Here is a 71,042-nt window from a genome sequence, read left to right on the forward strand (position 1 = left end):
TAAAAGTGCAGCAAAGTTTAGAATGAGTTGTTTACAAATGTATGAAATTCCTCAATCAACGTGTTGACCTTTTGGTTTCGCATATCTAAACGATGACCAACGTCGATAACACTCTGTTGTACTGACACGATCTATCGGTCGATGTGCACAGTAATATCTGAGATCATCGCATCAAACCAAGCAGGGCAAGCATCAAGCCAAGCAGGCCGACATGCATCTCCTGCAAATGTACCCATCGACTGCTAACTGGTACTCCCACTATGGGGAGCAACATCGTCCCCAAACTGGGTCGGAGGAATAAGATCTGGTGTAGGTCCAGGCTCTCGCCGAGCACATCCCCTTCCTTATCTGTGTTTTTCCAAAATGTACGGTCATTGGGTGCACAAAAGGGGTATGACTTAATCGGTGAAGAGTTAGGAAAACCTCGGTGGTACGTGTTGAATAATTGTCGTGAGATTGATAACTATCTCAGGTATGTCGATCCATAATTAGAATAATTCTAATTTTTCTCCATTCTATTAAAGTACTACTATATCGAACATGTTCAAATATTCTATTCTTTTTACCTTTATACAATGAGCATATAGACAAACTTATGACAGAAGACGTAGAGAATATAGAGGCGAGGCACGAAGAAGAATTTTCATGATGGTTTGAACAACGCATATGCATTTAAATGTCCCATATAGTAGAATATTTGTAAACCATTTTAATTTACAGTAACTTTGTAAAATTTTGTTACCATTTCACTTGTTAGATTTTAAAACAACGTGCTCATGATCTAAAATCAGTTTCTTTTGAATTGTATGCATTGGTCTATAGTCCTTCAAATAGAGCACTTTAATACACTACATGCATGGTTCGAGGTTATAGGTTCCATACTATGGACTGTGAACGTAATCGAAAGATGCAAAGCTGTGGTGTGTTGGTCGAGAGAAGTCATGGAACAGAGGATATTAACTATTATGATGTCATATGTGACATTATCGGATTAAAATACCTGGGTGAGAATGTAACATATGTATTTAAATATGATTTGTGGGATCTAGGCGGTGGTTAGGTATTGATATAAAGGAATAGTCACTTTATGAGTATCAATACTGCATGTAAATAGTACAAAGATGATCTGTTCGTATTGGCTTGTCAAGCGACTCAAGTCTATTACTTGATTGATCTAATGAAAATGGTCGATGAAGCTAGTGGAGAGATAATTTGGCAAGTCGTACAAAAGTTTATTTCTCGGAATATTTATGATGTAAGATTGGTAGTGGATCACAATTATAGTGAAGATGAAGATGACACTCTGATTATAAAGGCCTATCATAAAGATGGCGAGGGTGTTAATTTATTTGTTGACCTTGGTGTACTTGAACTAATCCCCTTATATAGAAATGATGTCTCACCTGTACATCTCAACCCATCCATATTAAATGATCATTCAGTTAAAAATTTTGATGAATCAAAAGAATCAAAACAAGAAGAAGAAGAAGAATAAGTCAAAAGAATAAGTCGATGAAGAAGAATATGATGATGAGGAATGAAATTACGAAGATATTATTATTAAATTAGATTCTGAAACAAGTATGAAAAATACATCTGGAGATAAAGAATAAAAGTGCTAAATGTTTTATTTACATAGATTAGGCTATTACATTTTTCATAATTATTTCTAAACTAGTTCATTGAAAATAATAATAAATTTCAAAGATGCCACCAAAACGACAACAAAAAAATATGCCTCATTTGCCAAGTCTCAAACCGTTGAGAACTCCCTAACTAAGGACTCCACTCCTGATCAAGTTCATACACAGGAGGCAGACGGTCAGTCCACACCTATCAGTAAGTAAATTCTTGTTGATAATTAATTATATTTGAATACTTGGGAAGAAATTGGTTTTATTAATTTTAAATATATTAGTTGATGCATTTTCAAGTCGCTGTCGTGGCTTAACAAGTGGCTTGGTTTTGGAAAAAAATAGAAGGCATGGAAAAATCAAGGTCAACATCTCCAATAACTCCACTGGTGGTGTGAATGATAGTGCGGGATCACTTTTCTCCTATGTCGGAATAATAGTCCGAGTTTATATGTCATTTTATGTGCGGTCTTAGCGAGATGTTCCGAATGAAGTTAAGGATCACATTCGGAGTCGTGTACTGGTGAGTTTATATACCCTAGTTATTTTTATAGATGTTTTAATTTCATAATTTTGACGCAATGTATTTTTTAAGATGAATTCGACCTAAACTTTGACCGTAGCGAGGAAGTACGAACAACGAATGAGTTCATGGCTACATTATTTCGGCATCACAAGGGACAAAATGTCATGACCACTTTAAGAAATTTGAGACATTGGAAAAGGCTACTCAATCTCCTTTTCAAAAAATGAAGTTAGACGATTGGAGAAAGTGTTGTAATTTTTTCGCAAGTCCAGATTATTAAGTATTCTAGATTTTTTTCATATGACTTATTTAGATCTATATTGATTTTATAGATTATGTTTAACATTGTTAATTTTTCCTTCAACACTTGAGTTCTATCAACGCACAGAATAGAACATCGTTGACAACCCACCATCACTCCGATTCAAGGTCATTTCAACGCTTTGCCGATAAAATGGTAATTACTTATTAAAATTCAGTCATTGTTATCATATTCTTTATTTAAGTACTAACATGATTTTTTTTAAAACTACTACAGTGGCTTTGTTAAAAACGCAATGATCCAGAAAATTTCACATTCGTTCATGTCTATGTTGCTACTCACACCGACGCGCACAGCGAGTGGATTGATCATATCACCAAAGATAATTATGTAAGTGAGATCATTTTGTGTGAATAAATTATGCCAACATTTGAATAGATATTATGTTTCTTACTATTTTTTTTAATATGTTACTTATTGTGTGATTTTCTTCTTAATTATTGTAGAAAAAGATGATTGAAATGCAATTAGCCTCTGAGGAATCTTCTCCTAGTGGCATTGACATATTTGTAGGACCTGCCTGATTTGGTAAGAGGTCTGAGATGTTCTTTCAAGCGTGTCGGTTCATACTCCACTACCTCGACTTTAGATGTTAATAATCTTACGAAAGATTTGGATGCCGCACACCAAGAAATTGAGTAGATGAAGTCGAGACAACAAAATTTTGAAGCTCCTTTATCATGACAGTCTGATTTAAAGACGTGTTTGCAGGAGCGACAATGAGACTAGGAGGAAAGAATATGCATTGAAGTTCAAGAATAAGTACAAAGGGAAACGCTGGTTCAGATGAAACATGTTATGCCACTGCAGGAAGATCGCGGTGGGCGAGGAAAGAAGAATAAATAAACCCTATCATTGTTCAAAACTTTTGTCGTCTAATTTTGCAACACTCAAAAACATTTTCATGAGATGATACTACTTGTGGTGTAATATAATACAATTTGTATGCTTTTTAATTTTATGAAATTATTAGTTCTGATCAGTACGTTTGAATCATGTAAATGAAGAACGTTCGAACATGCCTTTACGTTCAAATTAACATTCGAACATAATTACACAGACGTATGATATGTACATTCGAACATAATAACATTCGAAAATATATGTGTGGTATTACGTTCGAATGTATATACTCCACAAACGTTCGAACTTATTCTGTTATGATCGAATGAATATTTCTTAATGTTCGAATGATTAAAAAGATACGTTCGAACGTATTTATTAACCATTTGAAAATTTAATATTTGACGTTCGAACAATTGTCCCATAACATGCTAATGTAAAATTCAAACGTCACATCACAAACGTTTAAACATGTGTACATTAGAACGTAAAAATCAAACGTTCGAATAAAAAATATTGAATGTTAGAACTTTAGATATTTATCGTTCGAATGTTAATCGGTCGGATAAACATTTAAATGTTATTTGATACGTATGAACGTACTTTCAGTAACAAAATTTGACTGTCACAAAATCTCTCCACGTTCGAACATTGCATCTCAAGGCAGACTTTCAACCATCACATTAAAAAGAAAAACTTTTTATTGACTGTTGTATAATAAGCTGTCACAAAATACTTTCTGTAATGCTTTTTTGGTGACGGTTGTGGGGGCGGTTCCAAACCATCACCAAAAAGTTTATGTGACGGTTTCATTCATCACAATATATGAAATCGGTTGCAGTGATACCAATTAGTTTGCTGTCAAATTGATTAACATGCATTTAGCTATATCCCAAGGATTAATTACTGATCTATTAACTTTGGTAAAAGCTAGATAAAAGTAAAGAACGCATTATGTTTTATCCCATACATCCGATCAATTTATTTTCCCCTAGCTAGTTCTGTGTCACTGCGTGAATGCTCCTCCTAAAGTTTCCAAAGTTATTCTGCACAAAAAACAAAACAAAAAGAAAAACATGATTAGAAAATTTATGTGGTGAATAAGCAAACTGTTTTTATAATAATTATGTTTGGTAGGGAAGCAAGCTGCCTTTTTAAGAACTATATTTCCCTTGTCCTTCATCAGAAATGTTTTGTCTTTCGCACAGCCAAGAGAATCTCTCTCTCTCTCTCTCACATTCTTGGTCTAGCAGCGAGCATGGAGCATTGACTACTGACTAGTCTACGATATGCCTGACGAAGACAAAAATGAAAAAAATAAATAAAGAAAGAAAAAATAAACCATGTCTACAATGCAGTCTCACGTGCAACACGCTGTAGCTTTTGTTTGTAGATTAAATGTCTTTAAAGCCTCTGGGCTTTCTTCATATATGGGGTGTAGAATATGATGGAAAGGTGAGTTTGTTCTGTCTGTTGGGTACGTAGCTCTTTAAGTTGGGCATATTCCAAGTTGCCTTTTCCTTTGTTTTTCTCAGACTAAGGTTGCTTTTTCTTTTGAATTTGGTGTGTTTCTTTGGGGAAAGCTAGCAGTAGTTCTCCCAGCTTTAATTAAGTATAGGTCGACACCCTTAATCCGTTTCTTTGTTGTTTGTGTGTTTGTCTTACTCGTTTGTGTGTTTGTGAGAGTTAGACTAAAAGTATTCAGATCAGAACGATAAAAAAATGGCATTAGAAGCTGTAATTTACCCACAAGGTCCATTTAGTTATGGCTGCAAGGACTTTTACTACTTGGGAGGAGGAGCAGGAACTTGGGGCTGCATCGATGATCTTGCTTTCCAAGAAGATGATGACAAAACCCTTCTTGGCTTTCTCGATCACAACAACATAGAGCAAGGCTTCCAATCAAATTGGGATTCCGAATCTCCTTCTGTGATGCAAAATGTCAAGGAGTGGGATCCGAATTCTTCTTCCCCTGAGGCCTGCACAGATGATCAGTCGCTCACAGGAATAAGAAGTCCACCTCCGAGGGAAGTCCCGGCGCCGGCTGCGGGAACCACCACATCTCGGCGCAAGAGAAAGCGCACCAAGAGCAGCAAGAACATGGAGGAGATTGAGAATCAGAGGATGACCCACATTGCTGTTGAGCGCAATCGCCGTAAACAGATGAATGAATATCTTGCTGTGCTGCGGTCCTTGATGCCACCTTCTTATGTCCAAAGGGTATGTTGCTTTTTTGCCCATTTTATTCTTTTCCCTTTTTCCCTTCTCCCAAGAAAATCGATTCATGAGCCTACTTTTTACTTTATACAAAACCCAAGATTTCAATCATTGTACTACACCGCAACTTTCTGTGATTGAGGTTTTCAATTATAACTTCAAAAACATCATTCTTTGATCGACCTTCTGTGTTTTTCCCTGCAAAAAATTGATACCTTTCTTTGTTTAATAGGGTGACCAAGCATCCATAGTAGGAGGAGCAATCAATTTTGTAAAGGAATTGGAGCAGCTGCTGCAGTCCAAGGAGGCACATCAGAGGAGAGAGCAGCAAGAACCAGAATCTTGCTTTCCTTCATCACAACCTTTCGCACAGTTCTTCATCTTCCCACAATACTCGAGACGAGCAGCACAGTGCAGCAACACATCTGCTGCAGAAAACGAATCCATGGCTCAGAATCAGTGGGCTGCTGCTGCTGCGGCGGCAGACATAGAAGTAACCATGGTGGAGAGCCATGCCAACATCAAGATACTCTCAAAAAAGCATCCCAGACAGCTCTTGAAAATGGTGGCTGGATTTCAAACTCTGGGGCTCACCATTCTCCACCTTAATGTCACCACTGTAGATCAAATGGTGCTTTATTCTGTAAGCGTCAAGGTTAGTCAGTACTCAGTACAATGAAAAAAGCTTAATTAGTTCATTATATATTGCTTTATTCGATTTAATTGACATATATTTCACAGCTCTTATCAAAAGTGGGGTTTAATTTTTTGAATACTTTTGTGTAAATTGGGTCAGGTTGAGGAAGGGTGCCAGTTGAATACGGTGGATGAAATAGCAGCTGCTGTTAATCAAATGCTACGAAGAATTCAAGAAGAAGCTGCTTTCACCTGAAACCAGAAAACACTGTTTTTTTTCTGGCTTTTTTGTTTATTTATAATTTTACTTTTGTAATTGGGGTTCTCTCCCTTCAGAATGAATTGACTCAAATCTTATTTTATTTATTTCCTTTCCTTTTCTCTGTTTTCTTTTAAGGGTACAAAACTTCACCCAATTCAGTGCATGTTTTCAGCTTAATAGAGTATTAAAATGGTGAATATATTAATGTAACGTCACAATAGAACTAGCCAAGTGGAAAACATAACGTCCCTCTATTATTAACTTATTTTCTTTTTTGTTTTCCTTTTTAAAATGTGAAATTTAGATATTGAATAAATCAAACCTGCGAATCAAAATTATATACAAGAGATGCTAGTAAAAATACAGGCTTTGCTTTTGATAAATTGTGTTGGATATTTGGACCATTTTATACTTGCTAATTACAAGTTGGTAAGTGAAAGACAATTATGTTGTGATGCCTCGTATTATCTATTGACGGATATGTGTAGGTGATGTATAAGATCTCGTATTATTTAGGAGTAAGAAAGTTCTTATTCTTTATAATAGTTTTAATGGGTCTCGTATTATTACCATTGACTATATTTTTAAAAATATTAATAAAAAATCAAAACATCATTATATTGCTATATAAAGTTCAATCATTACATATTTTCTCCCTCTTTATATCACTAAAAATAACATTATGTCTCTCCACCGCATACTTAGCCAACAAATGTGCCACTGTGTTCCCTTCTCTAGAAACAAATTGCTGCTTCCATTCCTTTCTTCCCCATAACAAGCTTTTGATTTCTTCTATAATGTGACCCATCCAGGAAGAGTCTCCCTCTATTCTGTTCACTACTTTGATGATTGCCAATGAATCCCCTCCTAGTATATCACATTCCAAACACTAGATCATTGCATACTTCAATAGCCCTCCAAAGCGCATAACACTATGCTAAAGTTGATTGGGTAACATGCCTTCTATTAGCACATACTGAAACCAATATCTCCTCATTAGCATCACTTATGATAATGCCCAACCCCATTCTCTTACTTTTAGGATTTAAAGCAGCATCCATTAGCCTTTACAACATTAACATCTGGTTTTTTTCCAGCATTTAGTAGATCTTCCTGCATTAGTTGAGTGTCTCTCATTCAGAAATTCTTGGGCAGCTTGAAAATCTTTCATACCTTCACTAGTCATCTAAATGATCATCTTCCTTGGGCTGTAGAACTGGTTCTCAAAAATGAACTTGTTTCTTCTTAACCAAATCTTGCACATGGTAGTGGCAATCCACTCCATCTTTGCTACCCTTTTAAACTTTCCCTTCAGTTTCTCCCACAACTCGAGAAAATTTTCTTCAAATGTAACCCATTTATGTGAAGAAATTAATGAGCCTAAATCATCTCATAAAACCGGTTCTACAAGAGAGGATTGCTCATTGCTTAAAAACATGTCCAAGACCTTGTCCACAGCCAATGTGGGATTATTCCTCAACACCCTTCCTCACTTGCAGGCCAGTATTTTTTCTAGTCCTTGTCACGGGGTAAGTAGTGTGAGCCCCCATTCATTCTGTGGCAGGTTTTGATACCAAGAAGAAATTCATGGGTCTAACTCATATCATAAAACCGGTTCTACAAGAGAAAATTGCTCATTGTTTATAAACATGTCCAAGACCTTGTCCACAATCAATATGGGATTATTCCTCAACATTATGAACTGGACTTGAACTCTTTGCCCACACATCACTAGCAAATGGACAGCTCCAAATGGCATACATCACAAACTCTTCGTGTCTTTCACGTATTGGACATAGAGGATTATCTACAATTTTCTTCCTATATAGATTACTCCTGATAGGCAGAATATTATTCCCTGCCTTCCTAATAAATATCTTCACTACACCAAGGACATTTAACTCCCACATGTTCTTCCAACTTGCCACACTTGAATGCTCGTCCAAGGATTCCCCAATTACTCTTCTTCTGTTTATATCCACATGGTATGCACTCCTTACAAAAAAAGCCTTATCTTTAGTATATGCCCCAATTAACTTATCATCTGCTCCCAACTTGCTTAATGGTATCCTGCATATTTTCTCAACTTCTTCATCTACAAATATCTCTTCAACAAGGACCTCATCCCACTCTTTTGTTTGATCATTAATTAGCTTGTTAACATAGTCCTCCCAAGTCCTAACTAAGAATCTTTATAGGAGATTGCACATAGAAAGATGAAGGAGAAGATAACCATTTACAACCCCATATTCTGATTTTTTTTTTCTCCATTGTCAACCTCCACTTTCAACCCTCTTTTAGTAAGCCAATAGCTGAACAAACTTTTCCAAATCATAGATAGACTTCTCCTAAGTTTTTCTTCTAAAAAGCTGGTGCTTATGAAATATTTATCTTTATAGACTTGAGCCACAAACGACAAACGCTTCTGAATCATTCTCCAGTATTGCTTGGTAAACATAGCTAAATTGAAACTGATGGGAACCAAGGTGGGCTTACTCTTAAAGATCTTTTGCAAGTTCCAGATGGGCCAATTATAAAATCAAGGGTCAAGAAGATCAAAGAAGCAATACAAGAATTGATGCAATCTACTAGGGATGAAGCTAGCAAGAGCACAACACTCAAGATGGGCTTGAAAGAAAGAGAACCAGTTTTGATCCACTTGATTCAAGCTGTGGAAGACATGACTTAGAGATATGGCCTATTGTTATTGGAGGCTTCCAATCCGGTTAAAGGATTTATTTTATTAATTTAGAATAAGTGGGCTTGAAGATGTTTGGCCTACATGTCTTATTTCTTATAAACTAGGGTTTTCGGGAAGGCCTTGTATTTTGCCCAAGATTTATTTGGAAAGTTACTTTTTAGAAACTAGGGTTTCAAGAGATTACTGTAGCGTTATTGTAGCCGCGACACTGTTCATCTAAGGGCATTTTGGATAAAAAAAAATGCTTTGTTTTGGGTAGGATTTTAATTAGGTTTGGTTTAAATACTCTTTGTAGCATCATTTGAAATTTTAGACAATATCGAATTTTATTTATGAGTTGAGTTTACTCCTCTTGTTCTTGATTTAACTTTGAACTTATCAAAGATAAAAGATAATATTTGTGGTGTTCCTCCTTGTAATATGGGTTCTTGAGATGAGTTTTTCAACGGGTCTAGATTTTAATATAATCTAGGATCTTAAAACAAGTTCTCATCGAATCTAGATTATCCATCCATTGACTTGATTTTAGCTTTCTTGTAGAGTTTTTCAAATTGATTTTGGGTTCAAGGGATTCTATTTCCTACGGGTTCATATCAGAAACTCTCTACACCTTTATGCATTCTCATCTTCTCTCAACTTATCCACTGAATTTTCTTAGCCATCTCTTTTATTATCCTACCAGAATTTTGATAACATCGAATTTAGCTCCACACATAAGGTTTTTGGCAATCTGAAAACACTCATAGTATATATAGAGATTGCTTGAAGAATAGCTTTGATTAAGATCTCCTTCCCTACCTGAGACGAGAAATTATTTTTCTAACTCTCTATCTTTGTCCAAACACTCTTTTTAACAAAAGTATTATATTTTGACTTCCCCACCATAACACGCAACCCCAAATACTTTTCATAATTGTCACACAACTCTCTTTGCTTCTCTAATTATAATCTTCATTTTTTCACCTTTATCAGTATTGAAACTAAATAAAATGGAGGTTTTTTTCCCTACCGAGGACCTGACCAGAGGCTGTTTTGTACCTGTGAAGTATCTCTAGTAGCTTGCACCATTCTTCCTTCTCTGTTATCTCAAATAATACACAATCATCTATAAAAAGCAGGTGATTAATTCTCACACCTCCCCATTAACTATCCTATTGAAATATAGATCCATATGTGCATAGACTAGTTATAAAAAGAAAGAAAAACACAAATATTTTATTGCGTAAGCTAGTATAAATGAATTTGTAAATAATTTTTTTACAACACGCCTGCATATTTTGAGGGCTTGCAAAACGCCCATGCTTCCACCAATATCGTGCTCCCTCTCAAACGCAACTAAGACTGTCTCGTTTATTTTTATACATAAGATGAGATAAGTTGATATTAAAATTAAAAAGTTAAATAAAGTATTATTAGAATATATTTTTTAATATTATTTTTATTTTAGAATTTAAAAAAATTAAATTATTTATTTTATTTTATATTAAAATTTAAAAAAGTTGTAATGATTAGATTAGACGAGATGAGATGTTTCTTGAAAACAAACGAGGCAGATTGGATAGAGAGATGTTTTCATCTCATCTCATCTCAATATTTAAACATCACAAACAAAAACAATTTTCAATTTTAATCAATTTGGATCTCAAACCTATCTCAACTCATAATTACAATTTTTTCAAATTCTAACACAAAATATAATAAACAATTCAATTTTTTCAAATCTCAAAATAATAATAATAATATTAAAAAATAATATTCTAACAATATTTTATTCAACTTTCAACTTTCATCTCAACTTAACTCAACTTAGTTCGACATCTAAAAGCAGCCTTATCTTTAATTTTTTCATCTAATCATTACCTAATTATTACAAGTCTTCTAAATTTTCAAATATAACACAAAAAATAAGAATAATGATAGAGCCACCGCTGGCTCTAATATGTGTTTTTTTTAGTTCTTTTTTTTATATAGATTTTTTTAACAATTTTAAATATTTTTAAAAAATAAAAAAATTCACAATATCATTAAAAAATACTTTCTTAATCACGAAGTAAAATAAAAAATAATTTTAATAATTGTAATTAAGGAAATATTTTTTAATAATTTTTTTTAACTTTATGATTAAGGAAATGTTTTTTTAAAAATATTTTAAATTTATTTTATTTTTTAAAATATTAAAAAATATTAAAAAAATTTCTATAAAAAATAATTGAAAAAAATCATATAAAAAAATACATGCTAGAGTCAACAGTAGCTCCTAGCGGGAGCCACCAGTAGTGACTCTAGTAATACTCAAAAAATAATTCAACTTTTTTAAATTTTAAAATAAAAATTATATTAAAAAATTATATTCTAATAATATTTTTATTTTATAATTTTTTTATTTTTATTTTTATTTTTCCAAAACCATACAAAATATTTTAACTCAAATTTTTTATTATAATTCACAAATTAATTCATTTCAATTCAACTCAATATAAAAATCGGGCCTAATTTCACTTCCAGACAATGTTGTGCTCTTTCCTCGAAGAAGGCGGTCTGCCACCTTTCACATTTCTCTTTATTGTTCTTTTGAAACGAAAGGGACATTAATCACTTTTTAGTTTCAATTTTCAAACAATCAATGGGCTCCACTCACCAGCTGATACAGTTTGCATTTCATATCAATAACTTAATTACCCCCCAAATCATTTTCTCTTTGGTACCTTCTGAGTTCTTGATTCTTTTTACTTTGGCAATTAAGGAATTCAAGTAGAAAATGCTTTGGAATTGATAAGGTGCTATAAAAACTGTAAGGTATGCATAATGTTAAATGATGTGTTATATGTTAAGGAGAGATGTAATTAGCTGCTATTATATATACATTGAATAGTCTCTATCCATCCAAAACCAACAGAGCTATTGAATAGTCTCTATCCATCCAAAACCCTCATTAAGATGAAAGAATAACCAATAATACAACTTCACTCTAAATAAAAAGAAAACACTTTTTAAATAAAAAGACTATCGACGAATATAAAGAATATCCGGTCTACCCATACGTACAAGTTCATGAAAAGTGTATTTGGATGTTGAAGTGAGTTGAATTGAATTGAGTTGAGATGATAAAATATTGTTAGAATATTATTTTTTAATATTATTATTATTTTAAAATTTAAAAAAAATTAAATTATTCATTATATTTTGTGTTAAAATTTAAAAAAAAATATAATGATAAGTTAAAATAAATTAAGAAGAATTTGTGATCCAAACTCAACCGAAATCTCCCCAAACCAAAAACATCTCCTAAATGAGATACTCATTTATGACTCACTTCCTATCAAAAAACTTTTTTTTTCAAAATGCAGTACATCTGTCTCCTTGTTTTATGTCACTTTCTTAGTCAATTTTAGTCGATACTAAATTCTTATGTGTGTCAGTAGCTTTGCTTCAATTCCTCTGTCACAACTAACATGATAGACTACTTGGCCTTTGCCTCTTCTTTCTTCGAGTAAGATGGGCTTAATTCCAATGTGATTTAGACCCTTGGCTAGGTTTATAATCATGGTGATTAATATACCAACACGTGGGTACACTGTGAAACTTGAATAACCGGATCATAAGTTCAAATGCTGAAAAGCAAGTGGCGTGCTATCAATATTTGCCTAAGGTGCTGCTACACCCACTGAGGGGAGCCACCTAACGACTAATTTTTTTTTTTTAATATTTTTTTAAATTCTTTAAATTTTTTTTTTTAAATCATAAATTTATTAAAAAATATTTTCTTAACTATTAAATAATAAATAAATAAATAAAGAAAAAAAAATACAATCGGTGGATCTTATCAGTCAGTTTTGTCTGTGGGAATAATATCATTGCCCCTTGCCTAAATTCAATACATCGTTTAAATTGATGGGTTGTTGAATGAAAATTAAAATGCATGCATCATATAAAAAGTGATGTAACTTTATTCATTAAAGTTTTAAATCCGTACCACAAAGATCTGTTAGATTTGTGCTCTCACTTTAGGTGAAAAAGGAAAAAGCTACGAAGGCTAGCCAGAGGAAGAGAGGACGAGGCCAACTTGCCATGGCTCCATTCATTCCATCATTATATCCATGCACAAACTTCAACGCACAAACATTAGCTCTTGTTAATGTCCTATCTCCTCTTAAGGTCCCACATGTTGATATATGGCTTAAACTTTTGGACTAAGTATTATAACTTTTTTATCTATAGGAATATTATATATAATCATAAAATATTATATAAATATTATATAATTATTTAAAAAAATAATAATTTATTATTAAAAAAATAATTTTTTTTTATATAAGTCTCGTATTTATTTATTTTTTTTAAAATAATTATACAGTACTTACGTACTCACGACTATAACTGTCATTTTTCTTTTATTGAAATCTCCTTTTGCCAGTAAGATAAGAGATAGACATGAATTTCACTATCAATATTAATTTGATCATGAGCAATATGGATCCCAGTATTAACTAAGCTGTGGAGTTTATATACTGTGTATCTATGTACATATCTTAAAACATATTTAGATCAACGAATTGATAAGTATGAAGAGGGAACATTACAGCTTGTTTATTTGTTATCCACTCAAATAAACTAAAGAGATTCTGATAGATATATATATATATATATATATCTATCAAAATAATACAGTTCATCATGTAGATGAGAGAGAGAGAGAAAAAAAAAAAGACAAAATAGTACTTCAAATAGCTAGGTTACTGTTACCATGAGAGATTTATAGTGAGCCCAATGGTGGTGTGCGTATAATAAGTGGGGGGTGAACTACAAAGCCTAGATCTAATCTCTTATATATGTTTCCAAGAAAAAAAAAATTACCGAGGAAATAAGGAAAATCAAGAAACTGGTAAGAGGAATTAAGAAAGAACTTGGGGCTGGACTTGTGCTTGGGCATCTGGCTTTTAGACATGGAATGAAATTTATCTATCAAGTTCAAGACAAATCAGCCCATCTTTGATAGGTACTAATCATCTTCTTAGGGCTGTATATATAAATCATTTTTATTAAGCAAATACAAACTTAACAATTAGGACTATTCATAGCTTTATTTAAGAAGTTTGTTTGTTTTCGCAGATGAAATAAGATGAAATAAGTTGAAATTAAAGTTAAAAATTTGAATAAAGTATTGTTAGAATATTTTTTTAATATTATTTTTGTTTTGAGATTTGAAAAAATTGAATTGTTTATTTTATTTTGTATTGAAAGTTAAGAAAGTTGTAATGATTAGATGAAATGAGATGAAATAAGATGAGATATTTTCTGAAAATAAATGAGGCCTAAATATGAGAGCAGTACTATATTTGTCTACCATTAAAAAACAATAAGTCTACCATTAATTATGAGAATTGAACACCTTTGTACTTTGTAATCTTACCGAGAAACTGATCTTCATGATCTATGTCGACGTCATCCGATTTGGACGGTGCCGGCCCATTATTTCTCCGGTTGCAAGAACAACTAGGGCATAACCTTGTTTTGAAAGCATAGTAACTAATTACAAGAAGAAGAACGCCGACTAGAAAGGTAAGTGTCAAAGTGAGATCACAAGGTAGAGTACTGACTATTGAGGAGTTATGGAAAGTCCATGTTATGGAATATGAGGGAGATGATGGAGGAGGAGCTAGTGGTGGGGGCACCGGTTAGTAGTTTTCCGGGAGAGGTTCAAGGTACGTTATAAAATTTGTCTTTGCTTCCTTGCCATTGAAGAGACGATGAGGAGTGCCCTCTTTGAAGGGAGGTTTAACTTTAGATTCAATTGGCATTGGATTATTGCACTAATTCTTTGGAAAACCCATATTTGTCTGCATGCAGTAGCTAATTATAATGCGTTCCCGACAAGCTGGTAATTGGTTGTTCCTTCCTTTTATATTTCATTCATTGCTCTTAGGTAATTTTTGTTACCAAGTCTTAATCATGACGGCCTCATTCTATCAAACAGTTGGTGCCTACGGCTTTTGACTAACTTATAGTAAGATTGACAAATCCACATTAGGACTTCTTGCTGCATGGATGACTTATGAGTTAAAAGCTCAGTTATAAATTGCACCTTCTTGTAGGTCATGGCCCATAAGCTTGCTGGACCATGAGTTCATTTTGATGCGGGCCTCGAGCCTCTTTGAAAATACCACGAGCCACAAGTTTGATGGACCACAAGTCCAAGTTTATGTGGCCCAAAGGCCCATTCAAATTAGATATGGACCACGAACCCGGGAGATCATAAGTCAAAGTTCTGCTTATAGAAAAATGGAAAATACATCAAGGATTAGATAAAAATAAACTCATAAATTGATGTGATTTGATATGATATATCAGATTATTAAATTATTTTTATTATAAAATAGATTTAATAAATCCAATAAATTTATATTAATTTATAAATTTATTTTTATATAATTTATTTGTATATATAATAATCCTTTAGAAAGAAAGATAAATGATATGAGCTACATGCGGATTATAAGTCCAATTTCACGCGATAGCTCATTAAAAATAAAGAAGTACTGCAGCTATAAAAAAATTACATAAAAATAATTTTATAAATAATTTTATATAATATATTAAATCTATTTACAAGAAAAATAACTTTATAAACTAATTTAACACATTAATTTGTAAATTTAATTAAAAGATTTGCCGTAAATCCAACCAACAATGAGTGCAATCCCTTGTCCGAATTACAGGTAATTCAGTTATCCCTCGGTGATATCATGATGGAAATTCGAAGAAAATGACTACAAAGCTTCACCCTTTCCAGAATATCACCGACGCCGAGCATTTTCACGATTACACGGGAGCCCGAATAGAAGCAAAAGCAAACGTGCACGTTTTTTTTCTCCTTTTGGTTGACTGTTTCAATCTCAACAAAGTCACAGAGGGTAAGTACGATACGACGATTTTTTCTTTATTTTCTTTATGTTTTGTACGAGCCTGGCAGCCCAAAGTCATTAATGGCAGCGGCGCCCTCGGTACCTTCTCTTCTCCGGCACGTTTAATTATTTCTACGAACGTTCCTAATGTTTTGTCTTCAATGTCATAAAAAGTTATCCAGATGACGCGGATTGGAGCAATTGACCTTTGGAAATTTCCAAGATCGACTTGGTATCCCCATCCACGCAAAAAAATGGGAAAAGAAAATGTTGCAACCGATTATATATTTGAAGGCTCGGCCATTACCGCCAGTCAAGTTTCCCAGACGATATTTCTCTTACTGGCACGTTCTCTTCAACCTGAAGTTCAAACCTCCGCCAAGTCTCCATCTTAATCCCAAAATTTCTATTTTCTCAGAAACTTAGATCAGTTTTGGCACTACAGCAGCACTGCACAGACTGTTACAGAAATTCCTAGATAATCGCAGGTCATGTCGGCATCAAGTTCATCTCTTTTACGCCTTGCTCTTCCCGTTGGCACTTCTCCCAGATACCCATCTTCATTTCGTAATCCGAGTCTTCTTCCGATTACCTCAAGACGCAATATCAAAAGCTGTTTTCTTGGAACGGGTCAGGGTTTGCAATTTCTCAGCACCGGCTTGGGAGATCTAATCGTCAGCAAAACACACCTGTGGTAGTAGTTTTTTCGTTTTTAATTATGCCAAAGAATTTCTGGATGATTTATTATTGAACATATGATATTCGACTAAAGTTCTATATGAATATAATGATGTAGGGAGATGGCTGCCGGTATCAGTGTACAACCTGGACCTCTTGTTCCTTCTAATCCCTCTCCTGGCTCATGGTATTTCGAAATCCTAACAGGAATGTTATTGTTATTGTTATTGTCTTCTTTCTCATAATTATTGTTAAAATCCTAACAGGAATGTTTGGATTGCTGGAATTCTTGCATCAGTAATTCTGCCATTCTTGGGGTTCAAATGGGGGCCATTAATGAAACTGAAAAGTAAGCAACTCAAAGCTGTTCTTGTCCATTCTACCAATTATAATGTATATATTTGCATTGGACCACTCATTGTCATTGACATTAAGCCAACCTATAGGTGAAGTTGACACGGTGGTGCAGATAGCGGAAGATGTAACAGAGACAATAGAAAGGGTGGCTGAGAAAGTGGAGGATGTAGCAGAAGAGGTTGCCGATCACCTTCCAGCCGGTGGAAAACTAAAAGATGCTGCAATGTTTATCGAAAATTTAGCCAGAGAAACAGCAAAGGATGCCCATTTAGTAGATGAAGTGATTGACAAGGTCTTTCCTAATCCCTTTCGTCACCAGTACTAGTAATTGCATTACCTTGAGTTTCCTTATATCCTCTTTTCAGTAATGTCAAATGTGAGACGATACAATGTCAAGCAAGAGTGTTTGAAACATAGTGGTTTAAATCAGCATTCATCGGGGTCCATGTGATCCTATTTGCTTGTTAAATCACAACTTGTCTTAATAGCTTGCTATTGGTTTCAGAGGTGGAAGCCTCTAAATGATGTATGACCACTGACCAGAGACTTTACCATGTCAAATTGTTACTCGATAGCTTGGTGTAGCACGTTTTAAATTGTTTCTGTAAATTGAGGATAATAAAACTTAGAATAGAAATAGCATTCCTCTGCTCTTTTATCTAATCTGGCTAAAGATTTCTGGTTAGGTTACCTGTTAGTCTCGCTGTTGGTGACAAGATTAGTAGATATTAGGGATGAGTCCCACTTGTTCAATACTTTATTCCTTATTGCTGTGCCAAAGAGACTCGTACTTCATTGACTAGTCTGATTGCTTCATATATGGCTGCCACGCGGTTTCGGGTGTTTCCAAGATAATCATATAAAGCTGTGGAAACAACCAAAACATGATTTCTTGGTAGTAACAGTTTATAATATTCATATACAATTTGCAGGTTCAAGAAATGGAGGACAAAGTGGAGTCATTCTTTGAACCAGCCGTTGATCAAGGAAATGAGATGCCTACAGAAGTAAATGGCCAACAAAAGTAAACAAGAAATGACATTACATTTACAGCGCAGATTGTAGGACTTGACTTATAATTTGATCAACAGAAAATTGAAATGATGTGCATTTTATTTTTTGCATTCTTTCTCTTTTTGTAGCTGGAATCCAAAGAAAAACCAGTGTAAAATGATGGATTCCAGTCATAACATAAATAAAGTACCAAAATTTAACCATCAGCTGATGGATTTTCATTTTTATTTTTCTATTGAGATAATGAAATGTAGTTCAGTACAAGTATTAGCTCAAGTGTCGTAACAATTAGACAATGGAAGAGACGATGATTAGTGCGAAAAAACAAGGAGGTGTTAACATGGAGGTGTTAAAAAAACTACATTTTCTGAATGGAACAAGGTTGAGAAACATGTGTCTTTCAAATGTCGAAGTGGTGGATCTTGATCTATATACGTTGTGTTTGGCACTTGGCACCAATTCAAGATTGAAGCTCCAAACTCATGTCTCCTTGGACCTTGGTCACTAAATAGCTTTACCGACTAGTTCATTTAGAAATGATATAGACAACTGCCCCAGTAATTTTTGCGGAACCGTTGCCCACGTGGAGATGAAATGGTTAGTCAATATATTTATTTTTGTTAAAAGTCTGAGCACGTAGCTGTTACGGCAGAAGATGAGATATATGCAAATGAAAACAAATTACAAACACAAAAATGCTATGTACAACCGCTTGAGGAACTGCGGGGAACCCTTGCCCCCGTGGCAAAAGAAACGGGGCATTTTGGCCTCGTTTTTATCATTTCTCTCCATCATTCACTTGCGCCCGTGAGAACCCTTCCCTCTGTTTCGAAACCCTCCATCATTTGAAACAAATTTCCATCCCGCCTCCATCCCTTCAGCATGATGGCATCTATCCCCTTTGTCTCTATCAAGAGTTCATATACTTTATGCTTTGTATATATATATTTTACGTGTATAGGAAGTTAGTTATTTTTTCTATTACTGCATTGACCAATCAGAGTCATATGCTTTATATATAAATAGCAGCTCTGTAAACAACAATTCAATACATACAATGAATTCTCTTTTTACTACACATTAAAAACAGAGGTCTCGATATTATTGATATGGTATCAGAGCAATAGAAATTAGGTTTTCCTCCTCTGATTTCTCGTAGCTTCTTTCCAATTATGGCTGAGCAAACAAACTCTTCTTCCGATGTTGAATCTGATCCTCGTAGCCCTTACTTTCTCACCAACGCTGATTATCCTGGAGTTTTTATGGTCAGTGAAAAATTAGACAATCACAACTACCATTTGTGGTCACACTCCATGTTTCTTTCCTTGAAGGCTCGCAACAAGCTTGGCTTCATTGATGGCTCACTTCCTCCTCCAACAACAACTGATCCTCTATTCTCTCCATGGAGTAAGTGTGACACAATTGTGCTCTCATGGATGTTAAATTCTCTGTCCTCAAAGATTGCTCAGAGTGTCATATATGTGGATTCATCCTATGCGATGTAGCTTGAACTGAAGGAACGTTTTTCACAAGGAGATGGTCCTCGCATCTTTGAATTGCAAACTACAATCTCTATCCTACGTCAAGACCAGAATGATGTAAGCACATACTTTACAGATCTCAAGGTACTATGGGATGAACGTTTGAATTATCAACCCTTATCTGTCTGTTATTATCAAGGATGCAAGTGTAATTCTTCTAAGGTTTTTGCTGCACATCATCATAAAAATTACGTTATGAAGTTTCTTATGGGACTCACCGATGCTTTTGATAATGTTAGAGGTCAAATCTTGATGATGGATCATCTACCTTCAATTAACAAAGCCTTCTCTTGTTATACAAGAAGAGAGACAAAGACTTGTTAGTAATCGAAGAATCTCCTTAGCTTCAGTTGAATATGTGGTTCTAGCTGCCAGAACTAACACTGGTTTTAAAAATTTTAAGGCTAATCCACGAAGTAAGATAATTTGCAGTCACTGTGGCATTGCTGGCCACACAGTTGACAAGTGTTACAAAGTTCACGGTTATCCTCCTAACTACAAGTTTAAGTCCTAAGGTCCTAATGCTTCTGCCAATGCAGTTCAGTACTCCTCAAATATCAGTACTAATGCTTCATCTATGAGTACTGATAATTCTTCAAGTATGCCCTTGACTATGGAGCAATATCAACAATTGCTGGCCTTGCTGAAACCAGCTTCATCAGCTGCTCTTACTCCTTCTGTCAACATGGCCTTAGTGCCTAATTTTTTAGGTACATCCAAAACTGTATACGTTGTTGAAATCTCAGTTCAACTATGTTCTTGGATTATTGATAGTGGTGCATCAGAGACCACATGGTTTGCTCTCCATCCCTCTATACTAGCACTCCTCATCCTGCTTCTAATACAGTTCAGTTACCTAATGGCTCCTATGCAGAAGTTACACATATTGGTGACATCATCTTGAGTCCTACTCTGATTTTAACCAATGTCTTGTGTGTCCTTACATTTTCTTTCAACCTTATTTCTGTAAGCAAGATAACTCATATTCTAAATTGTTCCTTACTCCTTAAGGCCAACAAATGTTTTCTGCAAGACCTAGCCACTTTGAAGATGATTGGGATAGGTGAATTGCAAGATGGTATGTACAAGTTGGTTACTCCTAGCTCCATACATCATTCTTCCACCCATTTTTCTGATCAATCTAATGTAGCCTTGTGGTACCTTAGATTAGGACATCTTTCTTCCTCTAGACTGCAACTCTTGAATAAACACATCTCAAATTTGAATTCTTCATTTCATTCATGTATTACTTGTCCTATTGCTAAACAAAAATATTTACCATTTCTTATTGGTCAACATAAATCTGCTGCCTCTTTTAATTTAGTACATTGTGATATTTGGGAACCTATGGCCATTCCTACTATTGATGGTTTTAGGTATTTTCTTTCAATAGTTGATGACTTTTCTCAGGCTACTTGGATTTACTTAATGAAATCCAAGTCTGAAACTAGTTCCCTTTTACAATCTTTCTTTACTCACATAGAAACTCAGTTTTCAGTCAAAATTAAAGCCCTTAGGTCAGATAATGGACCTGAGTTTGCTTTGAAAAATTTTTTTGCCTCCAAAGGAGTACTTCATCAGTTGAGTTGTGTTGCAACTCCACAACAAAAATCCATTGTGGAGCGCAAACATCAACACATTCTCAATGTAGCAAGGTCACTTCTTTTTCATGCTAAACTACCTATCTGTTACTGGGGAGACGATGTTCTTACAACTGTTTACCTCATTAATAGAACTCCATCTCCTCTTCTCTTGAATAAGACTCATTTTGAGCTCTTATATCATCAAACTCCATCTTTTTCACATCTGAGGGTATTTGGTTGTCTCTATTTTGGCTCAACATCCTCTCATAATTTATCCAAATTTTCACAAAGAGTTGTAAAGTCAGTTTTTCAAGGATATCCCTTTGGTGTTAAGGGATATAAGCTATTAAATCTAGAAACTCAAACTTGCTACATTTCTAGAGATGTAGTATTCCATGAAGAAGTTTTTCCTTTGGATAATTCTTCATCAACACATTTTCTAACTACAAATTACTCTCTTTATTTTCCATCTGAGAACAGTTCTTTTAATTGTTTTATTCCTCTTCCTGCTCCAAATTCAGACTTACCTCTTTGTATGCCTAACTCAATTTCAGAAAATTCTACACCTAGCTCAGTTCCAGAAAATTCTGCACCTAGAAGATTCAATCGATCCAAACATCCTCCTTCATATCTCCAATCATATCACTACAAACAGGCTACCTTGCAATCAGGCCCTTCCAATGATCATCAAGCTGCTGGTTCTTCCAGCATTGTTTATCCACTCAATCATTTTTTGTCCTACAACAAACTTTCCCCTTCTCATAAATCTTTTGTTCTTACTATTTCCACATTGATTGAGCCCAAGACATATTCTCAAGCCATTTTGTACCCTGAATGGAGGGGTAGTCAGAAATTTCTATATTAGAAGCCAATGGCACATGGGATTTGGTTCCTTTGCCTCTTGGTAAACATCCAGTAGGCTGTAAATGGGTGTATAAATTGAAACTCAAATCTGATGGTACTGTGAAAAGATGCAAAGCAAAGTTGGTGGCCAAGGGCTATACTTAAGTAGAGGGTTTTGACTACTATGAGACATTTAGTCCAGTGGCTAAACTTACCACTGTTCGGATTTTTTTATCCATAGCTGCCGTAAAAAACTGACCCATTATTCAACTAGATGTGAATAATGCCTTCTTGAATGGTGACCTTCAAAAAGAGGTTTATATGTCTCTACCATCTGGTTTTGATAGCAAGGGAGAGTTGAATTTGGTATGCAAACTTAAGAAATCTTTGTATGGCTTGAAACAAGTTTCAAGACAATGGTTTGCCAAGTTTTCTTCAACTTTGTTGGCTACTGGTTTCACCCAATCAAAGTCAGATTATTCTTTTTTTAGCAAACAAGAGGGTTCTTCAATCATCATGCTATTAGTTTATATCATGATATACTAATTGCAAGTAATGATGTGTCAGTTGTGGACTCTCTGAAGAAGCATTTGGACACTCATTTTAAGTTGAAGGACTTGGAACTTTTGAAATATTTTTTGGGTCTAGAGGTGGCCAAATCCTCTAAGGGAATTCATCTTTATCAAAGAAAGTACTATTTAGAGATCATAGAGGATTGTGGATTACTTGGTTGTAAACCTACTTGCTTTCCAATAGAACAAAATCTGAATTTGAGTGCAACAAGTGGTGAAGAATTAAAAGATTCTTCTCAATACAGAAGGTTGATTGGGAGGTTAATATACTTAACCATTATAAGGCTAGGCATAGCCTTCTTGGTTCAAAAATTAAGTCAATTCATGCATAAGCCTAGAAAACCACACATAGCAGTAGCTCATAGAGTAGTTCAATATGTCAAAAATTCTGTTGGTTTAGACTTGTTCTTTTCTTCTACTTCAACTGATCTCCAGCTCAAGATTTACACTGACTCAGATTGGACAGCATGCCCTAATATCAGGAGATCAGTGACTGGTTACATTATTTTCTTGGGTGATAATCTTGTTAGTTGGAAGTCAAAAAAACAACATTCCATCTCTAGATCATCTGCTGAAGCAGAGTATAAAGCTATAGCAGCAACTGTTTGTGAAATAGTTTGGTTGAAAAACTTGTTGGCAGATTTTGGTGTTATGCATTCTCAGCCAGTCCTAATGTTTTGTGATAGCCAAGCTGCCATCCATATCTCTTCTAATCCAGTATATCATGAAAGAAAAAAGCACATAGAATTGGATTGTCACATTATGAGGGAAAAACTACAAGTTGGGGTCATCAAACTTTTTCATGTGGCATCTAGTCATCAGATAGCAGACATTTTGACCAAGGCACTCGGTTTGTATCAGTTTAATCATCTCATTGGCAAGATGGGACTAGTGAACATATACAGTCCATCTTGAGGGGGAGTATCAAGAGTTCATATATTTTATGCTTTGTATATATATTTTACATGTGTATAGAAAGTTAGTTATTCTTTCTATTACTACATTGACCAATCAGAGTCAGATGTTTTGTATATAAATAGCAGCTTTGTAAACAACAATTCAATACATACAATGAATTCTCTTTTTTACTACACATTAGAAATAGAGGTCTCGATATTATTGATAGTCTCTGCCTCTCCCCTTCATCTTCAACAATTTCACTCCTTTCGTATCCCTCCATTCATCTTCAAGAAGCTTTGTTTTCACTCCAGCCTTCAATCCCTTCAGCATGACGGCATCTCTCCCCTTCCTCTCTACAACAAGCTTTCATTCGTCTTCCATAAGCTTTCGTTCGTCTTCGATGGTGGGTTTGTGGAGACCAGATTTGAGTGGAGAAGAAAAGGGGTTGCTCTAAGTGGAGATGATGAAGTGGTCTTTGATGTTGGCTTCATGGAGACAACTTGGGGTGGAGAAGACAAACGGATCTGCTTGGCTAGAGTGGAGAAGACGAAGGGAAAGGGAGGGGCGTTTGAGTCATCAAATGAAACGGGTGTTTCATCTCCATGTGGATAACGGTTCCCAAAGGTTCCCCAGGACGGTTGTCTATAGCATTTATGGCTAAGCTCAGTTCCAAATTGCACCTTCTTCATGTTGGCCATAAGCTTGCTAGACCATGACTTCATTTTGATGCGAGCCACGAGCCTCTTCTAATATACCACGAGCCACAAGTTTGATGGACCATAAGTCCAAGTTGATTTGGGTCACAACCCCATTCAAATAAGATATGGACCAGGAACCCAACGGATCATAAGTCAAACATGACGAGGGCTAATAGGAAGATAGATAATGATATTGAGGTCATTGCAATCCCTTATCCAAATTATAGGCAATTTAGTCATCAATCTCGGATTTGTTGGTTGGATTTAGGTTACATTTGTATATTAAGTTGAGTTGAATTATTTATGAATAGTAGTAAGTTGAGATGGTAGAGTGAATTTTGTGGGATCCACTTAAAATGAGTTTAAGGCTGCGTTTAGATGTTGAATTGAGTTTAGTTGAAATGATAAAATATTGTTAGAATATTATTTTTTAATATTATTATTATTTTAGGATTTGAAAAAGTTGAATTATTTATTATATTTTGTAATAATATTTGAAAAAATTGTAATGATGAGTTGAGATGAGTTTATGAAGCAAACGAAGTCTAAATGTGTTTGAATGTTAATTGTTATTATCAACTTTGTAATATGTGAATAATACTGTATGTGGGCTGTCAAACGTGTAAATTGTTGTTGTCTAAACTCGAGAGTTTTGGGTGGGATCTTATGCTAGGTACAAGCCCCAAATGTATAAGCTTTTTGTAGAAATGTGGGTTTAACAAGTAGGTTTGATCGTCCAAGACTCCATTAGGATCATGTCCCAATTCTCCTTGATTGCAGGAATTTCTGGGCAAAAAAAGGTATATCAGATTTGAAAATATGTAGCTAAAGTCAGAAGGTTTCATGGAAAGGATAAAAAGGGTTTCTAGGCAAGAAGAAGAACGCCGACTAGAAAGGTAAGTAAGATCACAAGGTAGAGTACTGACTACTGAGGAGTTATGGAAAGTCCATGTTATGGAATATGAGGGAGATGATGGAGGAGGAGGAGGAGGAGCTAGTGGTGGGGGCACCGGTTAGTAGTTTTCCGGGAGAGGTTCAAGGTACGTTATAAAATTCATAGTCTCGGGTTGGGTTTGTTTCTATTATTGTAGGGAATTGATCTAGAGTACTCTTCTTTTCTTGTCATTGAAGTGAAGAAAGAGCTAGTAGCATCATAAGCTAGAGATCAAGAGACGATGAGGAGTGCCCTCTTTGGAAAACCCATATGTGTCTGCATGCAGTAGCTAATTATAATGCGTTCCCGACAAGTTGGTTTTCAGATGTAATTGGTTGTTCCTTCCTTTTATATTTCATTCATTGCTCTTAGGTAATTTTTGTTACCAAGTCTTAATCATGACAGCCTCATTCTATCAAACAGTTGGTGCCTACGGTTTTCAACTAATTTATAGTAAGATTGGCAAATCCACATTAGGACATATTGCTGCATGGATGATTCATGAGTTAAAAGCTCAGTTCTAAATTGCACATTCTTGTTGGTCATGGCCCATAAGCTTGCTGTACCATGAGTTCATTTTGATGCAGGCCGCGAGCCTCTTTGAATATACAACGAGCCACAAGTTTGATGGACCATAAGTCCAAGTTTATGTGGCCCAAAGGCCCATTCAGATTAGATATGGACCACGAACCCGGGAGATCATAAGTCAAACATGATGAGTGCTTATAGAAAGATGAAAAATACACAATAGAATTAGATAAAAATAAATCTACAAATCGATATAGCTTGATATAGTATGTCAGATTATTAATTATATTTATTATAAAATAGATATAACAAATCCAATAAAATCATATCAATTTATAGATTTATTTTTGTATGATTTATTTATGTACGTAACAATTCTTTAAAAAGAAAGATAAATGATATGAGCTGGGGATTATAAGTCCAATTTCATGCGAAAGCTCATTAAAAATAAAGAAGTGCTGCATTTATAAAAAAAAATTACATAAAAATGATTTTATTAATAATTTTATATAATATGTTAAATCTATTTTATAATAAAAATAATATTATTTTAATTTATAAATTTAATTAAAATATTTGCCGTAAATCCAACCAACAAACACGACCACCATACACGGGATTGAGGTTATTGCAATCCCTTGTCCAAATTACAGGCAGTTCAGTCATCCGTCTGGGATTTGTTGGACCCATAACCTCCCTCGGTGATATCACGAAGGAAATTCAAAGAAAATGAAGCTTCACCCTTTCCAGAAAATCACCGACGCCGAGCATTTTCACGATTACACGGGAGCCCGAATGGAAGCAAAAGCAAACTTGCACTTTTTTTTTCCCCTTCTTTTGGTTGACTGTTTCACTCTCAACATGGAAAATGTTTTAAATATATATTTTTTTAAATTTTTTGGTTGACTGTTTCAATCACAACATGGAAAATGTTTTAAATATATATTTTTTAAAATATATATATTTAAAAGTGTTAAAAATATATATATATAAAAAAATATACATTAAAATAATTAACAAAAATAAAAAAAATAATACTCTTATTACTGATTTTTTACAATTTGATGCTACTGTTAAAATTTTTTATTTTATTTTTTAATTCCTTTTTTACTGAATAATTAAAAAAATAATTTTTAATAATATTACGATTTTTTTTTTTAAATATTTAACCGTATAAAAAAAATACATGCCAACAAAGTCATAAAGAATAAGTACGACAATTTTTTCTCTCGTCTTTATGTTTTGTACGAGCCTGGCTGCCCAAAGTCATTAATGGCAGCGGCGCCCTCGGTACCTTCTCTTCTCCGGCACGTTTAATTATTTCTACGAACGTTCCTCATGTTTTGTCTCCATTGTCATTAAAAATTATCCAGATGACGCGGATTAGAGCAATTGACCTTTGGAAATTTCCAAGATCAACTTGGCATCCCCATCCACGCAAAAAAAAAAGGGAAAAGAAAATGTTGCAACCGATTATATATTTGAATGCTCGGCCATTACCGCCAGTCAAGTTTCCCAAACCGTATTTCTCTTACTGGCACGTTCTCTTCAACCTGAAGTTCAAACCTCCTCCAAGTCTCCATCTTAATCCCAAAATTTCTATTTTCTCAGAAACTTAGATCAGTTTTGGCACTACAGCAGCACTGCACAGACTGTTATAGAAATTCCTAGATAATCGCAGGTCATGTCGGCATCAAGTACATCTCTTTTACTCACTGCTCTTCCTATTGGCACTTCTCCCAGATACCCATCTTCATTTCGTAATCCGAGTCTTCTTCCGATTACCTCAAGACGCAATATCAAAAGCTGTTTTCTTGGAACGGGTCAGGGTTTGCATTTTCTAAACACTGGCTTGGGAGATCTAATCGTCAGCAAAACACACCTGTGGTAGTAGTTTTTTCGTTTTTAATTATGCCAAAGAATTTCTGGATGATTTATTATTGAACATATGATATTCGGCTAAAGTTCTATATGAATATAATGATGTAGGGACATGGCTGCCGGTATCAGTGTACAACCTGGACCTCTTGTTCCTTCTAATCCCTCTCCTGGCGCATGGTATCTTGAAATCCTAACAGGAATGTTATTGTTATTGTTATTGTCTTCTTTCTCATAATTATTGTTAAAATCCTAACAGGAATGTTTGGATTGCTGGAATTCTTGCATCGGTAATTCTGCCATTCATGGGGTTCAAATGGGGGTCATTAATAAAACTGAAAAGTAAGTAACTCAAAGCTGTTCTTGTCCATTCTACCAATTATAATGTATATATTTGCATTAGACCACACATTGTCATTGACATTAAGCCAACCTATAGGTGAAGTTGACACGGTGGTGCAGATAGCGGAAGATGTAACAGAGACAATAGAAAGGGTGGCTGAGAAAGTGGAGGATGTAGCAGAAGAGGTTGCCGATCACCTTCCAGCCGGTGGAAAACTAAAAGATGCTGCAATGTTTATCGAAAATTTAGCCAGAGAAACAGCAAAGGATGCCCATTTAGTAGATGAAGTGATTGACAAGGTCTTTCCTAATCCCTTTCGTCACCAGTACTAGTAATTGCATTACCTTGAGTTTCCTTATATCCTCTTTTCAGTAATGTCAAATGTGAGACGATACAATGTCAACCAAGAGTGTTTGAAACATAGTGGTTTAAATCAGCATTCATTGGGGTCCATGTGATCCTATTTGCTTGTTAAATCACAACTTGTCTTAATAGCTTGCTATTGGTTTCAGAGGTGGAAGCCTCTAAATGATGTATGACCGCTGACCAGAGACTTTACCATGTCAAATTGTTACTTGATAGCTTGGTGTAGCACGTTTTAAATTGTTTCTGTAAATTGAGGATAATCAAACTTAGAATAGAAATAGTATTCCTCTGCTCTCTTATCTAATCTGGCTAAAGATTTCTGGTTAGGTTACTGATGAAATTTATGGGCCTAACTCATCTCATAAAACCGGTTGTATAAGAGAGGATTGCTCATTGCTTATAAACATGCCCGAGACCTTGTCTACAGTCAATGTGGGATTATTCCTCAACATCCTCCCTCACGTGCAGGCCAGTATTTTTTTCTGGTCCTTGTCACGGGGTAAGTAGTGTAGGCCCACATTCGTCCTGTGGCAGGCTCTGATACCATGATGATAAAATGATAAAATCTACCTCTTCCCATCATGGTATCAGAGCCTGCCACAGGACGAATGTGGGCCTACACTACTTACCCCGTGACAAGGACCAGAAAAAATACTGGCCTGTACGTGAGGGAGGGTGTTGAGGAATAATCCCACATTGACTGTGGACAAGGTCTTGGGCATGTTTATAAGTAATGAGCAATCCTCTCTTATACAACCGGTTTTATGAGATGAGTTAGGCCCATAAATTTCATCATGGTATCAGAGCAGAGGTTCTGAGTTCGAACCCCGACTCTACACTCTACCCCATTTAATTAAATATTCCACTTGTTGGGCCTACTCATTAAGGGAAAGTCTGGCCCACAAGTGAGGAGGAGTGTTAAGATATAAAATGATAAAATCTACCTCTTCCCATTAGCTTAAACTATTGAACAAGTGGGACTCATCCCTAATATCAAGCTAATGGGAAGAGGTAGATTTTATCATTTTATATCTTAACAGTTACCTATTAGTCTCGCTGTTGGTGACAAGATTAGTAGATATTAGGGATGAGTCCCACTTGTTCAATAGTTTATTCCTTGTTGCTGTGCCAATAAGACTCGAACTTCATTGACTAGTCTGATTGCTTCATATATGGCTGCCACGCGGTTTCAGGTGTTTCCTAGCCTAGATAATCATATAAAGCCGTGGAAACAACCAAAACATTTGTTGGTAGTAACAGTTTATATTCATATACAATTTGCAGGTTCAAGAAATGGAGGACAAAGTGGAGTCATTCTTTGAACCAGCCATTAATCAAGGAAATGAGACGCCTACAGAAGTAAATGGCCAACAAAAGTAAACAAGAAATGACATTACAGTTACAGCGCAGGTTGTAGGCCTTGACTTGTAATTTGATCAACAGAAAATTGAAATGATGTGCATCTTATTTTTTGCCTTCTTTCTCTATTTGTAGCTGGAATCCAAAGAAAAACCAGTGTAAAATGATGGATTCCAGTCATAACACAAATAAAATACCAAAATTTAACCATCAGCTGATGGATTTTCATTTTTAATGTGTATATAAGGGGTGTCATGTGCTGAGTAAGTAACCAACTAATCTATTTATTTTTCTTTTGAGATCATGAAATGTAGTTTAGTACAAGTATTAGCTCGAGGGTCGTAACAATTAGACAATAGAAGAGACGATGATTAGTGTGAAAAAACAAGGTGTTAACTTGAGCAAGAAATATTTTCCAAAATGGCCTAAAAAAACTACATTTTTTGAATGGAACAAAGTTGTGAAACATGTCTCTTTCAAATGTCGAAGTGGTGGATCAATTTTGCTACGTATAACCAGCTATGCGCAACCGCCGCATAACCGGGTGGCCACATCATCATGACAGGGAAAAAGAAATGAAAATTGAGAAGGACTGAAAAGTGAGAAGAAATATTTGAGAAGAGAGATCTGAGAAGAGAGAAACGCCCAAACCCTGAACCCATTTCGAAATCCAACCAATTGCAGCATTTCGACTGTAAACATCTGCAAAGGTTTCTTTCATCCAAAAATCATACCAAAGCACATTCTTTTTAAAGGGAGCTTATAAGTCACTCAATAAACCTCATCAAGATTCAATAAAAACACACCAGAAGAAACGGGTCCCTTCCCATTCCAAGGACTGGAACAACAACACGACAGTCAAATCTTTTCATCCATTGATCTCCACGAGAAACTTCCTAGATACTGTTCTCATCCCTAGAAACATCCCTTCAAGAAAATAAAAAAACCCACTCAATGATGAAGTTTGTAAATTCAAAGTGAAAAAGCATATTTGAAAAAAATAAAAAGAAGAAAATTAAAAACATTCAATTGGCAGATCATAAATAAATGAAAATTAAGTTGATTAACAAGTTATTAGCATAATTGACACAAGGTTCTTCGAAAAAGAAATAGAAAAAGGAAAATTTTCAGTAAGATGTATAAGTCAAATGTAGAACAGAGAATATGGTGGTTGGCTCCATCCCATACTCATATTGTTTGACTTGTACAGGTTTGTGGGGTTCAGCCTCCGCATCCTTGGCAAGTGAAAATCTCCTTAGTTATTGCCACTTTTGACAAAAATGCTATGTACAGTCGAAAGAGAATGGAGGTAATCGGTTAGAGTTTACTTTGACAAAGATAAAGAGGGAGAGAGAGGTTGAAGGAGAAGGAGGAAGCCTACATGGGGATTGAAATATTCCCAAAACGGAGTGTTTAATCTCCCCTCCCAAAATGTAAAAAACGCTACTTCTTCATTTATGAAACGCGATTGTTTCATTAAACTAATGTGGCCCACGATTACACAACAGTTGCATGGAGCGGTTGCCTTTAGCTTTATTCGTATTTATTTTTGTTAAAAGTCTGAGCGCGTCGCTGTTATGGCAGAAGATGAGATATATGCAAATGAAAACAAATTACAAACAATGGATGCAAACATTAAATGATATGCGGAGTAAAAAAAACAAATCATCTATTAAATTAAATAAAATGAAAAGAAAATTGGAGATGAGATGAGTTGACGAGGAATGGACGCTAGGCGCTGCAGATAATCTTTCTGCAGATAATTTGACTTGAAAAAACAAAAAACATCACTGGCCCAACTACCTTATCTTCATCTTCTTTGCATTAGATTTCTTGTTCGATATTTTCGTCCTTCTTCATTTTTGTGTTCTTTTCTTTGTTATCTTCTCTCCACCCTCTTGTTCCTTCCTAGCCTTCATTGCTGGGTTTGCTTTGGCGAGTTTTTATCTAGCTTTTTGAGGGAGAAATCAGCAATGTCTGTGACTATGGCTTCCTTGGGTGTTGGGACTCACCTCTGTGATTTCACCTCGGTGGATTTCAGCTTTGAGTGGATTAATCGAAGGGGGCTTTGATGGTTTTTATCGTGGGTTCGTGGAGACTAGATCTAAATGGAGAAACAAAGGGGGTTCGAGCAGACCAGCTCTGAGTGGAAAAGACAAAGGGGTTAGCTTCGTGGGCCTGTGGAGAAGACGAAGGGACCTTTGATGGTGGCTCCATGGAGACCAGATCTGAATGGAGAAGAGAAGGATTGCTCTGAGTAGAGATGATGAAGTGGTCTTTGATGGCGACTTCGTGGAGACAACTGGGGGTGGAGAAGACGAACGGATCTGCTTAGTTGGAGTGGAGAAGACGAAGGGAAGGGGAGGGGCGTTTGAGTCATCAAATGAAACGGGACATTTCAACTCCACGTGGATAACGGTTCCCAAAGGTTCCCCAGGACGGTTGTTTATAGCATTTTAGCGCTCCGTTCCAAATTGCACCTTCTTCATGTTGGCTATAAGCTTGCTGGACCATGACTTCATTTTGATGCGAGCTGCGAGCCTCTTTGAATATACCATGAGCCACAAGTTCGATGGACCATAAGTCCAAGTTGATGTGGGCCACAGGCCCATTCAGATAAGATATGAACCAAGAACCCAACGGATCATAAGTCAAACATGACGAGGGCTATTAGAAAGATAGATAATGATATTGAGGTCATTGCAATCCCTTATTCAAATTACAGGCAATTAAGTCATCAATCTTAGATTTGTTGGTTGGATTTAGGCTGCGTTTGGATATTAAGCTGAATTGAATTCTTTATGAATAGTAATAAGTTAAGATGGTAGAGTGAGTTTTGTGGGATCCACTTAAAATGAGTTTAAATATGTTTGAATGTTAAGATGAGTTTATATGTATTTATGAGAAGTTGAAAAAGATTATGAGTTTCACGTATAAAGAAGTGTTGAATTGAAAAATATTGTGGATTTCACGTGTAAATAGGTTTTGAGTTAAAATGAATTTAGTAATTTAAGAGTTGAGTGTTTAAATGTTAAACTAAGGACTAGTTTGGATTGAGAGATGAGATAAGATGATTTTAAATGAAAGATGAAAGTTAAAAAAAATATTATTAAAATATTATTTTTTAATATTATTATTATTTTAAGATCTGAAAAGGATGAATTGAGATTTGAAAAAGTTAAATTATTTCTTATATTTTATATAAAAATTTAAAAAAATTATAATAATAAGATAAAATAAAAGGAAATCAAATACTTTTCGAATGGACGTTAAAGTGTTACAACTTTGTAATTAGTGATTGAAATGACAAATCTTGATTGAGTGGAAGCGGGTAAGACTTCCTCATCTCCATACAAGATTGACCTGGTGGCCTAAAAGGGGGAAAAAAATCTTGCAACCGATTATATATTTGCAGGCTCGACAATTGCTGCAGGTCAAATTTTTCCCACAGTAATTCTCTTACAGGCACGTTCTTCTGCCAACCGGAAGTTCAAACCTCCTCCATGTCTCCCTTTTCGTTCCGAATTTCTATTACTCAGTTAGTTTAAAAAATAATTACTCAGTTTTTATAATGACCTCATAAATTTAATAATGGACACAATATTGTACTAATGACGTGTCCCTCCATATTGCAGACTGCTGAGGCTGTGAAGCTCATGCGCGCATTGATAATAAATGTTCCATCCCAAGATAGCCTTGCAATGTTATCTTCATCATGAATGCCAATCCCAGAACAAGAAAATAAAGCAATGAGGAATCTCTACTGCAATGAAAATGTGACACAATAGCAAACCCATCCCATCCCCGATCATGGCAGTCAATTTCTTTGTAGAATATAGAAGTAAAATAAAAATGAATTTATCAACAAATAAATTTTAAAATTTCACCTAATAAAAATTTAAACTTTATAAGATATGGGAGCTCTGTCAAAGAATAGAGTCAAAGCTTTCGATGGGATTAGATTCTTCAAGCATGGAAGCTGCCTGGAAGCAATCTGCAGCATCAGCTATTCGTCCATCATCCCTGTAAACCATCCCCAGGTAATACCAAGCCATATGGTTAGTAGGATCAATCCTCAATGCATCTGACAGCAAGCTTCTTCCCACAGGCAATGCCATTGGGCCCATTTTTGACATCAGAGCACCAATCAAAACTTTGCAAGGAACATAACAAGGTTCTAGTAAAAGGCCATTAATATAAGCAGCCGAAGCTTCTTCGACCTGCCCACGACCTTCCCACATTATACCTGGTAGAAATTAAGACAGAAAATGAGAATTCTTGAGTAATTAGAATGTTCAAACCATATTAGGTCCAGCACAGTATAAGATTCATTTAAAGCAGCCTGTAACAAGTTTTACAACTAAAAAATCTTGCTTAAAGCCATTGAAGCGGGTCCTTATCTGAATGAAATCGGTCATAATCCCAAATATGGTAGCAAAGGAAATAGAGAGATGGAGCGCTTGTCGTGCTCTAAAAATTACGTTTCAAAGGTGTGAGTAGTCCCATCCTATTTCGCTTTCCCATCCTATTTCGAATTTTTCAGCCAATAACAAAATTTGGTGGGACCCACTACAAATATATATTTTACGAGATTTAAATATGTTTATTAATATTTTTAAATTAATAATAAATATTACTTTTTTTAATATATTCATAACTTTTTTTTTTTATAAGTGCTTTTTTTAATATATTCATAACTATCACTCAATAACGATTAAATGATTTTCAATTATTGGTGAGGCCCACCCTTTTAACAAATCCCAAAAAGTAAAAACTATCTCATCTTATCTCACTATCCAAACACACATTTTTTCACAAACCATCTCATCTTATCTCACTATCCAAACACACATTTTTTCACAAACCATCTCATCTCATCTCAAAAATCTCACTTCTATTTAAAATATCTCATCTCATTTCATCTGAACTGCAAAACCAAACGAGGCCTTATGGTTTTATATGAGCCTAAGATGTATTGTCTTGGAACCTCAGGAGATTGAAGGAGGAAGAGAAAGAGTGAAGGGTGAGAAATTTGTTCAAAGAATGGAAGGCCACTATAATGACTTCAGAAGACAAAATTGGTTCCATAATATGTGGATAATAATGTCTGTGGGCTGTCAAACATGTAAATTGTTCTTGTCTGAACGCAAGAGTCTCAGGTGGGATCTTATGCTAGGTACAAGCTTTTTGTAGACATGTGGGTTTAACTACTAGGTTTGATCTTCCAAGACTCCGTTAGGATCATGTCCCAATTCTCCTTGATTGCAGGAATTTCTAGGCAAAAAAAGGTATATCAGATTTGAAAATATGTAGCTAATGTCAGAAGGTTTCATGGAAAGGATAAAACACTGGTTGGGTTCTTATTGCTTTCTTGGTTCCCATAGTTTTATTTTGAAAGCTAATTAAGGTTGTGGAATGAGGCATTTGAAAATGTGGATGCGTAGAAAAGGCCTTGGGGGTGGTATGCTCCCTCCAAGTCTAAGGTTTGAATCTTATTAGGTGCTAACAATTTCTAGGAGCCACCGGACTGGGGAAACTTTCCCTTGAATTACCTGATATGCACTTGCAGGAAACTCCTTGCCGAGGGCTTGTGCACCCCCATGATTAGTCGGGACTTTATTCTTGGATACCCAATGCCAAATAAAATAAAATAAAAAGAGAAAGATATGTAGAAAAGTATTCTTCTAAACCAGGTTAAAGACTTGGATACTTTATTAGAAGAAAGATTTATGAGAAGAGGAGAAAATGAAGAATAAATTAGGTGTTACATCAAGATGGGTCTCTTTGACGGGCACAAGTACAAACGTACATAATATTCCTAACCTAGAGGGACAGGTTGTTACAAGTGATGAGAGCTTTAAACGGAAAAAAAAAGACCCCCGGGCCTGACAATTTTTCATTGGCCTTTTGAACTTACATACTATGGAAGTGTTTTTGGACTTACATACTGAAATCAGGTTTGCCAAAAGCCTCAATACAACTTTTATTACTCTCATTCCAAGAAATCCAGGGTATTCAATTAGAAAGGACTTCCAATCCATAAGTCTTGTGAGTGGAGTTTACAAGATCATTGCAAAATGTTATGCGAATAAGGTCTAAACATATTTGGAAATGATCCTATCTGTCTCATAATGCTTTTATTAGGAGAAAGTAAAATTTTGGATTCTGCTCTCCTCGCTATGAATGTCTTGATTCTGATATTCATTCTGGAGAGTTTAATGTATCATCTATGTTTGAATATAGCAGATGGACAAGCAAGTTGGGACTTATTGTTATACATGTTGAGGAGATGTGTTTTGGGGGTTTTTATTTTATTTATAAAAAAAAGGTGGTTTTGGGGAAAAATAATGCAGTTGGAAGGTGCACACTATGTGCATGGTACGTTTTTAGTCTAGCTGAACAATACTTCCAAAGGATTTTTAATACCTGTCGAGATTGTCCTCAGGGGGATCCTTGAATGGCGCTTAGCAGAATGATCACTTCTACGGCAAATGATGGTTTTTTGTCAAGTTTGTTTATGGGTCCAATGATCCTTAAATCTCTCACTTGTTTGCAAATGACAATTTAATATTGTTTTGAGTTAAATGCTGATCTAATCTGGATCAGAGTCAGTGCTGAAAAGCAGCTGGCTTAGTTTAGAGGGTACAGCATTTCTAATAGGCCGACAACCAGCAACATGTAAAAGACATCTTAGGGCAATTGCCATGTATTTTTCGTGGAGTTCTAAAATTGGTTCTGAATTCACTAGTTACTAAAGAATTCAGAAAGATTTTAGCTCTGACCTTCAGTGTGCAGAGCTTCGACAGAGTACTGTTTCAGCTCTTTGGCTTTTCCCAAACATATCTCCACATCCTTCCAATGAGAAATACTAGAGTATAAATTTGCCAGACCATGCCAAACTTCAAACTCATTGACTTTATCATCCTCAACCTATCATGTACAAAAACAGAGAGAGATGAATTAAGAACAATAAATTTGGTGGTCTTGATTTTTTGTATCACGTAATGTTATCTTTTCGTGAAGAAACAAACCAAAACCAAATAAGTTTAAAAGAACATATAAAATTGCAATGAATTATATTTCTAGAAGGAAAGAATATAAAACCTTTAACAACATATTAAATTAAAAAGTCATAGCAACTAATTCCAAGGTAAGGCATCATTTACATTCTCTTAAGGTAAAGCAAACTCCCTTTTTATAATGATACGAACCTGAGACAAGCTCAGGAATGATTTCAACGTTAGTTACTTTACAATCATTTGCATCTGGATAAAGTTATACAATTTAAACATACAGTATGTCCCTTTAAGCCGAAGCTTCGACGAGTGCCTCAGAGACATTGTAAGATAACAGAATAATATCACTTCTGCAACCTCATGCCAATAAATAATGCATTTGGCTGATGAAATTATTATTAAAAAAATTATTTTCTCAAATTGAAGTACAGCATGTAAAGAAAATAGAATATCTAACCTGAGTAAACTTTCTAAGGGGCCCATAAGATTTCCTCTGGGCTTGAACTAATGCAAGGAGGTAACGATAAGTCTCAATCGCATCCGTGAGTAGTGACTGGGAGACCTTTAGCTTTGCTTTCACCCTGAGAAGTGGTCCCTGTTCCCATTTTGTAGTCTCATCTAAAGCAGCATCTGTGACCACCTCAGCATCTGTGAGTCGCTGTTGGGCAGAAAAAACCAGAGCAAGTAATCTCCAACCTTTTAATATGGATCCGCCTGTTTCATCAAGAAACTTCTTCGCATATTGTAAAGCAGCATCCAAATTTCGGTGCTCTGCACGCTGAACACCCAACTCAAAAATCAAGTCCGTATTATTGTGGTCCAAAGCAATAGCCTCATCTAATGACTTCAATGCTTCAGATTCAAGACGAGACCTCTCAAAGTCAGAAGAAGATAGTTTAGCCTGCTTTCCCAAACAAAGGCCCAACATGCGAAGACCCACACCCTTTATGTGCTCATCAATTCCCTGAGCATTATTAATTGTCCTTCGTGCATATTCCACTCCCTCAGCAGCTAAATTGGAATCCTCACTGCATATCTTGGCAGCCAATAAGAGTGCAGTGAGATCATCTGGTTGTTCATGTTTATGTAAAGATTTTCTCAGTAAGTTCAATGCAACCTTGTCTTGTCCAGCTCCACTGTAGCAAAGTGCTAAAGAATTCCAACGGTCGACACGATGATATACCCCAGGCATTATCTCTTCAATTTGCTTAGCCAAAACAGGCGTTTGGCAGCATAAAGATAGAGCAAAAGTTAGGTGCTCCATCACAGATGGATCCCATTTAGTCTTACCAAGGATAAATTTCCTCATAAGAATCATCAAAAGTAGGATTGCCTCCTCTAGATTATTTTTAGGAACGTACGAACTATCAATCTGGACAGCTAAACTGGGTGGACCAGCCTCCACTCCACCGTACAGCAAAAACAATGCAAAGCCTTTCTGAATTCTAGTACAGCAATCATTATCAAGGTTCCATTGACTAAGGAGGGCACGTCTATAAGCAGAAATTGCTTCATGATAGCAACCAGCTTGCTTCCAGAGTTCTGGAAGGAGCTCTACAGCTTGGCTGACTGTCTCTTGCAATTTACTCTCCACTTGAGCATCAGGAATGCCTTGGTAGAATATCCTCTCTACAGCATCAAGCACACTTTTACATTCATGAGCAGCCTCTGCAAATCCCCATGAAGCACGGGCTCATTTCTGTGTGCTGAAATTCAAATTTGAAAACGACAAAAGCCAAAAAAGGACAGGAATAAAACCGAATGTATATCATACCACTTAAACGCCCCAACTTTTGAAGAGACTCGGCTTTTAAGTATATGGCTTCAAGCACTAGGCTAGCAGCATGCTGTGAGACTGCATGCACTAATTCAGTGCGAGATCGACCCTTCCTGGAAGGTACTTTTTCAGCAATGGAAGGTTGCAATCGCTGTATGGCAGCTTGGAGATCAATGCCCTCAAACACACGCAGAGCTCCTTCTACATTACCTCTTTGATACTCCAACTTCCCAAGAAGAGCTCTTGCTTCCTGTAAATTATATGAATTATACATGAAGTATCGCTCTTACATGCCAGCAACTATAAGATTTGAATATACAATAAATAAACATTTATAAGCACGGAGCTTCATGGTCTTCCCAAGCATCTGCATGGCTTATATCCTAGCAATCTGACTCAGTAAGTGATTAAAAATTACATATCATTACAAAACAGGAAATTTCCATATGTAAAGAAGGAACATACATCCCACCACTCCCCATCCTAGCCTCAAACCGTAGAGAGAGAGAGAGAGAGAGAGAGAGATCACAAAAAATCAGATTAAAAATATAAAAGGGTTTTTTTAAATGTTGCTGATGGTAACTATGCCTGTGATAACAACAATATAACAACAATACAAACTCAAAATGCCATATTCTTCGACACTGGATGGAAATCTTAGGGGAATAAAGATGATAACAAAAATAGAAGAACATAGCAATCAAACCCACCAAAAAAGTGAGTTAATTTCTTTATTTTCTATTGATATAGGTACAGTTTGGATAGTAAGTTGAGATGAAAGTTGAAAGTTGAATAAAATATTATTAGAATATTATTTTTTAATATTATTATTATTTTAGGATTTGAAATAGTTGAATTGTTTATTATATTTTGTGTGAGAATTTGAAAAAGTTGTAATGATGAGATAAGATGAGTGGAGATCGTTTCTTAATCCAAACGGGGCCATAATCTTATAGCTTAAATCCATACTAAATGAGTGCAATCCCAATTTTTAACATTACAAAGCACATTCATATCATACATCTTTGAAAAATGCTATTCATCATCCTTTCAACCATCATTGTTCCATCATCCTCAGATGTGGCATCAATGACTAACTATTAAGAAAAGATAAATGGTTTTCCAATCATTTAATGTCACACCGAAAAGTGATGGTTAAAAGAACGATGAATAACATTTCTCTATATCTTTCTCCAACCCTAATGATTATGATAGCAACAATTTCCCGTGTTTGACATCATAAAACATCCTATTTTGTTTTCCAATCATGTGTGAGAATCAAACATCTGTTGCCATACGAGGTGCGCATAGAATGCAGCCAGAGAAGCATGGTCGTGAAGACATTCTTTGAAGAAATGGAGAGCACTATAGAAAAATGAAAGGACCAATTGGTTCCTTTACTCTTTTGCAAAGACAATTGGCCATTACTATAAAGGAACCAGCCTGAAACGTTAAAAATCTCTAACAAGCAAGTCTCCAAGGAATTTTCTAAACAAATTAGCCAACATAAACCAAATGACATCTCCCCTCCTAGAAGCAAAGTGAGTAGGGTGAAATCACAGGTTCATCCACATGCTGGTATTTACCTATCAAAAGAAATATTGGGCGAAAATTTTGCTTACAGAAAGATGCCGTTCTACCTAACACCATTTTGAGCTAAGAATATGAGTGAAAAATCTAGGGCATGTACAAACGGGGTATACAGCACATGACAACTAATAAAGAATTTCTGGGTTAATCAATAGGATATCTATTAGTTCACTTAAAAGCATCGGCAGTACAATGCTAAGAGATCTAGATCCCCCCCCTTTACAGTTTATTTTTTCCACTGAAACAAATGGTGCCCTGATCGAGGACACCAACTGCCACTAATGCGCACTTCACATATAGAGCCCTGCTAATCCATGATGCTTAAAGAATATGGGAACGATATAGCATTGATTGTCACTAACAAACATCAAAATGAAAATGCATGCATGTTCACTTAATAAGAGCTTCATTAACATAAACATCCTAACCTCAAAATTGAGCGATAAGCCTTCCCGTAACGAAGATTCTGCCTCTTGAATATTTCCCTCATCAAGCTTAGCCTCAACTTCGGCTGTTTTCATGCAAACGCCATTTGCGAAGACTTCTCGAACCTCCCTGCCACCCTCAAGTTCTCCGGACTCCATGGATTGGCTTCCTACAGCTTTCGCCCGAGATCGTGGTCAATGTTAATGTCACCCCGACGTCCTACATTTGGATTAGACTCTAAGCCCATGGGCCAGATTTTCTTTATCATTTAAAATTCTATGATTTAATTTTAATTTATTTTTCATGATTGATTATTTAAACTTTTAGGCTTTTAATTTTAAAAAAAAGCTGAATGTAGGCAACTTCGCGCACGCCCTTGCGCACGAAGCGTACCTGGCGGGATAAAGTGGAAATTGAAACGGTGCGTTCAAGTGGGTCCTCGTCCATTCTCCTCCTCCCTCGTCTGTTCTCACTCTCCCCCCATCTCCCTCTTATTCTGCATCCACACAACACTCTATTACTCTTATGAGTTACTTCATTTTATTTTTTGTTTGTTTCCAATAGCTTCTTGCTTTCTTGTTTCTCCACAATATGATTGTGTCTCAAATATTATTTTCATTGAAGAAGCTGCAGGAGGTTAAGATATTATGGAAGCTGCAGAGTGAGAGGCATACATAAAGGGATTTCATCATCATTGCCTGCTTTCCGGAACTGTAACAGGTAATGAGTATATATTTCGAGTGTCTTCCTAAGGACAAGTAAATCAGCTAATACTTGGGTTCTAACAAGTCATAAAAATCTATAGATCCAGAAGAATTTTAGAAAGCAAGTCAACCAGAGTCTGGAAGGGAAAAAAAAAATCTAAAGAATTGCTATGCGAATATGTGAGTTTTGGAACTGATTACACTCTCCCTATGACTGATGGCGTATCTATTTTCACAATTTCACAATCTTACCAATTTTACGACATAAATGCCTGGAATCACTGTTTGTCTGCAACTATCATTGTGGAGACTGATTCAAACACAGAAAAAATTATCAAAACATAACAATAAGGATTTGTAAAATAATAGCCAGTGTTGAGCTATATGCAATTTTGAACTCACTACCACCTTAATTTGTTTTTTGGGGCAGATGGAAGGGTTGTGAAGCTCAAGCTTCAGCCATGAAAAATACAGATGAAAGGGGCAAATGGTTGAGAGACACGACGACGCCGACGATTAGGTGGAACACAGCCGGATGGAATGAATACAGGGCGGAGGAGTGCAGCGCAGTCAAGAAAAAATGGCTGAGAGAGAGACGTCGATAGCAGAGGAAAAATGGCCTGCGAAATGAGGTGCGAAAATGGCGGAGACGACGTTCAAGTTGGAGACCCAGATCTGGGAATGGGAATGGAGACGACGTGCTTGGGGCCTGGGGGAGACGAATGACGATGTTCAAGGCTCTATTCCACGTCAGCAGGCGTGCACAAAGAAGTGCACGAACTTGCCTGTACATAAAAGAACTGGTAATAATGGGCTTGCCGTCCAATTCATTGAAAGAGCATTGGCAGTTTTTGTACCCTCATATTCATTTTTATATTTAAATAATATTTTTTTAAATTTATCTATATTAAATTATGTAGATGAATAATAATGTTTGGATCGTATAATGATGTTTGAAGAGTGAAAAGTAAAGAAACTCTATTCACTTTTCAAATATTATTTTTAATGTTTTTCTCTCTCTCCTCAGTCAGTGTTCCGTTGGCTTTCTTTCTAACTTTGTCCTCAACGGAACTCTCTCAAACACTTTTCTGATTTCTCTCATTGCTATCTGTTTTTTCGACAACAAAGGCACCAGAGAATAACTCTTGATTCTCTCTCTCTCGACACAAACAAATGTGTATCTCTTCTTTGGCACCAAGGAACAACTCTCAACAGATTTGTATCTCTTCTTTCTTTGACAATGACGGCTTGTGGACAGTGCTCATCTCTTCTCTCTTTAACAACGACAGCCTATGAACAAATACACATCTCTTGGTTAGATTTTGCAGTTCCTTGCACTGTGGACAGTGCTCATCAACGACGGCCTCTTCTCATAGCCCGGTAATCGATTTTCCGTCTCTTGCTTAGGTTTTGCTAATTTGGTTAGTTTTCTGCTTCATGACTGTTTAATGTTTGAACTAAAGATTAGAGTGTCTGAATTAAAGGGTTTTTGGCAACAAATAGTATACAAAAAAAGTCTTCTTGTTCTGTTATCATTGTAGATTGTAGGGTGATTTAAAAAAATAATTGTAGGGTAATGAGAAAGGGGAAGAACCTGAAAGTTTTAGAAGGGGATGGGGAAAATATCATGGAGGGTGAGGAAGTTTGACAGAATTGGGAGCATCTAAGTAAGGAATACCAAGCGTCATTTGTAACGCCTCGGTCCCGTACGGGTCGGAGAGTTACTTCCTAGCACTTAAACTCACATTCCAACAATATAAAAATAGACTTCAAATTCCCAATATCATTTAGAAAATTCGATTCAATCTAATCTCCTCAATATAATCAATTTTTCAAAATGCCAAGTCATCAAAACACAATAAAATTTCTTAATAAAATTCGATAATACTCATAAAAAACTTCCTATGCTTGAACCACTACACTTAAAGCATCTCACCCAATGCCTCATAATCTTGATCTTCAGCTGAACCATCATAATATCTGAAAAATATTGTGGAGATAAGGAAGTGAGTTATCAACAACTCAGTAAGCGAGAACATATACTAGCATGTAAACATGAGCATTTATAAAGTTCGGTATGCAAAACAAGACATTTACTTTCAGAATGCAGAAACAACAAATTTTCTTTTAGAATGCAGAAACAACATATTTTCTTTCAGAATGCATAAACAAAACTTGTTACAAAATATCAGAGCGAAATTTTTAGAAAAACAAACTTGTTCCCAAAAAGAAAATCCATTGGCATTTCCAAACTGAAACATTATAATCATATCATCTCTTAGCATCACATTGGGACAAATACCATGTTTAATCCCCGTGGTAGGATTATAAACCACCATTATACCCGTGGCTGGACCGTATACCATGTTTCACCTCCGTGGTAGGGTTATAAACCACCATTATACTCGTGACTGGGCCTTAACAGAAAACAGAACAGATATCATCGGAATTAGATCACCATCATATAAAGAATCAGAACTTCATGCCAAGGTTTTCAGATGACACATCATATCAAAACAAAATACTTAATAGCTTTAGATCACTTCACATATTCGAGATAAACAGAATCAAAATATTTTCATTTATTCATAACAAAACTTTTAGATTTTCATATTTGCTCTTTTGCATAGTTCAGAAACAAAATACACAAAACTAGCTCATGTCTACACCAGTCATGACAAAAAAATACTTTCTCTTATATTGAATTTATACATATGCAGAATAAACATTTGAGGTTGTTTTCAGATCATTTCTTTTCAAAAACAAACATGTTTATTTTCAAAGTCAACCTAATTTTATTTGTTTTATGCAAAACTAGTATATGAACCCCGCTTATCTGGACTTCTTAACTTTTTCAAAATTTTCCTCAAAATGTCGAACAATTAACAATCGTCACCTATAAAATAATCAAGTAATTCTCGTAAATTTCCAATCAACTACTTATTTCAATATTTAAGCCTAAGATGCTAAAATAACCTATTTCAATTCTTAAAAAAAAAACCTAACTTCACGTAATCCTAAAATATAGGCACATTTTCTAAATTCATCAATATCCACTTAATCTCTTACTAAAGTATTAAATTCTAACTCAATTACTAATGAGGTCTAACTATAAAATAGAACTAAATAACATAATTATATCAAAATCATTATAAGTAGAAAAATCATAATTTGGTTAAATATAAAAAGAATATTTTGCACTTATTGTTCACTTTAAAAAAATTCACATTTTAAAAAAATATATATATATTATACTCTCATAAAATGAGCACCAGACTTATAAAATGGGAAGTTAAGAAAAAATCATAGATAAAGTTTCTAAAACAAGAAACAATCGGCCAGAACATACGTAACAACTAAACTCACCTAGAGAGAGATGGATCAACTACGACAGGGACTTGGAGCTAGACGTCGACAGAGATGAACAACTGAGATGAAATCGTCGGCAAGCTTGGAGGCGGAGCACTGAGAGAGAGAGGGTGATGAGAGAGAAACCATGTGTTGAGAGGAAGAGAGCCCGAAAGTGGTGAGAGAGATTGGGGAGGAGATCGTGGGCATGGCGTGACCTTATCGAGCGAGAGCGGCGGCTTGGGGGTGGTGCGAGGTGCCAAGCGGCACTTTCTGTGCCATGTGGTGACGACGAGGTGGGCTTAGAGACGTGGCTCACGGTGGGAAACAATCACTCTGTTTCGGTGTATAAAAACATAGTGCTTCACGTCCAAACTTAACGGTGGATGGTCATGGAGATGCAGGTTAGCGTGGCGCGTTTCTCGATGTTTCACGGTGGTTTTATGGCCGGGGATAACGACAACACCAATGTTGCACCAGCGCTCGTTGGAGATCAGGACCCGCAGGCACTGGTTGTGAAACCGTGCTTCTCCTTGGCATGACCTCGGCTGGGCTGCTTTCACACGATGGCCAACGGGGTGTTGCCATGCATGGGTTGAGACCGTGGGTTGAGGGGAGCTCGTGAGGGTGCACTTTACGGTGCTTTCTGGGCGTGCACGTTGGGCAGAGTGGTTCCGTATGGTGGTTGTTCCGTGCGACAGGGGCGGAGGGAAGTCCGTGAAGGTAGACGCCGTGAGACGTGCGGACTTCCTTGGCCACGATAGGAAACTTCGTGGTGGGTGGATTACACTTCACTTGGACTGACTAGGTGCCACAATGGAGGAGTATGGTTTAACGGATGTGGGGCTGGCGGCTTTTTGTAGTGTGTTTTGGTGGCTGCAGTTTGAGGGAGTGACAGGGGGGCTGCTTCACGCAGTGCACTATGGAGAAAGGCAGTGAGTGGCGTACGTGGGGTTGTGAGAACTTATGGAAGAATTATAGAGGAGCAAAGGAAGGGTTTGTGGGGTAATGTGGCACGGCAAATTCAGATGCAGAGGAAATAGAAAGAAAACTGAAAAGAAGTGGCGTGAATGTGGATGAGTTGGTGAGAATAAAAACTGACGGGAAGGAGACAAACACGGGGAGGTATAACTGAGAAAACGTAGGAGGTAAAATAGAGGGAAAGAAAAAAAGAAAGAAAAAAAAAATTTACACCTTAAAACCATGCCATTTTATAGGTGGTTTGTAACATCAACGGACTGGATGTTACATCATTCCTAAAATTTTTGCCTTCTTTACCATGCATGAAAACTCAGATCCCATATTTCTTCGTAATGATGTCACCTTCTGCAAGTTTCTTTCATCGTGAGTAACCTGCTATCATAAATTCAGTGAAGTTAGTAGGAAATTTTAGAAAAACGAACAAAACAAAAAATTACATTTGACTACTCAAAATAGTCACTCCACTACCCCAGTTAGAATCCTCCAATGAACTATAAATTAATTTGTTGGTATTCCAATTTAATGGAATTGTTGTAATGTGTCCCTTGTTGTAATGGTTTGGTTTTTCTTGGACTAATCTACGTACAATGTACATATTAGACCACAGTGTACATGATTTTGGTATTTTGTATTTAGGAAGCATACTTGGCAGATATATTTATTACTTCATTTTTTTGGTTTAGTTGATAAACTACTTCATTCTTGGTAGATATATTGATATTCATTTTTTCATCTTATTCTCTTCCATGAATATTTTTTCCATTTGTTTTGCACTTTTCATGCATACATACTTTCTCATGTGTTGTTTTAGTAATATTTTATCCTTTAATATTTTTATTGAATGATGAACTGTTCAATTGCTGAGGATCTCTTCTTCACTATACTGTTGGAAAGTGGTGAGGGTGGTATTAACAACCCCCTATGGACAATGCAAATGTTGATGTTCAAGCGACACAACCCCAACGAGAAAAATGGAAACAAAAATCCCAGCAGGGTGTCATTTATTACAGAGGAAGATACTCTCATCGTTTTAGCTTGACTTAACATTAGTATGGACTCCATATGGGAGACTGACCAATCCTCCACACAATTATGGAGTAGAATTTATAAGTACTACTCCACCTATAAAAAAACCTAATAGTAAAAAACGGTCTATCCCCTCTTTGACCAATCGGTGGTCAATCATTCAAAAATGTGTCAATAAATTTTGTGCTAGCATAGCCCAAGTTGAAGGAATGCATATAAGCGGAGCGACCGAGCTAGACAAAGTATAATGCTTAATTAGATGTTTTGTTGTTTTAATTATTAAGTATTTGCAATGACATAACCCAACTAATTGTTCCACTATTTTGTAAATTGATAAGGCAAAAATCTTGTATCGTGAGACCCAAAAAACAAACTTTAACATGAATCATTGTTGGAATCTTTTGAAGCACCAACTGAAATGACAAGCACACATGGACCTCGTAAGAAAAAAAGATAATGTGTCACGTTCAGGTATTACTCCAAACTCAATACATTTAGGGGAAGACATGGAAAATGTGCTCATGAATTGTGAGAGACCTCCAGACAAAAATGTTGAAAAAACAAGAGAGAAACAAAGAAAATATAACGAAAAATAAAATAATGTAATTAATGAGACCTTAAGCCAAATGATAGATGATAGGATGACTTGTATGATGGAGAGAAGAGAACCACAATTGAAGTATGAGAATTAAATATCTGAGTTACTACTTGTTAAGAAGATAAGACTTGATTTGGAAATTAAGGCTGAAGAAGATAGATCTGAATTAGTAGCTCTTAAGAAGAGAAAAACTGATATGGAAATTATGAAATTGGATATTGATTCCATGAAATCTGTGCAGCAAGAGTATTTCCATAATTTTCAAATGAAAATCATTGAGGTACAAAGGAATAAGGTCATATCTCATACATAGTTGTATGTTTGTATGATGATGATTTTGTAATTATTTTGATTGTGTGGTGACATATTTTAGGTATTATGGTATTGCTGGTTGCACACTAATTCCGTCATTTTTTGTACTAATTGTTGTTATCAACAACATGAAAACTGTTGTGGAGCTGCTGTGGTAAAACTTGCTGATTTGTATCACTCTTAGAGTTTGTGGATTTTGTATTGAAATCAAGTTTATATATGAATTTGTATTAAAATCAACTTTATAGAATTTCTATTAAGTTAATTTTGATAAAAGAAATTTGTATTAAGTTGATGATAAATGGAATTTGAGCACATGATACATGGGATTTATTTGAATCTGTATGAAATTTATTTTGGTTGGCAGTTGAATTTGTATGGATTTACATTGTATTAAGTTGTGAATCCATATGGAATTTATTTTGGCAAGAAGGTTGAATTTGTATGGAATTTATTTTGGTTGGCAGTTGGATTTGTATGGATTTTGGTTGGTAGTTGAATGATGAATTAAAATAAGCAGCTTTTCGTGATTTTGGTTGGCAGATGGATGGTCTATTGACTTTAGTTTTATGCAGTTAGATGGTCTATTGATTTAGAAAAAAAATATTAATAAAATAATATTTTATTATTATTTGGTTCAAAGATGCATAATTCAATGTGGAAGTTTTTCTTCATATGCAAAATCAATTTTCAAAAGATGTGATTTTGCATTTGAATATGCATAAGCCACTGTCAATGCTCTAACTAGTTTAGGATCGTCGACCTTATAAATATGGAATGTTTCTTTACGCTTTTGTACATATTCTCATTCAAACTTTTCTTAATTAAACATGGTACTAGAAAGTTAATAGCTGGATATAGTTGGAGTAGATTAGGAGCTCTCCCAATCTATCGGACGATTTTAAATTTGCTGAATATATTAGGAAAGAATCTGACTTCTTAAGGTTTCGGAATGAATGAGAGAAGTTTGTTAGAGTTACAGTTACCTAGAAATCACCTAAAATCAGAGCTGTAATAATTAGGAAAAATAAACATCAAGAGGCTACTGAGATCTTAAAGCTAAATCAAGAAAGATTTTTCTTTGATGACAGAATTTACAAGCTGTCCGACTTTGTTAGTCAGTGAGAAAAATCCTAGAAGTTATCGACCATGTGACTGCTGACTTCCCATATATGTTTTAGGAACCTTCCAAAAATCAAGGCCATCACCTGTGCTAGTATGTTTCTAATAAAATTAAAAAAAAATGTTTGAGAAACCTCACAACCTCCAACTTAATTACGTTGTGTTTGATTGTTTAATCAAATTCAACTCATTTTAATTCATATCAAATTAATCATTGGTGAGATTCATTACTTTTTTAACTTTCTATAAAAAAGTTAAACTCATATTAACATGTTTTACACATTTAGGCTTCGTTTGGATACATAAATTGTGAGGGAAGACCCGCTCTCGAAGGGCCCAAGCCTAAGAAAGCCAAGGCCCACTTACGAAGAGCCCAAGCCTAGGAAGGCTGAACCATAAAACCCGGGCCCGAGTAGGGGAGCCAAGGACTCGGGGTGAGAAGGTCGGGAAGTAAGTAAGCGCAGGCCTGGGAGGATCAGGGGTTGCAAATTAGCAAATCAAGTTATCAGGCCGGGTGGGTGCAACATCATCGTGCACCAGACCCCAGAGTCCTGAATCCCAAGCACGAGCCAACCCAGATCGATGTCAGGAAACCCAGTGCATAGTGGAGCGTCCCACGAGCCAAGGACGCCCGCAATCTGACATCTCCTGGCATGACAAAAAAGAGGCGGCCGCACAGACGTAGGACAACAAACATGGGGCGATTTCTCGTTAGGCCACAAACTAGCCCCAAGGTGACACGGAATGGGTGATGGCAGGCCTGGCATCTGACACGCCACGATCTCCCTTGACTGAAAGGCCTGACGCATGTATAAATAAGGGATAACCCTCTTATGGGGGGGCTCTCGATTCAACCTATGTAATTCCTTGACTTTGTATTGTGCTTCTCTTCTTCAAAGAATAATCCATTGACTTAGGCATTAGAGTGATCTCGGAGACTACGAGAGCCTCACTTTCTTCTTAGTTGCAGGTACTAGGGAGCTTGGGCTTTGTGGAACTGTTCGGGCTGCGAAACACGACATCAATAAAAATAATTTTATCTCATTTCATTATTACAACTTTCTCAAATTCTCAACAAAATATAATAAATAATTTAAAATTTTCAAATCCTAAAACTATAATAATATTAAAAAATAATATTTTATTAAACTTTCATCTAAAACCATCTCATCTCACTATCCAAATGGGGTCTTAACCTAAAAAGTTAAACTCATCTCAATAGGACCCACAAAATATTATTATTCACAACTCAACTCAACTCAACTCAACTCATTCCAATATTCAAACGTAGCCTAATATTTCGAAATTCGAAGAAAAGCCACAATAGCCTCCATACGTGCTTTGTGACACCATTGTCTCTTCTGCCTATCAAGGATTTCTTTCCACAAATCCCAGCACCTTAGGTAAGTTGCAGCCTCCACAAGCATCATCTTGCCTTTCTATGAGTATCAGTTTGATCCCTCTAAAGCATCAAACTGCAGACTACCATAAGCAAGAAATATGTCATTAAGTCATATCAAATAGTCACGTTGACAACAAATCCAAAGTGAGTATTCCCTATTTTCTTTATGTAATTCAAATTGTATGCCGCATCTCATAGTATTTGTCTTCCAATAGCCCTCACACTCTCGAGTCCCTCACCACAAATCCGAAATTGAGTTGTAAACAATGCTAAAACTCTAGTAAGAATAATTCAGGAAAAAACACCTATTTTATGTGTGGTGTGTCTAAATATACGCAATAAAAGACTCCATATTTTGTTGCCCAAGTTTAAACCTTAAAATTTGTCATCCTCATCAACTGAAAAACACATATCACAATTGCTTAAGTAAAGACTTCACTTTCATACATCAAAACTTCCATGTCCAAAGCATTACGAAAAATCCTATGTTTTATTATGAATGTTTCAACATAAAACTCGTCTATTAGCAACTTTGTAGGATATAGATGATGTTTAAACACCCAAAAGTTTCCTCCAACACCACCTTGGGTTGGACAATGTGAGGTTATACCCAACTTCTAAAATCACAAAGAATCAAGGTTGCTGTCAACAACTCAGACAACCCTAAGAATCTTACCATTACCTAGTATTGCATGAAAGGGGCTTAGAGACAGACATAACAGATTCCTTTACATGCTAATTTGACATCATAGGCATGACACACACAAAACACATGCTATCAATAGCCTGTCAAGCAACACGACAGCTTTAAGCATCTAGTAAAACCATGATTTCTTATGTTTGACATATCTAGATGTATGAGATATTCCTAATCACATGCATACGACCTACAAATAGCATGTACCATGTTTTTAAGTGTAGTTTCGTGACCCAAAGAACCTAAATATCCTGTAGGGTAGAAATTTCAATATATTGAGTATAAGAATGAATGAACATTCCTCAAGTCATCACTTCTTGCACATTCCTCACCCCTTTTATTACTCCTCTCTGGTCCGCAACATTCAGTAAAGAACTTAGGCTTTCAGCACATAGGATAAAAAAGGTAGAGAGAAATTGGGTCTCCCTGCCTTAAACCCTTAGTAGGTGTCACATTCCTCTCTGGTTTTCAATTCAAAAGCACTGAATATTGCACAGAATTCACACAGCTCATCACAAGCTTAATCCGCTGCTGATTAAACCCCAATCTCCTTAGAACAAGTTCTAGAAATTTCCACTCAATTCTATCATAGGCCTTCAACATATCCAACTTCAATGACATACTCCCTTGCTTACCTTCTAGCCTAGTTTTCATTGTATATAATACTTCATAGGCTATTATTACATTATCAAATATAAGTCTTATCGAAAGGAAAACACTTTGATTATAAGATATAACAAAAGGAAGTATAGATTTTAGCCTAATTGCAATAACATTTTAGCACAATTTATACACCACATTACAAAGGCTAATAGACCTATATTCACTAACCAACGTCCTTAGGGATTAAAACAATGTAAGTATAGTTTAAAGATTGAGGGATAGTACCACCATTTAAGCACTCCAAGATTGCTACAGCAACCTTATCACCCACAATACTCCAGTGCTATTGGAAAAAGCTTGCCCCATAGCCATTAGGCCCAGGAGACTTTAGAGGCCCCATCATTTTTAAAGCCTCTTTCACTTCAGTTCTTGTATATGGTCTACATAATTGCTCATTCATCTCCTCCGAGACTTTTGATATCATGTTTTGAATACAGTCTTCAATATCATCTTCAGTTGGGTTAGAAGTTGCTTAAAGCAGTACTGCATTTGGAAAGCAAATTCTGAACCATAGAAGTTAAAGTTCCACCATTCCTGCCATGCCCCCATTTAGCCTCAATCACTTTGCTACACTCCTCTTCCAATGCCCAAGCAGCTTCATACTTGAACAATTTTTTCTTCTTTTCCCCCCTGCTCTTGACTTGTTAAAACATAGCATGATTGGTCTATGGTTAAAGCACCTCAAAGGCAAATACCTCAAGCTGATTTTTTGGATAGAGCTCCAATCATCTAGAGTTAACCACAGCCCTATCCAAGCGTTCCTTAGTGAAAGTACCATCAGTATGCCTGTTCCTTCATGTAAATTTGTCTCTACACCATCCTAAATCATACAACTCACTCACCCTCCTCACTAGTCATTCTCAGCACTCCCATTGTTTCCCCTTTATCATTTCTGAATCCCTCATCTTTAGCCACCTTTTGAGCATGCGCAGGGTCATCTCTACTATCGCTATCCACCTCATTTGGAGCCATCAAGGTCGCTGCACTGGACTTACCATTAGTTCCACCAGAGTTAGCTTCTTTTCCCATTTTTTTCATGAAGCCTGTCCCCACATTTTTCTTGGCAAAAGAATATGCTCTAAGCAAGGAGCCATATTGCCCATTCCATCCCTGTTTCTGCTTTAAAATCTCCTCCATCTTCATACATTCCTTCCCATAGTGAGAAAAACTCTCACAATCAAAGCATATTTTAGGGAGTTTCTCATATCTAAATGGGATCCACACATTCTTCCGCTTCACAGAAATCACCCTCCCCCTTCCCAACACCTTCTTAAGATCCACTTCCACACGAATACGTAAATACTGACCCCATCCACAACCATCCTCATCAGTTACCACATCAAGAACCTGCCCAATCACACTTCCTATCTGCCTCCCACATTCCTTATTCATACAAGCAAACAGAAGGTCATGGAGCTGTACCCAAAACCTTTTTATGGTAAATGGCATTTCTGCTAGTTGAATAAAACCATCATATAGATTAGAGTTTTGTTATGTACAAGCAAGTTTGCGTACCAATCTGCGTACTAATGTTGTTGTCTTCATATTCTAAATTCAAATTTTCATTGTTTTCAATAAAATCTATTTTCTGACCAATCATATTGAATAAGTGCGCGTATTAGTACGCATAATAGCTTACAATTATATTTTTCCTATAGATTAAGGAAAATTAGATAATTGTCAAATAACCATGATTTTCCATCTCAAACCTTCTGTTTATCAGCCATAGTAACAAAAGTTATTACAAAAACATTCATTCTTACCTCCCGAAATGAAGCAGGACTGGAGATTCTCCACATCTTCGACATAGTAGCTTCCAGTACTCCATTCCCAATACTCATTTCAATCAACACCTTTCCCACAAGACTCCTCTCACCTTTATTTTCGAACTCATTCTGGATACATTCATCAACTACAAGAACCTGATCCTCTTCCTCAGTAAGTCGCGGCTTCTTCCACTTCCCTGCCATCTCCTTCATTGTCAAAGAGGTTTCCGTGAAATTCTGTCTCAGAACTAGCCCCTTCAAAGCATTAGAAACACCGAATATCACGACGTCAGCACTCTGCAAACCACCCAGCGGCAGTCCTTCCTTCCCTACGTTCACCTTGTCAGAATCCTTTTCACCCTTAAGGCAACAACACTGAAATTTACGACGTCACCACTTTGTGAACCACCCTACAATAATTTTTCGGAAAAATTTTTGCATCTGCCTACACCGGCACACACTCAATGCATTGAGTGTAAAAAAAAAAAAAAAATATGTGAAGTGTGTGCCGGGTGTAGGCAGATGCATAGCAAACCCCTAATTTTCCTCACCGACGCCCACCTTGTCAAAATCATTTTCACCTTTGGGACCACCTCTCAGAAACTTCAAAACTCAGTTATAATGGCCTCACGTGCCTAGCACAAATTTATTCCACGTCTTTTTCTAGAGAGAAAATAGAGGAGACTTTTTGAGATTACGACTTATAATTTTCTCTCTTTTATTTAGTTAAATGTTTTAATCTCAGCATAATTGTACAGGATAAGTTGGACAATTTTTTCTTTCTTTCATTTTCTTTATGTTTTGTACGAGCATGGACAGCAGTGGGCCGTGGCAGCCCAAAGTCATAAATGACGTTGTCGGTTCTTTCTCTTTCATAGGCACTATAAATTTTTGAAAAGAAAAATGATAAATATTATAAAGAAATTTTATACGTCTTCATGATTTATTATTTTTGTTATTTTATTTAAATACATATATATTTAAGTAGGAATCAAAATATATATATATATATATTTAAGTATCAAAACAAAACAATAAAAATGTAAATCACATGTTACTTTTTTTTCCCCCTTTTTTGGAGATAGGGAGGGAGTTTTGAACTCTAGATTTTTATTTTAAAGGTTAAAATTTACGCTAACTAGACTACAAGTTTTTGACAAATCACATGTCAATTAAACGAAGATGTATGATATAAATTTTTCACTTAGAATTTTTCTTAATTATTTTTTCTTCAAGGAATTTAAGAAATTTCTTCGAACATTCTTATTGCTGTCTTTCATTTTTTTTTTTTTTTTAGAATCCTAATGTTGTCTTCAATGTCATACAAACTATCCAGATATTTGGAAATTTTCCAAGATTGACTTGGTGACCAAAAAGGGGGGAAAAATCTTGCAACCGATTATATATTTGCAGGTTCGGCCATTCCTGCAACTCAAAATTTTCCCAAAGTATTTCTCGTACAAGCACGTTCTCTACCAACCTGAAGTTCAAACCTCCTCCAAGTCTCCGTCTTCGTTCCTAAATTTATATTATCTCAGGAACTTAGATCAGTTTTGGCATTACAGCAGCACTGCACAGACTGTTACAGAGATTCCTAGATAATCTCAGGTCATGTCGGCATCAAGTTCGTCTCTTTTACTCACTGCTCTTCCCATTGGCACTTCTCCCAGATACCCATCTTCATTTCGTAATCCTAGTCTTCTTCCGATTACCTCAAGGCGCAATATCAAAAGCTGTTTTCTTGGAACGGGTCAGGGCTTGCAATTTCTTAGCACCGGTTTGGGAGATCTAATCGTCAGAAAAGCACACCTGTGGTAGTAAATTTTTTTTTCGGTTTTAATTATGCCAAATAATTTCTGGATGATTTATTTTTGAGCATATGATGTTCGGCTAAAGTTCTTTATGAATATTATGATATAGGGACATGGCTGCCGATATTAGTGTACAACCTGGACCTCTTGTTCCTTCTATTCCCTCTCCTGACTCATGGTATTTAGAAATAACTTATAATCTACTTGATTTGCGGTTTTTTTCCTGTTATTGTCTTCTTTCTCATAATTATTGTTAAAATCCTAACAGGGATGCTTGGATTGCTGGAATTCTTGCATCGGTAATTCTGCCATTCTTGGGGTTCAAATGGGGGTCATTAATGAAACTGAAAAGTAAGCAACTCAAAGCTGTTCTTGTCCATTCTACCAATTATAATGTATATATTTGCATTAGACCACTCATTGTCATTGTCATTGTCAATATATTGAGGGTTTAATGTCAAGCTTGGATTCAACCTATAGATGAAGTTGACACGGCGGTGCAGATAGCAGAAGATGTAGCAGAGACAATAGAAAGGGTGGCTGAGAAAGTGGAGGAGGCAGCAGAAGAGGTTGCCGATCACCTTCCGGCTGGTGGAAAACTAAAAGATGCTGCAACGTTTATCGAAAATTTAGCCAAAGAAACAGCAAAGGATGCCAATTTAGTAGATGGAGTGATTCACAAGGTCTTTCCTAATCCCTTACGTCACCAATACTAGTAATTGCATTACCTTGAGTTTTCTTATATCCTCTTTTCAGTAATGTCAAATGTGAGACGATACAATGTCAAGCAAGGGTGTTTGAAACATAGTGGTTTAAATCAGCATGCATCGGGGTCCATGTTAAATTACAACTTGTCTAGAAAATTTAAGTTGATAGGTAGAGGTAATATTTAATTAAATGAGGTAAAATGTAAAGTTATAGTTCGAACTCAAGACTTCTGTTTTGATACCATGTCAAATTTCCACTTATCGTAAAAGCTTAAACTGATGAGATAAGATAAATTTTAGTTATTTATATCATATCTTAATAGCTTGCTAGTGGTTTGAGAGGTGGGGAGCCTGTCAAATTGTTACTTGATAGCTTGCAGTAGCACGTTTTAAATTGTTTCTGTATATTGAGGATAATAAAACTTCGAATAGAAATAGCATTCCTCTACTCTTTTATCTAATCTGACTAAAGATATCTGTTTAGGTTACCTATTACTCTCACTGTTGGTGACAACAATAGTAGATATTAGGATGAATCCCACTTGTTCAATTGTTTATTCCTTGTAGTAGTACCAATAAGACTCTTCAAGTTCATTGACTAGTCTGATTGCTTCATATATGGTTGCCACGCGGTTTAAGGTGTTTCCTAGATAATCATATAAAGATGTGGAAACAACCAAAACATTTCTTGGTAGTAACAGTTTCTATCCATATACAATTTGCAGGTTCAAGAAATGGAGGACAATCTGGAGTCATTATTTGAACCAAGAAAGGGCCAACAAAAGTAAACAAGAAATGGCATTTATAGTCATAGGTTGTAGGCCTTGGTTTGTAATTTGTTGAACAGTAAATTGAAATGATGTGCCTTTTTTTTTTTCTTTCTATTTGTAGCTGGAATCCAAAGAAAAACCAGTGATGGATTCCAGTCATGATGGATTTTGACTGTATTGTGTGTATTATTGCCCTTTAAATATATATATATTGATGTATAAATATGTGTATTTAAATAAAAAGATAAAAATGACAAATCACATATTAGTGTGTGATGTGTTATAATAAATACCAATAACAATAAGTCAAAATCTAAACTATTTTATTTAGAGTTTTACTATTCATAAGTTTCATACACCACACACCACAATTTCTTTTATTTATTATTATTTTTAATTATTTTTGGTTTTATTCTTTTTAAAATAATTGAATTATTCTACTCATTATCCATATACCACATATTTGGTAAGAGAAAAAAATTTTAAAAAATAATAAAACAAGTGGTGTGTGGTATGTGAGGCTTATGAATAAAAAATTTCTTTTATTTAATGGGATGAGAAATGCTTTGGAACGGTTGAGTTGTTTTAGCCCTTTAATAGCCTTCAATAATAAAATTTCATCTCACCTTGCATAAGTTAAAGACATGAGGAGCACCGCATGAGATTGCTAGCTAGAATTAAAAGCCCTACGAATGAATTGCTTCCCCTCCCTTCTCTACTAGACGAGTTGGGCTAGTTACTTCCACCAGTTGTTGCCACCATTACCAGACCATTGCTAGTAGTTCGACACAGCCAATTCGTCGTCCTACCCAGCCAGTCTGTGTATTCTATTTTATAGAAATCACCGAATTGCAATAAACTTGAAACAAAACTCTTCAAATTGAAAATAAATAATGTTTTAGTTTCTCAGGCAGGCTATTTTACAAAAATTATGAATTTGAATCACCAATTGGAACTAATACTTTTTTCTTCTCCACACTCCAATATTGCTTAGTATGTGGGGTCCCTTTAACATCCTAGATGTGGTTCGAGGAGACCCGCATCCATGGTTTGAGCACAAGACCCCAGATGAGTCCCGATGTAACGATGATGGGTGGGTTTCTATAGCTTTGCGGTGTCGAGGAGCAATGGTTGAACGAAGAGAAGGAGGGTTATGGGGTCTCTATGTCAAGGGCAAACGACAAGGAGAAAATTAGGATGAAGTTAATGGCAAAAAAAACCCCAAAAATCATAGAACTCTTATGAGAACATCATAACCAAAAATCATGCACTGTGAGGGTGAAAGATGAGGAGGGCTCGCGAAATTAGTTCGTTGTTCAAGACCCTGGGTTTGGGATGGGTGATTGAGGGTTGCGAAATCAATCCATCGCAGCTCGGTGGGTTGATCTCCATCCGTCGTGGCTTGGCAAGAAACAGTCCGTCGCGGCTTGGCAAGGTATTTTCGAGATCAATCCGTCGTTCAAGACTTCAAGACCCTTGGTTTTCAGCCTGTCGTGGCTCGACAGGAAATCAATCTGTTGCGGCAAGGTATTCGCTTAGTTTGGTCAGGGTGGAAGACGAAGGGAGACAGGACGAAGGGTCTGGTCAATTTGGAACACGATGAGAACTTTGAAGCTTTTTGTGGAGTTTTTAATCTTCTGTAGGATGGATGCAGGATATGTAAATTGGAGTACTTACTAATAGGGCTATTATTGGTGGGCTGTTATTTGAGGTTGGCAGCCCAATTGGCTTGAAGGTATTCTCTAATAGGATTTAGAATATAAAATATTCAATTTGTATACATGTCAAATAATAAGAGAATGCAAGATTTTGTTAATGTGTAAAGTTTGTTTTTTGAGTAAAATGTAATTGAAATACTTGGTCTAAACAGAAATTTTAGGTAAAGAAATTTACAAACTGTTGTGATTAGGGTTATTAAGTCTCGTTTGAATAGTAAAAGTGTTTCATCTCATTTTATTATTATAATTTTTTTAAATTTTTACATAAATATAATAAATAATTCAACTTTTTCAAATTTTAAAATAATAATAATATTAAAAAATAAACGGCACCTTAAAGTTTTTTTTGCTATAAAGTAGATCAAAAATATTATATTAAATTATGTTAATTGTAAGCTTTTTTGTATAAGATTTATGTGTAGAGCTAACACTTTTTAAAGTGTAAAACTTAAAGTTTTTCTATCATTCGGATTCGATTATGGCTTATTTCAAGGCTGAAATATATAGGTTAATCGACTCAAATTTGAACAAGTATTGAATATTTAAACTTCGTTTAATGTTTATCCACACGTGAGTCAGGCTTGAACTTATCATTAAACTATATTATATGTTCAAATCATTCATTTATTTTTCAAATGATTTTTGAACTTCTTTACAAGCTATTTGATTAATTTATAATCTCTGTGAGAAATAATTACATTATTGAAATCTTTTTTTGTGTTCATAAGTATAGTTTAATTATAACTAATTATATATGAATTTGTAAAAGTTAAACTCACAGATCTTACATTTGTAATAAGCTCTATAGATGCAATCATCATGAGAAGTTTAAAATTAATTCAAAATTCAAGATCTAAATTAAACTAGGAAAAAATATTTACAAGCCGTATATTTTACATGAGAATTATTATAGACACAAAAAAAATTAAATAAAGTAAATTCATAAACTGATGTAGTTTTATGGAATCCGTTAGATCTAGGGGGTGTAAATTTAAACCGAAAAATCGGACCGATCCTAACCGGATCAGTTGGTTTGGTTCTGAACCAGTTCGGTTCGGTCCGGAACCGGTTCCTATATTATGAAAACCGGCCAGACCCGGTTTGGTTTTGATTCTGTAATTTCTAGGACCGTACCGGTTGGAAAAAATATATATATAAAAATTAATTTTATATATTATACAAAATATATTATATATAATATATAATTATATATTAAATTTTTATATATAATTATATATCATATATGAAATAATTTCATATATAAATTATAAATTATAACATGAAATGTTAATATTAAATATGAACATTTGTAATTTGTTTGATTATATGTTATTAATGTAATTATATATAAGATAATGTTATTATAATTTATAAAATAAAAGTTTAATCTTAAAGATGAAAATTTAATTGATCATATGCTTTAAACATAAAATTTATATATTAAATTATTAATAACATTTTATTATAAGAAGTAACACTTTATTATATATTTTTTACATTTTAAAAAAAATCGGACTGGACCGGACTGGATAAAAAACCGGTAAAATTAGAGGTATTGGTTTAGGAGGGTAACTGGGGCGTAATCGGTTTTGAAAAATGTAAAATCGGTACATACCAGGTCGCCCTAAATTTTGTCTAAAATCGGACCGGTTACACCCCTAATTAGATCTACTTGATAATAAAACTAAATTTACAATCTAACGTATCATATCAAATCACATCAATTTATGAGTTTATTTTTGTGTAATCAATTTATGACTAAAGTAATTTCCATTTTACATACTCCACACACTGTTGCTATCTTAGAAATTGAACGTTGTTTCATTTAAAAAAATAAATATAATAGATTCCACGTTAAGTGATATGTTAAAATACTAACTTGCGCGTAACAAAAATTAAAAATAATTAATAAAACGCCAATTGTTACATTAACTGATGGTAAAATAGATATTTTTTCCTCTTTTATTAAGAAAATTTAAAAACTCAAAAATAATAAAACGTAAACGTAATAAGAATAAACTGGGATAAGACACGAATAGCATTATTCTCATTCTTTAATAGCTCCGTTCCCAGTATCCAATGAGCCAATCGCATGTGGGCCGGGGTAAATTCATGACATTTTGAAAACGCACCCCAACGGCTACTCTCCAGTCTCCTCTTTTATTTGAAATTCGATTGAGAGACATTGCGGAAGGGTAGAGAAAACTTTCCAGTAACCAAACGTAAAAAACCTAGACAATTTTTGGCTTTCAGCCCCCCGCCCCCCTCCTCTCTCTCTCTCTCTCTCTCTCTCTCTCTCTGCTCTCTCTGTCTCTCTGGCTCTCGCGTTCCTTTTATGCTCCATCAATTCTTGTCCCTCCCCTTCCGAGTCCCCTTCCCGTTTCTAGCGTTTCAATTCCCCAAAGGATCAGAAAGATATCCGAAATCAATCCCTGAATTTAGTTACCGCCTCAAGATCTGCGGAATTACGGACAGGTTCCATTTCCAACGGTGAAATTCGGGTTCTTGAGGTTTCTAGGGCTTTGATCAAGGAATTTCTGAGGATGGATCCCCCCCAAGAACTCGACGATTACATTAAAGAATCCATTGATCACTCACTAGGTCTCCCCGTATCCAAGCGAACTCTTTTGTTGAAGCTTAGCGCCTTTGAAGACACACAACGCCGACTCCGCAACCGGTGCCTTTCCCTCCAGAACAAATTGCAGGAGAAAGAAGACGTCATCGAGCGAATTAGGGTTCGTACGCTATAACCCTACGAATAATATATGTGGTTTTCTTCTTTTTTGTTTTAAATATTTATTTTTTTGGGGGTTTAAACTATTCATTTGATTTTGAAGGCTGAATCGAGTATGAATGCACAAGCATTGAAGAAGTTCGTGGAGGAGAATCAGAAATTGGCTGTGGAGTGTGGGAATCTTTTAAGTCAGTGTAAGAAATGGGAGAGGGAGTGCTCGCTATACGATCAAGACCGCGAAGCTTTGATGGATTTTGGGAACGAGGCCGATGAGCGTGCCAAGGAGGCCGAAATTCGAGTTCATGAGTTAGAGGAGGAGGTCAGAAGGTTGTCGGATGAACTGCAGTTCTACAAGCACGAATACGACATGCGTGCGGTAAGTTCCTTAATCTCCCTTCTATTTTTTTTCTTGATCTATTTGTATGGTTTTTTGTCTTAATTGTGAGAAAAATTGAAAGAGAAAGGTACCTGGGGAATTCAATTGGGGCTGTATTTCAGTCAATTAGGATGGGATTTTATTTTGTTTGATCCTTAGAGGAGTTTGTAAGCGCATTGGAGGTGAATTAAGAAACTAATTAAGAAAAAAATATAAGAAATGGGAAGAAGGAGCTGTTAGACTTTTCAATCTTTTAATATTTGCAAGGAAGCCTATCTTTTGGTTTCTTTTATTTTGGTTAGTAGAATATTTGATACTACTTGTGCAGCCAAGTGGCAAATTGAGGGCTTGGAATGAGCTGCATACTCAAATATCCTAAGTTTGATTTCGCGCTGGGATTTTCCTAGGATTAAATGATGCACGGTTCTGATGAGTGGAGGGGCATGTATCGGTCCCTAGGGGTGGGTCTGAAGTGCCTTGCCTTGGTGAGGTTCCACGTTATTAGAAATCATTGGGTCTAAAAGAATGTTGTGCGTAATACCGGCTTGTAGCATATATGATCAAACACTCATTGGTACATAGTCCCATCCACTTGAGGTGATTTTCACATAGTTTTTAATGAATCTTATTGATTTTCAGCAGAAGGCTACCCCGATAGACAACACTCTTGATTCATATCTATTCTATTTAAATGACCAAGAATAATTGTGCTCATTACTTTCTATATTCTTGATATCTGATATGCATTTTTTTTTTAATTTGATCTGATATGTATTTTTTGGGTGGCGTGATATACTGGACTAAATTGGATTCTGAATGGAAAACCAATTAAATTTTTGAATATGTATCAATGACTTATAATTTGAGTCTCAACTCAGTTTGAATGCTATCTACATAAAAACAATTGCCACACATTATTTAGGGACATATGCTTGCAATTTGAACCTACAAATCTCTATTCTACTCGACAGTAAGAGCACATAGCAGACTGTAGAGTGGATTATTCTATCTGCATCTTGTTCAGTTAATCTGCAATGGTTCTTTCTATATATATATATATATATATATATATATAAAAGAAAAAAAGAAAAAAAAAGTTTGCAGTGGATATATCTATCTTGCTGAAGTAATGTATCATAATTTAAAATTCTGAAAACTAAATATGGAAGAGGCTATATGCCTCATCCAAAGATGCCAGCTAGTATGATAATTAACAACAACAACAAAAAAAAAACAGTTCTTTTTTAATTCTTTATAATCTCTTTTAGTATAACAGTGTCTGGCCCTGCATGATAGATGGATGATTCAGATTTAACTTGTACACCAATAAATTCTTAATTAAGGTACAAAGGAGACTAATACCAGTGTAGGTTTTTATTGAAAAACTTGATTTTGGCTGAAGCCATTTGCTAGTTGTGTCTTTTTATTATTTCTTTCCTTGTCTCAATAACGAATTTTCAATAGGTAGACCAATTTAGATGGTTTGATTCTGTCCTAAATTAAATGAAGGCTAACAAACCTACACTTTCTGTTAACTTGAAGGTTGATTCATCCTCTGAGGAAACAATTATCGAGAACAATTTACTTGAGTCAGTGTTAACCACATTGATCAGTAAAGATGATGTTGCCCCAGCACATGCTTTCTTGGAGGCCAATAGCAGACATGAGTCATGTCAAATTTTGCTAAAGATGTGGAATTGGTGAGTATTTTTCTTTGATTTTGACTTGTGTCTAATTTTGCTAAAGATGTTGAATTGTTGAGTATTTTTCTTTGACTTCGACATCGTTCCTTCTTCTTGGCTGATTGAGTTAGTGCTCACTCTGTATTACGTATCAACTGCAATGTCTTTAGAAATATTTATCATCATAAAACCTTGCCCACATGTTAGTTTCTTATGATCATTAGTTAAAATTTCCTATGATATTGTGTTAGTTTGAGGCCATCAACGCAGAAGGCTCTATCACTAGCTGCTGAAGTGAATACACTCGAGAAAGATAAGGAACGCTTAAAGGTCAACCTTAATAGAGCTGAAGAGGAGGTGAGTTCAGTAGTAAATAGATTAGCCATCAGAGCCCCCACCCCCGGGAACCGTGCATGCGCATGTGTGCACACGCGTATATTGGACTGTGTGTTATCCATGTAATAATTTCAAATGTCTTTGATATATGCAGGTCAAAATGCTGTTTGAAGAAAATAACATCTTGGATGCAGAGAATAAAAGGTTACTGAGGCAATTCCAGAAAGAAAGAAACAATCATGGTTCTGGTGGGAAACACACCGGCAGTGCTTCTGCCAAGGTGAAAAGAAGAACTGGAGAAAAATAACTTGCACGATTTACTTATTAACAATAGAAAAAATGCATGTTTTGATATTACTACTTTGGCTTGATATTTCTGTTTATGTTGCCTAATGTTATAATTTACTTATTTGCAGTCAAACAAGCGTAAATCGAGCCCCAAGATGAGCAGCAGCTCAATTGAGAAGAAGCTTGATTTCAATGATCTAGAGTCAACGAGACAGCCCCTGTCAATCTTGCAATACAACTCCCCTAACCCTAAGATGCACAAGTTCTAACTGAATTTCATAAATATTTCTGATGTTCTCTTCTCCCCCTTGGTAATTCTCTGTATTCACAGTGGCATTTACAATTTAGAAGATCTTGAACATTTTTTTGGGTCACTAAGATTTCTAGGAAAGGAAGGGCTAATTTCTTCCTGGTCGACAGCAACGTCAATCTAACGAGACTTGAAGAGTACTTAAAAACAAGCGTAGCTGGGAAAGATTACAGATCTTGTTATTGTCTGAGTTGGCACTATAGGGAAAGGTCTGACATTTGTGAACTGTGAATTTTGATGAGAGCTTCCTCGGCAATCTTATATGAATTTTATTTTGAACCTTGTCACAGTATCTGTAATAATTTTGAATTGCTCTTGCTTTCCTTGGAGATCGCAAAACCTTGTGTATTTTTCTATGGAACTATGGTTTGCTGTGTTGCCAAAATCACTTGCTTGGATGGGGGAGTTTGTACTCCTGCCTATTAGCTCCAAATGGAGAGTTTTGGGACATGTAGCATTCTTCTTCTTTCTTTGTTTATCATTTTTTCCACAATTCCTTTGGTACTGGAAAGTGGTCTCCTGCGTCACAATCTTTATAAGACCCTCTCACGATTATTGAGAAGGAAAGAAACTAAGTTCTTGCTAGAGACTACCAGCAAGGCCAATCTCTATAAGACCTTCTCACGATATTTACAAGACCTCTTAATGATTACGAGAAGGAAAGAAACTAAATTCTATCTTGATGATTACTTGAGATTACCAAGCAATGTACCACTTTACGAGACTTTCATCTCGATTTTTTTTTTTTTTATTAGTACTAGGTGTCCAAGAATAGCATTCCGACTAATCTAAGGGGTGCACAGGCTCTCAGCAAGAAGTTTTTTACAAGTACATCTCTAGTAAATCAAGGAAAAAATCTTTCAATCCAATGACCCTTAATGATTGTTTGCACTCAATGAGATTTAAACCTTAAACCTAGTGGGGGCATACCTCCAAATCCAAGACTTTTACCACTCGAGCCAACCTCGATTGTTGAAAAGGAAATAAAACGATCTCCACATAGGAACAAACCAGACATCCATAAAAGCACAAAAAGACCTTTACGGAGGTATCATAAAGACATTCTCAAAGGTTTCAAATCAAACAGATTTCATTCGAGGCACAAAAAAAGACCTCATTTAAGATTTAGATCAAAGAATTAAGGTAAAATTCTCCATCAAGTTTTATAATTGTTTGATATAGAACAATTTTACAAATTATGTCTATCAAAAGGTTTGACTTTGATATCATTATAGTTTGTGATTAAGGCCCTGTTTGAATAATAAAAGTGTTTTATCTCATCTCATCATTACAATTTTTTCAAATTTCTACACAAAATATAATAAACAATTCAACTTTTTCAAATCCCAAAATAATAATAATATTAAAAAATAATATTCTAACAATATTTTATTCAACTTTCAACTTTCATCTAAAACCATCTCATCTCATCTCACTATTCAAACCGCACCTAAATTAGTAAGTGAATCATGCAAATAGGTTAGGGTAATGTGAGGGGAGTAATCCTTAAGGTTGGGCCTGGGGAGTAGGCCCGGCCCATAGGGCCTGAGGTTAAGACCTGGGTTGGGCCGAGTTGGCCCAAGAGGCCTAGGAAAAGGAGCAATCGGGCAAGGCATACTGACAAAAGGACTGAAGTCAGGACAATCTGACACCACTTCCAGCTGACGTTTATGGACATCCCCTATACCTGAACCCTAGCGTTTGGACAATGCAAAGGGATAGACGTGCTTGACCGAAACAACGCTGTATTAATGGGACGGGAGCGGGCACGCCATGACAGGGAGCCCGGTCGCATTTAATGTGTCCCGAGGCTCGACATGTCACGATGTGCTCCCTGGGGTGTTAGTAACGACCGACTACCAGGTTTGGCAAGCCTGTAGCACGACAGGGAGCTGGCAAGGACACCCGACTCCAGTACAGAGAGCTGACGTTTATGGACATCCCCTATACCTGAACCCTAGCGTTTGGACAATGCAAAGGGATAGACGTGCTTGACCGAAACAACGCTGTATTAATGGGACGGGAGCGGGCACGCCATGACAGGGAGCCCGGTCGCATTTAATGTGTCCCGAGGCTCGACATGTCACGATGTGCTCCCTGGGGTGTTAGTAACGACCGACTACCAGGTTTGGCAAGCCTGTAGCACGACAGGGAGCTGGCAAGGACACCCGACTCCAGTACAGAGCTGCACACCCACTACCTCCACCTCAAGAATCGCCCTAGCCAGGTATAAATACCCCCCCCCCCCCAAGCCAGATGAGGGGTTCAAACTCTTTAATACTTCAACTCTCATCTTCCTTGATTGAATATTTCTCTTTTTCGCATTTCCTACAACTAACTTAAGCATTAGAGGTACAATGACTCTCGAGCTTCCCATATTCTATCTCAACAAGAACCAAGTTTCTACCAAGTTTCTGAGCTCAACAACTTGGAATTGCTCATATTGCGAAATACGATATCAATAAATAGTGTAGCATAATAGCACTCTCGAAGTCTCAATTGGGAAGTCTTTCAAAGTTTGCAAACCGAGTGGTACGAATGATTTGCCAAAATGCGTTCTAAAATCTAAATTACATATCTGAAAAAAGGCTAATTACTCATAAAAAATATACAAAAAATTTACATATCCACGTCATGTTTCATAAAAGTAATTTACAGATGAAAAAGATACATGGTTGTGAAGGATTAGATATAAAATTCTTATCTCATCTCATTTTATCATTATATTTTTTTTAAATTCTCATACAAAATATAATAAATAATTTAATTTTTTCAAATTTTAATTTAATATTTTCAAATCCCAACACATTAATAATATTAAAATATAATATTTTAAACTTTCAAATAAAATATAAAATTCTCATTTCACCTCCCAAATCTGTCTTAATAAAATCCTTTAAAATTATTTTTTTCATATCATTTAATACGACGTCTGGATAATACGACGTCGTTTTCAGTTCAGATAACACCAGGCCAAACGACTACGTTCTAACTCGACAGCCAACACTTCTCTTTCTTATCCAAAACCCCTCTTCTCCGTGTCTATGAAAGCACGACCTAAAAGCCAACTCTCTCTTCAGAGTCTCTCTTCCAAGGATCAATGGCTCTTCGGTTTTTGTACTCTCCCTCGAAGACTCGCTTCCCTTATGAGCAACAGCGATTCTCACGCACGCCTGTATCCAATACTATCGCCTATAATCTTCCTTTTTCTTGCGCTCTCTCACCCCTCTCTCATCCCTCTCCTGCCCATACGCATACCCTTTCCGCTAAGGCCAAAAGAGTAAGAAACTTCGTTTTGTATTTCTCTTCTACCGCGCAAGAACAAGCTCTTGATTCTGTCTCCGCCCAAAGCGACGACTCGGAACCAGCACCGACAGAAGAGTTTTCTCGAACCAGGTTGATTGCCCAGAACGTACCTTGGACTTGTACCGTTGAAGACATTCGCGCTCTCTTCGAGAAGCATGGAACGGTCCTAGACGTTGAGGTTTTTGTTTTTTGTTTTTCTTTGGCACTTTTGTTTCTGTTGTCTCGTTTGGGTTTTGGTTTTGGTTTGCTTTTCTGATTTGGGTTTGTGGTATTTTGCTTTGTTGGTTAAGCTTTCTATGCATAACAAGACCAAAAACAGAGGCTTAGCGTTTGTCACTATGGGTTCGCCTGAGGAGGCTCGTATGGCTCTCAACAATCTCGTATCCTATGTAAGCGTTTTGTGTTTTTATTTTTCTGTTTCTCCTGTACATTCCTCTAACTCTTACGTTAGTCGGGCTGCTGAGCAAAAACGAACTCGGGAAAAAGAAACATCGGATTCAAAGCTTTAATTTTTATTTTTCTTACCTCTTTTCCACGACTATATACAAGATTATTTTCTTTGTAGTTTCCTTGCCATCTTGTTGAGTTGCTGAATTTTCTTTTCGATGTATGCTAGGAGTTAGAGGGCCGAACTATAAAGGTCAATTATGCCAAAGCACGAAAGAAGAGACCTTCCCCTTCCCCTCCCGTGCAACCAAACCCAGTAACGTTCAACTTGTTTGTGGCAAATTTGCCGTTTGAAGCAAGGTCAAAAGATCTCAGAGAGTTCTTTTCAGGGAGTGGTGACGTTGTTTCTGCGCAAGTTATATTTCATGATAGTCCAAGAAAGTCCTCTGGGTATGGATTTGTGGCCTTCAAATCCAAGAAAGATGCCGACGAAGCTCTTCCTGCTTTCCAAGGGAAGGTAATTTGGGCTGTGCTGAATCATTTGCATTTATGAGTGGTGAATATGCATGTTTATTATGCTTGATTCCAATCTTTTGTAAGTCTTTCTAGTCAAGAAATTCTGAGTAATTGTCCTGCAGATGTTTATGGGAAGACCAATTCGAGTGGCACGAAGTAGACAATATGTTAAACTACGAGCAGAGGAGGGTGCCGAGTCTGTAGATACATCGATTGAGTCAACCCCTTCTAGTGTAGAGCACGCAGATTCTGCTAATGAGAACTGAACATGAACTTTTCTGGGTACAGTATGAATACACTTAATTTTTTTTCTGTATGATTAATTCGGTAAAGCTTCGTATCTTTCATCAATCCTATGAGTTAGACGCTATATAATCATTGAGGCAGCATGCCTTATTTCGATCATTTCATAGCTTTTTTATTTTCTATTTTGTTTATTAAATGCAAGGCCTTGGAGTGAGATAGAGCATTCCCATGTTACAGGTTAAAGTTTGTCACATAATTTACGAGAGCAAACACACTGCTGCTATGCATTCCTCTTAGATTTGATGATTATGAAAATCAAATTATTGATTTGATATTATCTCCAATACCGAAGATTTAAATGAAAGATACCTGAAGAAAGCCTTATATTGACAGAAACCGCCCGAATAAAGAGTCTGGACCATTCTATATAAATGATCAGGAAGAATTATGTTAGTGACTTCGATCTTATATTGAATCATGGGCAATATCTTGTTCTTTTTTTACTTGGTGTGGCATGTTAGGCCTAAACCTAAACTAATTTTACTGTAAAAGCTTCAAAATACTAATCTGCCTCTAAGAGCACTCATTGGATTAGCTAAAATTAAAGTATATTTTTTATGAACGTAAGATGAATTGAGTTTTTAGCTATTTCATTCACATAAATCTCCATATTATAATAGCCATTTTTTCATTATATGACAATAAAATAATATAAGATGAATTTGACTTTGGCTATTCACATCAAATTTTCACATTGGATTATCTATTTATTCATTGTATAGTAATGAATAATTAATAATTTTAAAAATATTTTAATTTTTTTAATTATGAATTTATTTTATTTTATCATATTTTACTATTCATAATATTATATATTAATTAGTAATCATATTCTAATTATATTTTTCCAATTGTCATTTACAAGGGTGAGAAATAATTGATATAAAATGTATTTGATGAATAAATAGTTCTTTTCAAATTTAGAAATAATTTTAGAAGTAACTGTATCTAAATTTCAAATAAATAGCTAAATTTCAATTATTTAGAATTTAGCTATTCCAATGTGATCACATTTTATGGTTTAATAGCTAAATCTTTAATAGATTTAATATTTAGTTAATCCAATGAGAGTGCTCTAAGAACTGAATTCATCAAATTTGAAGCCTCCTAGACCTTTAGATATGTATTCTGTATCTGTAAAGATTACTGAAACTTTCTCAATAATTTCCATTGTGCAGACAATTGAATAGAAACTGCCACATTTTCAAAATTCACTCATCCGACACTATTTTGTTGAACCTCAAAGTCTTTCCTTCAGATTACGGTTGTCTCAGCACTTAATTTCATGTTCTGATGCCTTTTAGTGCCTGAAAACGTGTGTTGTTTTTCCCTTGGAGCTTATTCTCATCTTCCTTTGTGTGTTCCTTTTTATGGTGCCTGTCCCTTCTTCCCTCCTAAGCACAGCAACACTTCTTCGTCAATACCGAGCTTTTTATTTTCATCTTTGACAATACGGAGACCAGAACAGAATGTGGAATGAAATTTCTGTAGCTGTCCATAGGTAGCTGGGACGGTGCTTAAGGTTTTCTTGATGTCTTACCTTATTCAAAAGACGAGAAAGAAGAATGAGAGATGGACAAATGGGAGGAGAAATTCCTGTTGATGTTGAAACTCTACCCAAGTATTTAAGTATTAGATGTAGCTTTATTCATAATAGAGGTTCATCCAAACTTGTTTAGTGTCTACTTCTCATTTGTTGCTACCTAGTTATGAATGCATGACAATGATGCAATCAATTGTTCAATAGGCTGGAATACTGAAAATTGGCATCTTGTTCTCTGACCTTAGAGCCATAAACGCTATTGATACTATATACTACACTTTCATCTCACTTTATTGATGTAATAGTATCCATCGATCATTAATCTTGTTATTTTAAATAAAAAATTTACGGGTACGTCATTACGATAGAATACGAGCAGGAAGATGTTGCAACATATAGCATTTTCCTTAACCATAGAACACACTTCTCTCTTACAAGGACTTGTTGGATTGTCCACAACAAAATCTATCCACAAATACTATGCTTTTAGTGGGTTAGAGATGTGGTGCAGACCCACTTGTGTGAAGCACTTCGTCATATCATATAGAGATCATGCCCTTCGCCATTTTTAGTCCCTGGTTAGGTCGTGGTTTGTACCAAAGTTGGGACATCCCACCCCCTTCCCATTTTGCACTACAAAAACGAAATTGATAATCCAATTAACACCAATCAATGAGTTACATATGTTGTATACTACATATTCATATTCCACTTTTATTACATATGTTGTATGCTGCATATTCATATTCCACTTTCATTACACTGAAAAATAATAAATTCAAAAGTTGATGAATAATGTCACATCCGTCACTAATTTTGTGAGGTTATTGTTTTTTTTTTTTTTAATGGAGTTCTCGATAAAAATGTAACTAGGCTGCGTTTAGTTGAAAGACTCAGAGTTAAATTCAACCGAGTTCAATCTACTTTTAAATTAAGTCTAACATTCAAACATCTAATTTTTAAATTACTAAGCTCATCTCAACTCAAAATCTCCTTACACGTGAGACTCACAATCTTTTTTAACTTAATACATTTTTATACGTGAGACTCACAATATTTTTCAACTTTTTATAAAAGTATTAAACTCATCTTAACATCTAAATACACTTTAAATTCAATTTAGATAGATTTCACATAACTTTTTTTATTACTCAACTAACTACTATTCATAAAGAACTGAGCTCAAC

At 35.7% G+C, this 71,042-nt stretch overlaps 7 protein-coding genes across 7 annotated transcripts; 6 read left to right on the forward strand and 1 right to left on the reverse strand.

The window, feature by feature from the left end:
- The first annotated feature begins 4,744 nt into the window (after positions 1–4,744).
- Positions 4,745–6,538, forward strand: LOC109009957 (transcription factor bHLH96-like). Its single transcript, XM_018990632.2, has 3 exons — positions 4,745–5,545; positions 5,775–6,197; positions 6,339–6,538. Exons 1-3 carry the CDS (start codon positions 5,048–5,050, stop codon positions 6,432–6,434), a joined length of 1,017 nt encoding a protein of 338 aa, XP_018846177.1. The 5' UTR covers positions 4,745–5,047; the 3' UTR covers positions 6,435–6,538.
- Positions 6,539–16,101: 9,563 nt separating this feature from the next.
- LOC118343668 lies at positions 16,102–18,316 on the forward strand. Its single transcript, XM_018990626.2, has 5 exons — positions 16,102–16,737; positions 16,840–16,908; positions 16,988–17,070; positions 17,168–17,370; positions 18,011–18,316. The coding sequence occupies exons 1-5, from the start codon at positions 16,535–16,537 to the stop codon at positions 18,104–18,106; spliced, it is 654 nt and encodes a 217-aa protein (XP_018846171.1). The 5' UTR covers positions 16,102–16,534; the 3' UTR covers positions 18,107–18,316.
- Positions 18,317–27,189: 8,873 nt separating this feature from the next.
- Positions 27,190–29,877, forward strand: LOC109009955. Its single transcript, XM_018990627.2, has 5 exons — positions 27,190–27,578; positions 27,681–27,749; positions 27,829–27,911; positions 28,009–28,211; positions 29,563–29,877. Exons 1-5 carry the CDS (start codon positions 27,376–27,378, stop codon positions 29,656–29,658), a joined length of 654 nt encoding a protein of 217 aa, XP_018846172.1. The 5' UTR covers positions 27,190–27,375; the 3' UTR covers positions 29,659–29,877.
- A 3,303-nt stretch (positions 29,878–33,180) lies between these two features.
- On the reverse strand, positions 33,181–41,650 carry LOC109009953 (protein NPG1-like). Its single transcript, XM_035686108.1, has 7 exons — positions 41,559–41,650; positions 41,403–41,460; positions 40,449–40,621; positions 38,428–38,680; positions 37,111–38,321; positions 36,420–36,567; positions 33,181–33,883 (listed from the first exon to the last, which is right to left on the reverse strand). The coding sequence occupies exons 3-7, from the start codon at positions 40,602–40,604 to the stop codon at positions 33,564–33,566; spliced, it is 2,088 nt and encodes a 695-aa protein (XP_035542001.1). The 5' UTR covers positions 40,605–40,621; positions 41,403–41,460; positions 41,559–41,650; the 3' UTR covers positions 33,181–33,563.
- Positions 41,651–54,989: 13,339 nt separating this feature from the next.
- Positions 54,990–56,400, forward strand: LOC109009956. Its single transcript, XM_035685755.1, has 4 exons — positions 54,990–55,054; positions 55,145–55,227; positions 55,357–55,559; positions 56,309–56,400. The coding sequence occupies exons 1-4, from the start codon at positions 54,990–54,992 to the stop codon at positions 56,369–56,371; spliced, it is 414 nt and encodes a 137-aa protein (XP_035541648.1). The 3' UTR covers positions 56,372–56,400.
- A 3,858-nt stretch (positions 56,401–60,258) lies between these two features.
- On the forward strand, positions 60,259–64,261 carry LOC109009952 (intracellular protein transport protein USO1-like). The gene is made up of 6 exons (XM_018990620.2): positions 60,259–60,806; positions 60,909–61,181; positions 62,724–62,881; positions 63,115–63,220; positions 63,354–63,479; positions 63,616–64,261. Exons 1-6 carry the CDS (start codon positions 60,615–60,617, stop codon positions 63,754–63,756), a joined length of 996 nt encoding a protein of 331 aa, XP_018846165.1. The 5' UTR covers positions 60,259–60,614; the 3' UTR covers positions 63,757–64,261.
- Positions 64,262–66,820: 2,559 nt separating this feature from the next.
- Positions 66,821–68,411, forward strand: LOC109009951 (28 kDa ribonucleoprotein, chloroplastic-like). Its single transcript, XM_018990619.2, has 4 exons — positions 66,821–67,281; positions 67,394–67,492; positions 67,720–68,007; positions 68,129–68,411. Exons 1-4 carry the CDS (start codon positions 66,898–66,900, stop codon positions 68,270–68,272), a joined length of 915 nt encoding a protein of 304 aa, XP_018846164.1. The 5' UTR covers positions 66,821–66,897; the 3' UTR covers positions 68,273–68,411.
- The last annotated feature ends 2,631 nt before the right edge of the window (positions 68,412–71,042 follow it).

The sequence above is a fragment of the Juglans regia genome, chromosome 15, assembly GCF_001411555.2.
Source record: "Juglans regia cultivar Chandler chromosome 15, Walnut 2.0, whole genome shotgun sequence".
In the NCBI taxonomy this organism is placed as follows: Eukaryota; Viridiplantae; Streptophyta; class Magnoliopsida; order Fagales; family Juglandaceae; genus Juglans; species Juglans regia.

Excerpts from the sequence above, each read along its gene's own strand:
- LOC109009957 (XM_018990632.2), top strand. The coding sequence starts at position 5,048 with ATGGCATTAGAAGCTGTAATTTACCCACAAGGTCCATTTAGTTATGGC. Across the intron at positions 5,546-5,774 it reads CACCTTCTTATGTCCAAAGG|GGTGACCAAGCATCCATAGT; the intron begins GTATGTTGCTTT and ends TTTGTTTAATAG. Across the intron at positions 6,198-6,338 it reads TTTATTCTGTAAGCGTCAAG|GTTGAGGAAGGGTGCCAGTT; the intron begins GTTAGTCAGTAC and ends AAATTGGGTCAG.
- LOC118343668 (XM_018990626.2), top strand. The coding sequence starts at position 16,535 with ATGTCGGCATCAAGTTCATCTCTTTTACGCCTTGCTCTTCCCGTTGGC. Across the intron at positions 17,071-17,167 it reads GCCATTAATGAAACTGAAAA|GTGAAGTTGACACGGTGGTG; the intron begins GTAAGCAACTCA and ends GCCAACCTATAG. Across the intron at positions 17,371-18,010 it reads TAGATGAAGTGATTGACAAG|GTTCAAGAAATGGAGGACAA; the intron begins GTCTTTCCTAAT and ends TACAATTTGCAG.
- LOC109009955 (XM_018990627.2), top strand. The coding sequence starts at position 27,376 with ATGTCGGCATCAAGTACATCTCTTTTACTCACTGCTCTTCCTATTGGC. Across the intron at positions 27,579-27,680 it reads GTCAGCAAAACACACCTGTG|GGACATGGCTGCCGGTATCA; the intron begins GTAGTAGTTTTT and ends ATAATGATGTAG. Across the intron at positions 27,912-28,008 it reads GTCATTAATAAAACTGAAAA|GTGAAGTTGACACGGTGGTG; the intron begins GTAAGTAACTCA and ends GCCAACCTATAG.
- LOC109009953 (XM_035686108.1), bottom strand. The coding sequence starts at position 40,604 with ATGGAGTCCGGAGAACTTGAGGGTGGCAGGGAGGTTCGAGAAGTCTTC. Across the intron at positions 38,322-38,427 it reads AAAGTTGGGGCGTTTAAGTG|AGGCTGCTCATGAATGTAAA; the intron begins GTATGATATACA and ends GGGGATTTGCAG. Across the intron at positions 33,884-36,419 it reads CGAAGCTCTGCACACTGAAG|GTATAATGTGGGAAGGTCGT; the intron begins GTCAGAGCTAAA and ends AATTTCTACCAG.
- LOC109009956 (XM_035685755.1), top strand. The coding sequence starts at position 54,990 with ATGGCTGCCGATATTAGTGTACAACCTGGACCTCTTGTTCCTTCTATT. Across the intron at positions 55,055-55,144 it reads ATTCCCTCTCCTGACTCATG|GGATGCTTGGATTGCTGGAA; the intron begins GTATTTAGAAAT and ends AAATCCTAACAG. Across the intron at positions 55,228-55,356 it reads GTCATTAATGAAACTGAAAA|ATGAAGTTGACACGGCGGTG; the intron begins GTAAGCAACTCA and ends TTCAACCTATAG.
- LOC109009952 (XM_018990620.2), top strand. The coding sequence starts at position 60,615 with ATGGATCCCCCCCAAGAACTCGACGATTACATTAAAGAATCCATTGAT. Across the intron at positions 60,807-60,908 it reads ACGTCATCGAGCGAATTAGG|GCTGAATCGAGTATGAATGC; the intron begins GTTCGTACGCTA and ends TTGATTTTGAAG. Across the intron at positions 63,221-63,353 it reads TTAATAGAGCTGAAGAGGAG|GTCAAAATGCTGTTTGAAGA; the intron begins GTGAGTTCAGTA and ends TGATATATGCAG.
- LOC109009951 (XM_018990619.2), top strand. The coding sequence starts at position 66,898 with ATGGCTCTTCGGTTTTTGTACTCTCCCTCGAAGACTCGCTTCCCTTAT. Across the intron at positions 67,493-67,719 it reads TCAACAATCTCGTATCCTAT|GAGTTAGAGGGCCGAACTAT; the intron begins GTAAGCGTTTTG and ends GATGTATGCTAG. Across the intron at positions 68,008-68,128 it reads TTCCTGCTTTCCAAGGGAAG|ATGTTTATGGGAAGACCAAT; the intron begins GTAATTTGGGCT and ends ATTGTCCTGCAG.